The 56903-nt window shown below is 38.6% G+C and overlaps 3 protein-coding genes across 4 annotated transcripts in view; 1 reads left to right on the top strand and 2 right to left on the bottom strand.

Annotated features, from left to right (window-relative positions):
- The window catches only part of LOC122093207 (uncharacterized RNA methyltransferase CT0009), a 16892-nt gene extending 4038 nt beyond the window's left edge, over window positions 1–12854 (bottom strand). Inside the window, exons 1-8 of one of the 2 annotated variants that reach the window (XM_042663489.1) lie at window positions 12412–12854; window positions 12054–12296; window positions 10012–10173; window positions 7614–7723; window positions 3512–3620; window positions 1784–1939; window positions 1466–1581; window positions 1201–1367 (exon numbers count right to left, since the gene is read on the bottom strand). In XM_042663489.1, the coding sequence (XP_042519423.1) occupies window positions 1201–1367; window positions 1466–1581; window positions 1784–1939; window positions 3512–3620; window positions 7614–7723; window positions 10012–10173; window positions 12054–12296; window positions 12412–12780 (1432 nt within the window). In that variant the 5' untranslated portion in view covers window positions 12781–12854. The remainder of the gene's footprint in view (window positions 1–1200; window positions 1368–1465; window positions 1582–1783; window positions 1940–3511; window positions 3621–7613; window positions 7724–10011; window positions 10174–12053; window positions 12297–12411) is intronic. The other variant, XM_042663490.1, reaches the window with a different exon arrangement.
- A 1790-nt stretch (window positions 12855–14644) lies between these two features.
- Window positions 14645–15903, top strand: LOC122093269 (40S ribosomal protein S30). Its single transcript, XM_042663556.1, has 3 exons — window positions 14645–14799; window positions 14910–15047; window positions 15669–15903. The coding sequence occupies exons 1-3, from the start codon at window positions 14796–14798 to the stop codon at window positions 15713–15715; spliced, it is 189 nt and encodes a 62-aa protein (XP_042519490.1). The 5' UTR covers window positions 14645–14795; the 3' UTR covers window positions 15716–15903.
- A 20251-nt stretch (window positions 15904–36154) lies between these two features.
- LOC122094054 (type I inositol polyphosphate 5-phosphatase 13-like) lies at window positions 36155–53720 on the bottom strand. The gene is made up of 3 exons (XM_042664670.1): window positions 52715–53720; window positions 39198–39450; window positions 36155–37208 (listed from the first exon to the last, which is right to left on the bottom strand). The coding sequence occupies exons 1-3, from the start codon at window positions 53529–53531 to the stop codon at window positions 36326–36328; spliced, it is 1953 nt and encodes a 650-aa protein (XP_042520604.1). The 5' UTR covers window positions 53532–53720; the 3' UTR covers window positions 36155–36325.
- Between the last annotated feature and the right edge of the window lie 3183 nt (window positions 53721–56903).

Below are 56903 nucleotides of genomic sequence, written 5' to 3'. Positions count from 1 at the left end.
AGTGAGGAGAAAAAAAAGGGAGGCTTTGGGATTTTTTTTTTCTTAAGTTTCTGTCGGAACCCTGGAAAAAAAGGGATCAACCAAAGAAATTGGGAGAAAGAGAGGGGCGGTGAGAAAAGGGGGCTCGATTCTTCTCTGGATAGAATCGGTTTTTTTTTTTTTTTTTTTTGTTCTCAGTATCGGTGGAAATCAACACAGAGAATGGGAAGGGAAGAAGAAAGATGGGGAAGGAATAGGAACCTTCGCCTCTGATACCAAGTTGATAAAGAACCTTTAGGGAAGAAAGGGAAAATCAGAGTAGGAAGGGGAAGGAAAGGAATCACACACTTCACTGGTGCACAAACTCAACATCTTCATTCAATAATCAAATCACTCTCTAAATCTTCAATCGATTACAGCCAATATATAGGAAAATAGGAACATGAAATTAGAAACTTAACCGAAATGGAAACTAGCCTAAACTAGGAAACAACTATAAAAAGGAAACCAAAGCAAGGAAATAAATCCTACTCCTACGTTCAAGTCTGGGAAATAAAAGTATGAAATAAAATACAAAGTAAACTACTAATTTTATTTCCAACCCTTGTTGGACCAAAACCCTGGGCTAGACCGGTTCTTCTTGGCTCTTGGCTTCCAAAACCGGTCATGCTGGTCCAACCAAGTAAGGGCAGCCGTATCTGCATCACCTAGTCCTTGATAGGTCCTTGGGGCCTAGAGGCCTGACAACTTTATTGGACTGAGAAATCCTATCTTGACCAAGACTGAGTTTACGTCGTATCAGCTAACTATATATCGATATATATATATATCATGGCAATAATGGAGAACCACCCCTTTTTTTTTTTGGGGGGGGGGGGAGAGCATTTTCAATCATAAAATTGAATATATAGCAACTGGAAGTGTTTGACCCAGACAGGCTTGAGGGCCTTAATAACCAAAGTTCCCCCACCCTGATTTTTTCTCTTTTTTATATTGATATTTTAATTTTCCTTCTTGCATAAGCACTGCCCCACTCCCACAGAAATGAAGGTCCTATTCAATCTCTTTTCATTCATTTTGATTCCATTTTTTGTCCCAATAGCTTAAAGCAACTACACTAGTGAATGCATTTCCAGACGACACCACAGAAGGAACCTGAATAACTTAAATGAAAAGATGAAAGCTGATTCATGAGGAAAAGCACATCCAAAGTAAGGCTACCTGAAATGACAATGTCAGGCTTAGGAAACTGGTCACCAAAATTATGATCGATTTTATTGAGATCCCCTTGGACAAATGTAGCATTGTGGATATCATTCAGTTCAGCATTTAGGTGAGCATCTGAGATTGCTTGAGGAACTACTTCATACCCATAAACATGTTTGACTCTGGTAAGAAGAAAACAACGTAGGTATGACTCATGCTGTACAGAGTGGCAGACTATGTGCTTCGAAACTGACTTGGGGAGAGAGAGAGAGAGAGAGACCTTCTAGCAAGTGTAAGACCAATAGTGCCAGTTCCACAAAAGAGGTCCAGGACAATTTCTGAGCCATCCCCTCTTATACCAGCACAATCTTCTATAAGCTTATAAAGAACCTCTGCCTGAAATAAGATAATGCATATATGTTTACAAACTTGAAAATATGGATAAGTGGATGTGGTTGGATTTGTGACACGTTTTTTATATTACACAGATGAAATATGTAGAAATGGATGGATCAATAATATATAAAACATACAAGCCAACAAAACTTAAATCAACAAACAAAAGTAAGACTGGTTCAATTTTGTGTGCATCACATACCTGATGTGTATTTGTCTGGAAAAATGAGTTTGCTGAAATTTGAAATGTAAGCCCTCTTAAAATCTCTGTGATAGTGGATTTCCCATAGAGAGTGTATTCCTCCTCTCCAACAGATGTGTTGCCCACTGAGGTATTCACATTGTTTATGACGCTGACCTGTACATCATCAAAATAAAATTTAGGGGAAATCCAATCATGGTTCAAAGACCATTCAACAACTTATACATTAAGAGGGAGATGTCCAATAGAAGACGAATGTATAATTCACCATTAAGTTAACCAATGTGAGTCAATTTATTAGAATTGACCATAGTCATCAATTCATCATCATATATGTCATGTGCCCATATCACAACTATGTAGGGTACTGTATATGAATTTAATTCCACATTTCAAGACTGTCCAGGACCCTATGTTCTATTAATGTATAAGCCTTTAATTATTCTGTTAGCGTTGAGCATAGCTGACAATAATACAAAGTTATATATTTTTCAGAAAAGAAGAAAAAGAAGAAGCATATGCAACACTTTCAAATCTATTCAAGTGCAATGCCATAGTAAAGAAACTCCAAGACTAAGCCCTTTATTCATGATATTTGTATTGTCCAAATTGGTGGACAATAAGGGTGTCAAGTGGACAAGGTAAAAAAAGGTGGGTTAAACCAGTAAGACACAAGTACTCTTGAATTGACAAAGATATGGCACTTATACAGTGGAATGAAAGAACAGGATTAATGTGCCTCACCGTGGGACAGGGATAAAGCCTATTCACAGAGATGCAAACAGTGGGGAAAAAAAAAAAGACAATATGTCTATATATAGCATATCATGGTGATCCATGTAATCAAATTGTGAATAAGAAAATTCCAGTAATGTCAGCAAAAGGAGTGATCTGATTCAGATTGAAATAACTAAAAGAGCCAGTGTAAAGCCTAAAATGACCCTAGGAGAAGTAGCGAAAAAAGGCATGCATAGTTTAGGTCTTGACTCATGTCTGACCTCAAATAAAGCTGTTTGGAGGGCAAGAATCCTTGTAACCGATGGTAGGATATTGCTAAGTTGTTACGGTGTTATTTTCTTTTTACTATTATTTTTAATATTTTGTCTTTACACGGATCCATGTAGCCGATCCCATTTAGTTGGGATAAGGCCAAGTTGTTGTTGTTGTTGTTGTGAAACTTGGTTATATTTGTCGAGCTCAACATTTTTAAATTTTCTTGTTTTACTAGAAGACTGAGTATTAACTGCTTATTTCACCACAAAGCTAGAGTCTATAGAGAAAAATGTTGTCTTTAACATGAAGACTCTAGAATCTAACAACCAATGCTGTTCAACTTTCTGTGAAGGAGAGAAAGAAAATCAATTCTTAGCAACAGTCTACCCTCTTTTTTTTTCAACCTGAATATTATCTGGGACCTTGGGTAGCAACAGTATACCCTTTTTTTTAACCCAAATATTATCTGGGACCTTGGTAGCAACAGTCTACCTATTATATATCAAACCAGTAGAATAGAAGTGCCAATAAATATGAAAAATTGTTTTACATTCCATTATTTCCTTTATCAGATGACGCTGATTGCTGGACTCCCAACAAGAAATTGACAATTTTATATGAAAACCCGAAAAAGATGCCACTAAGACTGGTAGCAAACGTGAGTAGCTGGAGATTGGGAAGTCAGCAAAAAAAATTCCAGCCATTAAATTAAAATATAGGACATAGGATACAAACCACTTCAGGGATAGCTGAGATCTTCTCAATGAGAGGCTCAAGTAGCTCTGGCTTGTAGGAAGAAGTCACAAAATTAACCATAAGCTCACATGAACCAGTCTTTGCATCTCTGAAATAGATATAATTCAATGCACAGGTCAATTAAAACAACAACAATCCTGAAGAGCAGAATATCCACTTAAGAGGCTTTGCATTTGAAAGAAATCAGAAATTCCCCTGCCCCCGAAAATGTTAGAAACTGAAAAACAACCAAGGAATAACAGAAGTGAAGATATCCACTAGAAAAGACGAGATATGCAGCAATCATGAAAAAGAGTGATGGATACCTCATGGAAGAATGCATGTAAAGTGTAAACAGTAATGATGACATAAAAGGCAATAAATTCAGGAAGACATCACTGTCAACCACATCAAAGGAATGGCAATGGGGCAGTTAAAACAGGTAACTGCACTATTCCAACCCTTATTGATGTAGATAAGTCACTTGGGCTTATTTTATTGCAAATAAGCCTTGGGTTGTGTTATGTATGTGTTGGGCCTTTGATCCCATGGGTTTTCTTTGAAATGGACCACTTTAATAAGCCCAAAATATGGGTAGAAAGTAGAAAAACGGGATTTATTCATTAGTTTAATCAATTGCTATTTAATTCAATAAAGGTCCATTAGGCCATTAGTTGGTTGTAAAGTCCTATATGGGCTATTAGTTAATTAGTCCTACTCCATGTTGGAGTCATAAAGTCAAGTACTAGTCCTATTTTGAATTCCTAGTTGTAGTAGGAGTGTCTAGTCCTATTGAGAAACTAGCTCCTAGTTGTAGTAGGAGTGTCTAGTCCTATTGGGAAACTAGCTCCTAGTATTAGTATGATTGTAAACTTCCCCTCTATAATAGAGAGGCATATGTACCATTATTGGACAGATTTGAATGAAAGAAAATTTGCATTTATGAAAGAAAGTTTGCAACTAAATGCTTAGAACAACTGAGATAGCTGTGGGTGTGAAGCCCAGGATGAGATAGCCACTTCCTTTATTCTCTTTCACCCTTCTCAACCCCCCATCTATTTTATTCTTCTTTTTTTATTTTATTTTCTGTAACATTCAAAAGATATAATTCAGATTCTGATAAAAGTCTGCAGAAATCAGAACCGATCAACAATCTTAGTGGGAATAGGAGAGAGATCAATCTCCTCTCTTTCTCTCTTCTGTACTCTGTTCAGCCAGGTCTTCTATCAGGGTATTCCAGGCCTCATAAGGGTCCCACGATTCTTACCTAGTCACTGTTGGAAGCATTTAGCTACTATTCTTGAAGGTTCTTCTTAGTTTTCTCTCCTAGGTCAGAAAATCAAGAAAGCTTGTAACTTCACAACCAACCGTCAAAATCCTCGCAACTTTTGGGGTTTTTGTACCCTCCGTAGGGACTATCTACGTCCAAGAGTCCAACTCAATCGGACTCCTACAGCCCTGGCCGCACCTCTCTCTCCAACTCTATAACAGGTCTTTCTCTCTCCTATCGGGTTAGGTTTTGGGCTGGTTTTGCTCCTATATGGGTATTGTATCCTGGGGGATTTATTTGATGGTATTATTTCTTTGTTTCCTGGTCCTATTTGTATTGTTTGGGGTTATAAATTGCTAGGGTAGTTTCTTGCAATCTACTCCTGCATTACTTATAGTTTGGGTAAGGTATGACCTTTTCTGGGCAAGGATTGGGTGTGGTCTTTGAAATACCCTGGGAACGCACCCTGGCTACCCTGTAAAATTGGGAGACCAATTCACATCGGGGCAGGTCAGGTATGGTGTTGCCATGTTGGAATATTTTAAGAGGGTTGGATATCATACTGGCGATACCCATCCCAAACCCTCATTGTTGACATCCCAAGCCACATCAATATGCTATGAAATGGAAGCTCATCAGAAGTCTCTTTCATTTTGTTGTAAATGTTCAAGTTTTCCTTCTAAAACAAAAACAATAGAAGCAGCTATCTAACAATAACAACGCAAAGAGGAAAAATGAAAAAATTGCTCACTTGATTGAAATGAAGAGGGTCCAAGAATGTTCCGCAAGGACCCACAGTGTTGAATCAGGTTTCACCATTCCCAAAACACATTTTCCTGCCCATATTCTAAGGGAGTGATGAGCCAATTTATTGATCACTTTTAATAGAATTAGCCTTCACTGATCCTATAAATGTTTCTCTTGTCTTAGTCCACTCTGCTTATACCCTGTCAAAGAGCAACTTGGGCCAGTTGTGATGCAGTAGCACTAACGTGGTTGGATTGGCATGACCTGATCGGAAAACCCAGAACAAGGCGAACCAGGCCCAGACCAGGTTTTTAGTCCAATAAGGGTTGGTAGGGTTTATTTTGGTTGTGGGGTTACTCTTGCAATTTGGATCTATCTTAGTTGTGGGGTTACTCTTGCAATTTGGATTTTATTCTTTTATAGGAGTTAGATACGTAGGAGGGTCTTTATTCAATTTCCTTGTTTGAATTAGTTTTTCAGTTTCCTAGTAGAGTAGGTTTCTATTTTGAGATAAGATTTCTTCTTATTTATAGATTTATACCAACAAAGTTTGGTTTAAGTTGTTGCCCCAAGGACTGGCAGGGCAGTTCCCCTTCCCTTCTTCCAACACCCCCCTCCCCCCCCCCCCCCCACCCCCCAAAAAAAAAAAAAAAAAAAAAAAATTGAAAAAGATCATGTTTTCCTCCCTTTCATGTAAGCCCTTGAGTTCCACTCTCCCTTATAGTGTTATGCTATTCTCCTTATTATTCTCTTTCTTTCTTTCTTATAGTTTCTCCTAGCTACTATTCTATCATAACCTGGGTTCAGCAGAGAGAGGACTTGATCTCTTTCATAACATAGCCTTCCACCTTCAAAGTTGAGGAATATAATCACCATAAAGGATGACTCAAATTCCATAGCCCTATCACCTACAAGCCCTCCTGCTTTGAGATTCCATTAGAGAATCAAATCTGGTTTAACTTAACTTCTAACCTTATAGCAATCATATTTGGAAAGGCTAGCAGTGAGGATCCTATTCCCACAATCTTTGGGTTGAACAGGTTCCAAACATGGGAAATCTCATGTTGAATTGTGAACTTGGTATCACTGCCACTGCTTATATCAGGGGGTTGAAGATGAAGTTGTTTGCTAAATTACAGTTGAGGGCAACTTCATAAATTATGCATAAGCTCCTGTTGTTTAGGTTTGTTTCTATTTGATTCCAACTGGGTCTTAAATTCCTGAATTGTGTTCCTTCCTTTAATTTTAATTCCTGATTTGTCCCCTATCTTGTTACCTTACTATTGAGGGCTTGACTTGTCTTGAAAATTTCAGAATTGCCATTACATTTAAATTTTGAATCATTTATCATTTAGGTGGGCAACTATGCCAGTGTTTGCTGCCGATCCCAAGCCCGAATAAAGGAGGAAGGTTGGTACAATAGGTTGGCAGGCAGCACTGGAAAAAACCCTAGCCAAACACTTTTACATGGATTCTACAACCTCATATTATAAATGTTATGCTAGGGCGTTTTCTGCCAGAATAAGCAACATGCTACACTATGACCCGGGTGTAGTGAAAATTGAGCAAAGGTTAGCTAGGGAGTCCCTTGTAAACAATGCGCCGCGTTGGCGTCCGGATGCAATGACAAATAAGCAAGGGTTCTCGCACCATCGGCAAGTGTGGGTAAAGAAGCTGGTCTAAAAGCATAGGATTAGATTAACATCTTGGAACATTGGATCTTTAACAGGTAAGGGTCTAGAATTGACAGACGCTATGAGTAGAAAAAGGATTAACATAGCTTGTATTCAAGAGACCAGATGGAAGGGTAAAAAAGCTAAGGTGTCTCGTCTCTAAGAGCCTATATGTCCTATCAAACATTCACAACTGGCTCTTTCCCAAGTGGCTCAAGCAGATGGTACCCTCTAAACCATAGTTTTTGGAATCATTCTACGTCTCAGATGCCAATCCAATTATTTCCCATCCAATATCCCAGTCACTAAAGTACTAAATTATAACACCTCCCTAAAGAGATATATATATCAAGGTTAAAATGCTCAGAAACAGAGTAACTACAACTATTTAAGTATTCATATCAATGTGTACCTGCCAGTTCGTAGCATTAAATGCTTAAGAAATCCAATATGAGTGTGAACATCATGTGGAGAAAGGCCCAACTGTGGATCTCTCCAACAATTTTGAATAATAGCAAGAACCTATAATAAGGAATGCAATTCAAATCAGGAACCAAAACAAATGTATCTAATGGATTTATGGGAGGAAAGAGAGGGAAGAACATGACAATTCAACAAAAAAAATTATTGTATCCATCATAAAAACAGCAGAAAGTCCAAACCATTTGTTGGATCTAAGTAGCAAAACATGGAGACCAGCTGTGTAAGTAATTATAGGGGAACAGGATATCATGTTTTCACCAAAAGTAACAGCCCAGATGAGAAAATAAAGAAAGGATCATTATATCATATTCATAGTTTTTAAGGCGCTGCTAAGGCGTCGCCTTACCTGCGCCTTGGCGCTGATGCAGTTTATAGATGGTAAGGCAGTGCTCCGCCTTATGTGAAGTGGCGCCTTATGGGTTTTTTTTTTTTTAACACATTTTAAAATTACTTGATGAAGATTCCAAATATAGATTTTTTATTAGTAGGTGTATAGTTTTGTTAACACTTGAGATGTATGGGATCAGCTTTACTCCACAAAAAATAACCAAAACAAACAAAACAAAAACACGATTCATAAACAGCATTTGGATTTTGTCAAGGGTTTTAAGAAAGGGCTTTGAGAAGGAATCAAGGAACAAGGAAGAACCACTGATCCAAGTGACCATTTTGCTCCGACAACGGTGAGCTTGCTCCGGCAGCGATGAGCTTCATTATTCTTTGACAGGAGTAGAAATATAATGGATGACTTTAGGGCTTAGGCACTCATTTTGGTATCATTGAGGTAAGTATAATAAACACTTGTATTTTTTGTCTTCTTTTCTTTATATTTATAATTTTGTTTCATAATTATGTATTTATATTATATGTTAATATGTTATGATGATTGATGAAGATGAACTTAGTTTATTCACTTTATTGATTTGTTTTCTTGGTGAATATCTTATATTGGTATGAATATGAACCTTTAATATTTATTTAACATATGAGTAATAGGATTCAACTAGGATTTGAGCCAAATAGATTGGTTTTAAAAAAAAATTACACATGAACGCTTTAGTCGATAAGGCGACGCTTTATGCCCGCCTTGTCGCTAAGGTGCTCCGAAAGACCCTCGTACGCCACCGTCGCCTTACTGCCTTAAAAACTATGATCATATTGACTAAATACTTGCTCATGAAGTAGTTTGCTCGATGTTGGAAGCAAGATAGGTACAGATCCCAAAAAAGGGGTGACAATTTTCAAGAGGGACCTAACTGGGCACCTCTCTAACCCCCCCCCCCCGAGCCCCATTTTTCTGTAGGAAGTTGACAACTATGCTAATGGACAGAAGAATGATTGCCACTAGGTTTATATTTTTGGAGATTTCAAATCTCTCTATCTATCTATATATATATATATATATATGAGATAATTAAGTTTTTGGTGCTTTGGATAATATTTTTGCTCAAATAATGAAAACATATCTATTTACAATAATATTTGTTTATTTTTGAAGGCTTAATCAACAAAATGTCAGTTATGAAGAGCTCTACATAAACCCATTGTGATTGATTATTCAAATAATGACTTAAAAGTGTTAAGCCTGCTCTCTTTTGATGCTGAATCCAAGTGTGAACGAGTGATACTTTTAGAAACTCCTAGTGTATTTCCTATAGCCCTACGAGCGTGATTCTCTTATAGGCTATCTATCCCCTTTTTCCTCTATTATCTCTCTCCTCTATAAGTGCATTCTCTTTTACTCCCTCGATCCCAGAAGGACTGTCTTGTTTGGAAAAAAAAAAGACCCCACATTTTAATGAGCGTGTAACTAATGCATTAACAACTCACTAATTTGAACCCTTTTTCCAATTTTATCCCACTCTTTTGGTCTTGTCTTCTTACCATTCAATTATGATAAGTGATAATAAATGAAGATCTAAATGAGTAAATAAAGGCATTATAAGAAAGTCAAAAAAGCTTCAGATATTGGATTTTATATGGACAAACATTTTGGCAGTGAAAAACCTCAAACGAGAATATCTTTGTAAGATAGAGGAAATATTTTATCGCAGACCTTTTTTTTACCCTCTCCACGTCCAACACCCTACTTGCACCCACAATCTCACACCATAAAATTCTATTAACCTCCATCAAAACCTTTGATCGAATGCCTGATGGGATGGCGGAGAATACATTCATTGCTCAGTTTCTTTTTGAGAACAAAATAGGAGGAATAGCAGCTCATAAAGAAAAAAACGCATGGGTCTGTTAAGTGCTTCATAATAAAATACAGAAGAAAAAAAAAAATTGCATAAGCTATATAATGAAATGGTGAAACAGAATACCATATTGGCTGCCTCACTTTGTAGAAGGCACTTCTCAACATTGAGGACCTTATCAAAAAACCCTGGGGCATGAAGCCCCAAAGCAAAATTATTTGCACCACTTTGTTCCCCCTTAATTGCATCCTGAGGTAGCCACTGCTGTGTACTAAATGAAAATTCCATCTGCATAACTATTTAAAAATGAGTTACACTATAGGTCTATTACCATGAAACAAGGAAGAGAGAGAAACAGAATTAGGCAAACATGTATCCATGGACAGAGTTTTGGGTGGATGTATTATATTTAAGGTCAAATAGATTACATCAAACACTTGCAGACTATGTCCTAGTCAAAATAACAATCCCCCCCCCCCACCAAAAAAAGGCCAAAGGGGGGGGGGGGGGGACTCCCATCTGATTGCAGGACTTGAACACTTTAATGGAAACTCTATGTTATTGGGGTAAGACAAGGAGACAACACGGTATATCCCATGAATAGAATTCACAATTAGAACAAAGTGAGCGGCATTGTTAAGGGATCCATTTTCCACTGTCCAAGTAACATTGACGCAAACCAGCAATAATTCCTCCTCCACTTTCATCTTTGGTCATAGTATTTTATGGTTTATGTATTGGACAAAATATCAAGCCATTCACTAGTCCACTCCTATATAAAGGCAGTTAATCAGTATAAGTTCAAAAGCTGCATATGATTTTGGATTATTTATTTGAAATTTTTAATTCCTTCATCCATTCATAGTAGAAAGATTGTTTTTAAGAAGCACTAAACATTAATTCTATATCCCGCGTGTGAGGAATCATTTTTATGCTCTCTTGTTTCCTTGACTTTGAATTAGCAAAAAACTATTCCAAATGATGCCATGTTCTTATCTACTCATTAGTGAACTCTTACCCCCCCCCCAATACTCACTTTGTAATAACCTGAGAACCATTTGATGGATTTCTAATCTCTACCAAATGTGGGCCCCACTAAGGCATGGGACCATAACTTTGTGGAAACCTATCAAAAGGTTATCAGGGTTCATTACACACTGAGCTCAGGGATTACAAAAAAAATTGAGTGAAGAGTTTCTGAGCTGAGGCTCACAAACTCTCACCCAATGGTTCTCAGAGTAGACACATTGCTTCTCACCATATAAAATAAATAAATGAAAGATGCATTGGCACAAGTCCCACAGGTGTAATTCTGCCAGCCATATGAGGGGGCCAAAATTTTACGTAGAAGCATGCTCCACTCTCCCCTACCTGTATGCAAAGTTTGAGCCCATTCTGGCTCTGCCTAGTGTTGAAATTAAGCAATGAGAATGGTGAAAGAAACAATTCGGGACTGTTGAAAATACAAGGGAAATGTGTAGTACAACAAGGGACATGCAATTAAAGTATGACCCGAAATTTGACACCTGACTATTCATTAGTTTCTTCTTCCCATTCAATGACATGGATTTGTCCAATTGACATGCCCCGTGGCAAAAATACTCCCCAACTGGTCTGCCTAGTGTTGAAATTAAACAACGAAAATGGTGAAAGAAACAATTCTATGAACAATTCAGGACTGTTGAAAATACAAGGGAAAATGTGCAATAGAACAAGGGACATACTATTAAAGTATGAGCCAAAATTTGGCACCTGACTTTTAAATAGTTTCCTCTTCCCATCTTTATTTTATTTTTGATAATTTCTACTTCCCATTCAATGACATGGATTTGTCCAATTGATATGCCCCGAGGCAAAAGTACTCCCCATCTACTCCATCGGACTTGCATCCACTTTTACATAAATAAATAAACCGGTTATACGTCCCATAGGTGAAAATCAACAAGCATCTTATCAGCATTATAATTCTTGTGATACAACCAGGCAACGACTATCTGATTTAAATCATTTTAACAGAAACCGAAGCAAACTTTCCCAATGATAGAAACAGACCAGAGTGCAACTAAGCTACAAAGGCCTGCAGGCCCTGCACTACTGACGGATCCAATGCAGTGAACCTCCAAATGTAAAAACCAGAGCAAACAGACCAAAAAGTTTTAAACTGCTACCTTGTTTCGGTAATGAAATTGAATATCGCACGCCACGATGGGCTTCATGGCCGAAGCGAAATCTGGGTCTTCATTAGAAAATCTGCCAACATGAGTCATCAACTCATAGACTTGTTGTTCTTTGGCTCTAACCTGCGCCTCGTACAACAGGTTCTGTGTTTTGCAACCGCCACAATCCGAGGCGTATTCACAAGGGGCATCCACTAAGTCCCTGTGTGGAGAAATCGTCTTTATCTTCTGCACCTGTACATTCATTAATGACTGATTCAGTATTCATCGGAAGATGAACTCAACTGTGAACCGTGAGAAGAAAGTAATCCCAAATTACATGGACAGAAAAAACCATATAATGATTTACCTCACCATAGCCGCCCTTCTTGCGAGTAACGCGGCCGAGAAATCGTTCGCCAGGGAGAGCACGATCGCACATTAGGACGAATCCGGTGTCAGCTACCTTGCATATTCCCTTCCCTTTGAAGGCTAGGGTTTCGCAGACCAACTCCAATGTCTGGCCTCTCTTCGGAAAGTACGGCTGAGACTTGGAAGGTGTAGCAGTACTGGTGGCGGTAGCAGAAGATCCTTGAGCTTCTGAATCGTCAAACGAAGAAGGATATGGGGAAGGTGAGGAGCAAGAAGCAGCTGCGGATGAAGAGGAACGAGAACGGACCTTCTGAAGCCATGGCCGCGAGTTTAGGCGTCGAAAGCCAAAGCAGTTAACGGTTGCCATTCCCTGCTCTGCTCTTTTCTCCCGTTACAGACTACAGAGTGTGGGAAGCGGGCGAATGCTTCGTGGTGCATCCAGCCTTGAGGGGATAGTGGCAGTTTAGTCATTTAATTTTTCAGTTGCCCTATTTTCCACGTGGCAAATCTGGCGTATCAAAATCTTAGGAACATTAGGCCCACTGTCCATTGTGATCTAAAGTTCACCTAAAAAAAAATCCACACGTCATCAATGTGGGAACGTTTTCCCACGCCCTCTTACATCCCAAATACTCTTCCGTAAGTGTATATTACTACGAACATTAGGATAGTTTAGTGGTAGTAGCTTCGGCTTGTGGAGTCGGCACCTAGAGGAGGAAGTCGTGGGATCAAACCTTGTCATACGCATTGTGCATTGTGCATTGTGCATTGTGCATTGTGTGAGTGTATGTGTATTTTCTTATTTATTTTATATCCACCCGTGGGTTGCCCATATGGTTAGAATTGAGGATTTTGTCTCGTGGAGATCATGGCAGTGAGTTGTTGTGCTAGTCTCTCCGGGATTTAAACAAGTTATATAGAAGAAGGAAATTAGTTAAAATGATTCTGCCACCCCCTATTTTCTCACCATTTCTCTTATCTTGGTCTTTGAATCAAGGTTCTAAAGCTTGGGAATGGTCATAGGATTGATCAAGGTTGACACCATTTTGAGTAGCAAGATAAAGCATTGAAATTCAATTTACAAAGATCAATAATGTGCATACCAATACATTGGAGGTATATGATTGAATTTGAATATGATATTTGACATATAATCCATCCAAATCATTTTATGAGTTGAAATTGAAATGAGTTAAAATGATTCCGCCACCCCCTATTTTCTCACCATTTATCTTATCTTGGTCTTTAAATCAAGGTTCTAAAGCTTGGGAATGGTCATAGGATTGATCAAGGTTGACACCATTTTGAGTAGCAAGATAAAGCATTGAAAATTCAATTTACAAAGATCAACAATGTGCATACTAATAAGTTGGAGGTATATGATTGAATTTGAATATGATATTTGACATATAATCCATCCAAATCATTTTATGAGTTGAGATTATAAATCATAATTCTATTCATTGTTTGAGGATTCATACTCAGGATTAAATTGTCAATTCCAATCAAATTGGATCCAATTCTCGATATGGAAAATTGGCATATTTCTAAGGTTCGAGGATGATTCTCGATTGATTTTGATCAATTCCAATTGAATTGAGACAAGAATTGAATGAGACGAATTTGTTGTTGATTACACTTTCACTCGAACTTTGAATAAAATTGGAGGTCCATCTCTTAGGGATAAGTGTGTTAATTAAGAATTGGAATCGAAACCTATCATTCAGAATTGAATCGAAAAGGGAAAAAGTTGTTGTGAATTCTTTATTTTGGAAAGTGAAACTTCATTTAGTATGGCTTCGGTCATCAGTGTGAATCAAATCACTTAATTATATGTAGGTTTGTCAACATTGGTTGAGTTTGGAAATGTTTATGAATGTCGTTATTGCACGATTAAGTAATGTATGTAGGTGATTCGTGGATGGTGGATATGAATCTGGGAATAGGATGTCTAATCGACGAGGATCATCTCCTCCCATTGGCTGATTAAATGTAGGGTCGGCATGGGCCTTGGCGGTTCAGGTCTAATCGGCTCCAAACTGGTCTTTCGGTTCTGGAACCATTGGGGACCCACCTCAAAACTGACACGTCCTGTTTATTAATAGGTTTCAAAATTTAGATCCAGATCTGGGTAAATAACTTAATGGGTGGGTCAGATCCGGTCCGATTCTCGGTTCTAGCCCTAAATAATCCAATTAAGTCGGTTTGGGCAGCTTACGTGGGCCCAGCCATTCCATCGCCACACCGATATAATGGAAAAACCCTAACCCTATATATTCTGCAATTCCATACCCCAACACCCCTATAAAAGCAAAACCCTAACCCTAGATTTCACTTCTCTGGACAAGTCGTAGCAGTTGCGGTCGCCAAGAGTAATCAACCATGGGTAAGCTCGATCGTGTAGCTCTGATCATGATTTCTCTTCCTCTTGGGCGGAGATTTAGTTTGAACTGTATGCGGAAATGAATCTAATGGTGTTTGTATTGTTGGTTGCAGGTAAGGTTCATGGATCTCTAGCTCGTGCCGGAAAAGTGAGAGGACAAACGCCGAAGGTGGCGAAGCAGGACAAGAAGAAGAAGCCCAGGGGAAGGGCTCACAAAAGGATGCAGTACAACAGGCGTTTCGTCACAACTGGTACGCCCTTTTTCTATTCTCTTATATCTGAGCGAGATTGATAGAATAGAACTTTACATTCACGATTGATATTTCTTGGGAGATATGCAGATGGTAAAGTTATTGATGCTGTATAAATTTTTCTTCCATCTGATCTTGTCCGATATGGACCCTATATTTAATTTAATCAGAAGGGGAGAGAGTAGGGAATCGTTGAGTATTAGATTCATGTACATAGCTCCCTCTCTCATGGTCAGTAAATCCTTCATCTGTTTCCCTGTTACTGGATCCCCCCTTGGAATAATAAAGAAACATTTGGTTTTTTTTTTTTTTTTTCCTGATAGGTAGACATATGGGTTTTACTTTGGAGCTTGAATTTATTCCATGCTTGTGTTTATATTGTTTTGAGAGGGGTGGTAGGAAGTATGATGTTTCCCTTTATGTGCCTGAATATTTTCAGATTCAATCTGAAATAGAATTTTTATTATCTGGAGCTTCGTGAATTTTTGTATGTTTGGATGTTTAATGAATTTTTTTTTTTGGGATGGCATAAAAAACATTGTTTTTTTTTATTAGAATCCTCTTTGTTAAAGTCAGTACATCATCAAATTCTGAGTTACTGCATGGTTTACCTGTTTGCAGTTGTTGGATTTGGGAAGAAGAGAGGACCCAACTCGTCGGAGAAGTGATCGCCATGTTTGGAGTTCTTAGAAGTAGGAGGATGTTTTTAAATTTTAAGTGAGCTGAAGCCTTGAGCCTTTTTTTTTTTTTTGGATATTTTTCTGTTGGCAAACTTTGTCTGCTTGTTCTTGTTTATCTTTTTTAATGTAATCTTCAAAAGGAGCATTGCTTAAGATTACTGATACTTCTTTGGTTATTTCTAGTGTGAAGCTAAGTTTGGATCTTCTCATTATAATACTGCCTAATCCATAAATCTGGCAACTCAATTATCCAAATACTTGTGTGAATTGGTCAGTTGTCAGGGATGACCTTGCCTTGTGGGTTGCGTAACCAAAAGCATGATCTAATCTTAATAATGTTTGAACTGGATTGTGCCCAGCAATATTTTTTTGTCTTATGGGGCTTATAGTTGGTTTCTCCTTGATTCTTTCTTCCATATGATTCTTAAATACTGTTGCAGTTTTCTTCTCTGATATTAACTTTCTATGCATGTTTTCTTGTATGTTTATTATTCTTATATATTTTTTTTCTTTAGATTTATTTTTTTAGAGAGACTGGTACCTACAAGTCTGTAGGGGTAGGGACTTTAGTAGGAACCTTTCTTACATGCCCACATTTAAGAGCCTATTGGTTGGTCAGATGGGGCGCAAATATTGTTGGGAAGGAGATCCCTAGCTCATCTCCACCCCTTGATCGCATGTTAAGTTATAGCCCTGATGATGTGGCAAAACATAGCTTTTAAAAAAAAATCCAGGGTCATGGGAGGTGTACAGTAGTTGGGGCATTATCTTAGGCATGCATGGACATGTATAGAAAGCATGCCATTACATGGGAGAGTATTTTCTTGATGGTTGATAGAACGGTCCCTGATTGTGTGGCTACTGCACCAGCGGGTGGTGGAGGCACTGATCAGGAGGTGGTTCAGGGGGTTTGGGGTGGTCTTTTCATGCCCAGGTGTGTTTGGGCATAAAGAATGCTACTAGCGACCATTCTTTTTCCCTTTTTTGAATTAGATATTTGACATGATTTCTCTATCCAGTGGTCAAAAAAGCCACACTAGCTGTCCAGGTGTCAAATAAGTGAATTGGAATGGATTTTGTCTTTGATTTGAACTTCTGTTTCATTAAAGCCTTGTGTTATATTGGTTGCTGAGTAAATTACCTCTGATTTTGTGAGGAATGGTACCCATTGTTGTCAGTGTTGAAAGATTATATACAGTGTCTTTTTCATTTGGGGTGTGTGGTGGGTTGGGTAGGGTAAGAGATGGTCTCATACTCCTAAGAGGTTACAGCATGCTTGAGTTTCATGTAGAGGGTCACTTGCTGGATGCATGATCCAAGTTGTAAAGGGTCTTGACATGTTCTCCTTAGCTTGTTTTAGTACCAAAGCTACGTGGAAGCAAAAATGTCTGGTGAGTTAGATAGTCTTGAATTCCATACTTGTGCAATTATAGTCCACAATTCAATTCTTATGCATTATCTATTTAGAAAATATTGATAAAGCATGTCACAGTTTTGCCATTTGGCATCTGTAGAGTGTAGGGTTGTGACCAAGTTTAGCTTCTTGAAATACAAATGCTTTGTTGGGTTGAAAGTTTAGACAAATTTAAGCAACAGCTTATTTCTGTATCAGGCTCTAAACTATTTCTGTATCGTGCTCTAAACTATCTCTAGATTTTCAGGAATTTGCTTAAATGGTTCAGTGTGATATCAGGTTCAGATTAAACATATATACTTTTCAAGTATGGCATTAATTGCATCATGAATAAGTGGAGTTTCAAATCATCCTTTAATAGGTTAACCTATTGGTCATGAAAGATGTGCAAGTGTTCGGGAATGGCTCGTGCTTCTGTTCCTTTTATTATACTGGAACAGTGTCTATTAGGCAACAATGAGAACAAAGGTGGGAACAATGGGGAAGGGTTTTATCCTAGGGTCCACCTCATATTGAGCTCATCTCCACGGTGCAATATGATCAAGCTTGTTCAACTTCAACTATCAGAATATCTACTATAATCAACCACATGTTTCTGGTTAGAAGTTGAATGGTTTTCATTCAACCCTAATATGACTTGGTCAATGTGGTTGTGGGGTTAGTATGAACCGTAGGATTAGTCTTTGGCCTGGATATCTGTTGTTAGCGTTAAAAAAAAAAAAATCTACGTGTTTGTGGATTTGGCATCCGAGGGGTATGGACCATGGTTTATAAACGTTGAATCAGGTTTGGGATTAGTTAAGATTGATACCAATTCAGGTTTGGATCTGATGGAAGTACCTTTGGGTTTATTTTAAAATCGTTTTTAAAACCCTTTTTCTTCTTAAAACTGTTTTACCAATCCACTGATATGGTATTGTCCAAATTGGGATCGATCAAAGCTGATACTAATATGATTTGGCCATTCACATGGATCTGATTTGTATCTGTTATTTTAAATTTCCTACCGTTCATGAGGTTTACCTAGACCTATGGTGAACCAAGAATCTTCAGTCCACCATTTTTATTGTGGTTGGGTGAAGAAAAATTCTCTCCTAAATTTATAGGATAGGGTGTTCTTGATTTAATGAATTTTCCATAGTCTCTCCAATCGATGCACCTCTTGGCTGCTTTATCTTCATTCATTGAGAATTATGTGCATTTCTACCAAAAAAAAAAAAAAGAAAAGAGAATTATGTGCATTTAGACTGCAATATGAGTGTCAAACTATCACATTTTAGTTATTGATCAATTGAAATATCTTCTTCTAATAAAAAAGATAAGGAAAATTACATCACCCTCCTTGTAGTTTGTCAAAATTATGTGTGGGTCTAAGGGTTTGAGCGATTTACACTTCTTTTCTTAAATTATGAAAGATTCTCACATTTGAGTCCAATTCGTCAGTGACAGTGAATTTGAAACTATTACGTGGTGAGGTGAGGTCTCATTTCTTATACTGAAAATACCCCCATAATGAAGCGAAGAGACCTAAAGACTCACTTAAATTTAAGAAAAACAGAGGGAAATCCCTCTTTTGGTTTCATCGTCTTCAACCTAGCTCTCCAAGCCCTAAGTTCCTCCCCACTTTTTTATTTTTCTGATGATCTCTCCATGGCGTCTTCTCTATTTTGCTTCTAAATTAGTGGGTTTGATAGGATATGAAATGTTGGATTGGATGGAGAACAAAAACTAATAAAAGAGGGAGCAGTAATGTAGAATTAGTACCCATGTCCGCACGCACTTTCTCTTCGCTGCTTCTGCTGCAATTTGATACCTCGTCTCCCACTGCAAATGCGCCCCTTTCGAACCATGAATCATCTCTCCCAAGCTTCCGTTCGGCATGTACTTGTACAGTAACATATTTGTGTCATTGTTCGAGACAAACCCTAGCAATCTCATAATATTCCGGTGTCGAATCCTTTCCAAAGTCTGAATTTCAGCTGAGAAGCCATGATCGATCCTCCCATTACTCCGACCAACAAGTGCCTTGATTGCAACATCCACGCCATCCGGCATCGATTCTCGGTAAACGATCCCAGCACCTCCTTTGCCGATGATGTTCTCTTCTTTTAAGCATTCGACTATGTCTTCCACTTTGAAACCGAGTTTCTGGAATGGAGTTTCCAGGCCTTTGATTTGTGGTGTTCTTCCAGTACCATTTGATCTTTAAAATGGCGGTGGTGAGAAGTAACACACTTCCAACTACTTATACGATGATGACGATGATCTTCAATCATGACCTTCTCTGTTCTGAACCTTCTGGGGTTTGGATAGATGAACAGTGGATTTGACGTAGTGGACTACAGAGATTGGGGTTTCCTATATAAGTGCTGCCGTTGTAAACAAGGAATTGTCCCCCAACCAGGATCGGACCTGACAATTTTTCGTAAAAAAGATCCAACGTTGTTAGGCTCATCAGTGATCGAATTCCAGTGGGTATTTGATAAAAAATTTGGTTTCTCGATAGGTTGAGAGTGTTAGACTAAAATCAATCGATGTAAGAGAAGAGGAGTGAGAGAGACTGCTCGGAATCGAGCTTGCGAGATTATTACTACTAATGTTTATCTTGGAAAGCAACTTGAGCTGGAACATCTCTGGTGGAATCTTGCCGGTAAATTGGTTTTATGTCGAGGGAGGGTATCTACAATTCGAGGCCAAGATTAACGGGAAGTTCCAAAGGGTATAATGGTCCTCTCAAATCAAGACTATCTTTACTAAAGGGGTATTCAAGTTTTTTGATGTATGAAAGTAACAAAATACTCACACCGTTAGTGTTAGTGGAGGGGGTGTAAATCGCTCAAACTCTTAGACCCACACGTAATTTTGACAAACACTACAGGGGAGGAGATGTAATTTTCCTTTGAAATATCTAATGGAGAAATAAGAAATAAAAAACAAAAAAGGATTAAGGAGACTAGGGGTGTCAATTCGTGGCCCGACCCGATAGAACCGATCGTTTAAAGCCCGGCCTGACCCGGCCCATTTATTAAACGTGTTGGGCTTGAGCCCGACCCGTTTATAAACGGTCGGTCTCAGTCCTGATACTTGGACCGTCGGGCACTCGACCGAGACCAACCAATTAATACCTGATCGAGATCGGTCTATTTTTCACCGGCCTGACTCGGCCTGGTTGTAAGATACCTATTTTACCCCCATATGAAAGAGTTAAAAAGAAAAAATAAACAAAGAAACCAAAAACCCTAGTCCCTCGGTCTTCAACCTTTCTCTTCGTTTAACACTGCCGCGGCCGCCGCTGTGGTCTTCGTTGTCGTCGATTCGCCACTTGCCAAGCCCAAGTTGGTCTTCAACCTTCCTCTTCGAGTCTTCGTTTGACACTACGGCGACTGCGTCGCGAGTCACAACCACCGTTGTGGTTCTTCATTCTCCGGTGTCGTTGATTCTCCAGTCGTCGAGCCCAAGTCGGTCTTCAACATTCCTCTTCGAGTCTTCGTTTGACACTGCGGCGACTGCGTCGTGACCACCGATGTGGTTCTTCATTCTCCGGTGTCGTTGATTCTCCAGTCGCCGAGCCCAAGTCAGTCTTCAACCTTCCTCTTTGAGTCTTCGTTTGACACTACGACGATTGCGCTGCAACCGCCGTTGTGGTTCTCCATTCTCCGTTGTCGCCGATTCGCCAGTCGCCAAGCCCATTGAGCTTAGTTCTTCATTTCTTTGTTGTCGCAATATATGGTGTTGGCCGTCTATTACTTCCATTTCCTTCATTCAAACGCATCTGGATTGGAGCTAGATTAATTTCGGTGAGTTTCTGCTTCTCTTACAAGGTTCAGAGAATTTATTTTTTCTCTCGTGTTGCATGTGCCTCCTTTGGTTAAAAGAACCAAGTTGCTGGTGTGTCCGATCCTGTAATATTAGAAGGGTTCCGGTGACGATCGGACTGAACTGTAGTTGAGACTTCCTAGGTCAACTGCGTATGATGTTTTCTTTGTACTTGTTTACTATCAGTTCTTATGTGCAGCATTCATCTCTGTGTCTGTGTAGCTTTGTTTCTCTGTGTCTGTACGATTTTTTTTTTCTTTAAACGATTATGTGTTCATTCTTTGAGCTACTTCTCTCTTGCTTTAGAGATCTTTCATTCTTTTGTGTTTTTTTTTTAATCAAGAACGAGCACAAGTTTGGACTCTACCTCTTTGTTTTTGTGCTTGAAGTTACATGGTATTTCTCTTGATTCCGGATCTTGTTTTGAGCTTCATGTAAATATAACTTTGAATCAGTCAAGCAGTCGCTATGGCTGATTTGTGTGTATTGCTTATCCTTCCTCTGCTTTCTCGAGTAACTGTTTTTTATTTAGGGAGACATTTCTTTGGATCTCTCTCCTTTGTCGCTCTGAGATTTTTCTCTGTCAATGAGACTTTTTTCCCCCTTTCTGATGGTTTTTGTTCTCCTCACTACATATGGATTGTTTTATGTGAAACCTACTCTTTCTCTCTCTGATTTTCACTGTTTCTATGCATTTTCTCTGCCCAAGGTGTTTTTACTTTCTCGCAGGTAGTGGTACATCCTTCTTGGAGGAGAGTGATGCTTATCAATGCTTTGGATTTTTTGTGATGTTTTTAAATATGTGACTTGGAAGAGAGTAGGTTCCTCTCTATTTTCTTGATAGAGAGGCTCTGAAATCTTAAAATCATTATCAGCAACAAACCTTATATGACTGTTTGTACTGGCCAAAGTCTATATTTAGTTGTGTAATATTTGCAATCTTCTTAAATGGTAAATGAAAGGTACTGGTTATGTATCCAACTCAGACAAGGATTTGTATGCTAGTAAATATGATTGTTAGTTTATTAAACATTGTCTAGTGTACCTATTTTCATGATTTTTTTTTGGGGGGTGGGGTGGCTTTGATTTCATGGTGATAATACAATTAAACTCAACAACAGTGGACTAAACCCCATCGTCCGTCACGGCGTCGTTGCTCAATAATATTAAAGAAGGCCCGTTTAAAAATTGGTTACGCCCGTTTAACATTAAACATGTCTGTGGCCCCGTTAAGGCCCGACTAAAACCCGATTAAGGCTCGATTTTAATAGCCCGATTATAGCCCGAGACCGACCGACCGAATATAAAGTGTACAATGCCCTCACTAACTAAGCCCGATTAGTTAAATGGGCGGACACGGTGCAACCTTTAAAAGTCTTCAAGCCCGACCGAAACGGGACCGGCCTGACCGATTGACACACCTAAAGAGACCTATCCCTAATCTGAGAGAACCACAGAGGGTTCTTGTAGAGCAAACTACTTTTGAAGAACACATAATGGGTTATTTTGACACTGAATGACCTACACACTAGAGATACTCAGGAGATTCACAGAAAGTCAAGCTTGACCTCAAGGAGTATGATGGTAGGCATGACCCTCAAGTGTTTTATGATTGGATAGCTGCATTACCCTATGTGGTAAGCTAATTGAGGCTGCTCGTGATTGGTCGAGAACCTATGAGCGTGAACTGGAAGACCGTGGTAGAGAACCTACTGCATGGGAGGAGATGAAGCAAGAATTGTCTAACAAGTACTTGCCACATAACTTTAAGGCTCGCATACGAGACCAACTGAACTCTCTTCGTTAGGGGAATATGAATGTGACAGAGTATATGAACAAATTTGACGCATTTTATTCTCGCACAGGCATTAGCGAGAATGAGAGGCATTTACTTTCTCGGTTTCGACTAGGATTGCGAGCTGAAATTAGTAGGGGAATTGGTGTTGCTAATGTGTATATAGTGAGAGATTGCTTTGACAAGGCTCTTCGAGCAGAGGAACTTATAGCATAGCCAGATAGAAGGTTTAATTACCAAGCTGGGGAGGTAAAGAAAAAAATTTCACCCACTAAACCTAACACTTCAGCACCCCCAAGAGCCACAGCTCCTCTATGGGAAGTGAAGATACCTCTATTCAAACCAAAAGAACTTGAAGTCAAGGTTCACATTGAAGAGATAGTTCTTAAAGCTTCAAAGATAGAAGGTTAAGAGATAGAAGATTCAACAAGAGACAGAAGATTCAACTGAAGGATTCTACATTGAAGAGAGCATAGTGGACAAGACTAAAGCCGTGGAAGATGAGGTAGTGATTGAAAGAACTCCACAACAAGTCTTTGAGATTCATGATGAGAAAGAAGAGTTTGTTCCAATCATTGATGAGAAGGTTACCAACATTGACAACCCTATGCACACGACATTCACAATTGGTATTGATTCAAAGGTTGATCATATAGAGTTTGTTATGCCATCATGGTTCTTTAAAGAGAAAGCTTCACGCCTTGAAGACTACCTTCCAAAAGTCTACAAGCAACCTGAATTTTGTCTGGGAATGGTTACAACCGCTATCCACATGTTTCCACCTCATCACTGCAAAATTCAAGCACAAATTTTTTCAAGATGGGGAGAGTTGATGCAGATTCTTCACCAAACTAAGCTTGTTTTATTAGGAATAAGCCTAGGGTTGGGTTGTATATGTGTTGGGCCTTCAGTCCATATGGTTTGGAGTGTATTTGGTCATTTTTTTGGGTCTAAAAGAGGGGCTCTAAGTAACTAAATGTTAGTAATCTTTATTTCAGTTTTTTAGTAACTTTGAAGTTACTAAATTGTAATCACCCCCCCCAATCGTTATTATAAATAAAGAAGAGGGCTCCCATTAAGCCCCACGATTTTGAATCTTAAAAAAATGTTGCTGCTGGTCGCTGCTATGGTTCTACTTGTTTCTCTGTGTGTCTGATTACAGAACAAGGGACTGGTGTTTGATCCAGTGGACACCCTACGGCGAGAAATCCGAGTTGATCTTCATATTTTCTGGTTTTCTTATTGTTCTTAATCTCATTCGGCCAGTCAGGTAAGTACTCTAATCTGTCTGCAGAATTTCTGGGTTAAGGTTCTCTGTTTTCTCTTGTCGGCCTATCTGTTTTGGAAGTTCTGGCCAACCGATGGCCTTATAATTCTGGTCGAAGGTTAGTTTTACTCAGAAAGGGGATTCGATCCAGTTTTTAGGCCAATCAGACCACTGGTTCAGCTGATGTGGACTATTCTTTAGTTCTGGCCGATTATGAATTCTGCCCAGATTTGAATTCTGATTTCTGTTTTGTTTTTGCTAGAATCTGTTGACTATATAACCCAGTGTTTGGCCTCTTAATTTGGTGGATTGCAATAGTATTTCCTTGGCTGTTAGTTCATTATAGTGTTCCTGCAGCTGTTGTTGATTTCAACTATCAGAATTCTACTCTGTTATATCAGTTTAATACTAGTCCGTTTGGATTATTATAGAGGTTATGTGGTTGTTCTTTGATTTAAGCTTTCCTGCAGTTTGGGTCTAGTTTGCTTTGTCAAATCTAGTCCTACATTATTGTGGTTAAAGATTCTCTTTGGAGTTCACTTTCTCAATACAGTAAAATTGGAATTATACTGTCATCAAGGCTACCGTTAGGACTGTGAATGACCTTTGGTCGCATCTGCAAAAGTTTTCGAGTGGGTAAAACAAGAGATCATCTAGCTTACATTTTGGATGGAGTTAGTATTTGCTTTTCCATGATATTATTGTAATAATAGGTTTTAGGGGAAGTGTCAATTGTCAAATGGACCCTAAAGGGTTTAATGGTCTTTGTAATTCTCTAGAACTTTCTCTCCGTTATTATAAATAAAGAGGGCTGGTGTCATATTTGACACAAGTCATTACCCCATCCAACATATATAGTGTAACGAGTGTCAATACAAAATTCAGGGTGATATTGTCATTTTGCATGTCTTGGTTTATGGGACTAAGATCTGTGGACATGGATCTAGAGAAAAAGAGCAATCACTATGTGTATGACAGCATTTCTTTTACCATTTATAATTAAAGAGTTATAAATATTAAGTAACTTTTTACATCACGTGTATAAATTTGAATATACACAAAATGTAGGTGTATAGGTTATATAATAATAATAATAATAATAATAATAATAATAATAATAATAATAATAATAATAACAAATAATAGGTCAAGGAGCACAATTCTGTTTTTGCTTTGAATAAGAGGCAAAAGACACCAATGCAAGGCAGGAGCCACACAGCCATGAACTTTCAAGTGTCTGACTAGCAGTGGGGTAAAGACCAGGTATAACTCTCTACATGCAGCTACCACAAAACCAGATATTTATTCTTTTGTTCATCATCTCTTCTCTAATTTGGCTTGATCAAACATAAGTGTTGCAGATACACCTTTCTCAAACTAACTCCTTTCCTCACCTCTTCTTACGCCTTGGTGCATGAGCACCACTGCAAACCAGACCTAAGGCATGATTTTATGGTTCAGGTCTAGCTCAAATGTCACCCAATGCAGATATGGTATATGGTGGGACTAGTAGTATAACTGTATAAGAAAGTTATCATACAAGGGGTAGTAATGGAGTATAACCCGTAATTTTTTCACTTTCACTTAAGTAACTTTAAGATGTGAACCCAGCAGCCAGCCTGAGATGAATAGATATACTGATAAGAGTTGTCTTTCAAGTTAAGCCTGTTCATTCAATCTTTGGGCGTCTTAAAAGTAAGTTTTTCTTTTGTTGATAGGTTCCCCTAGGGAGAGTTTGTTTGCTTAGTAGCTCTCTTTAAAGAGCTTCGTCCCTTTTTTCTTTTTCTAGGAGGTGGGGGGAATCAGCAACAACAGAAGGTATTTGATTGATATAACGCTAAAGTATGGCTGCAAAAGAAAATGGTGAATGTATAATTCACTTGTAGCCAAACTAGAGAACCATAGATCCTTTGCATAGGGGGAAGAAACCTAGCAAGAGAATAATTTCCACTTTTACATAATTCATGGATTCTAATTCTGCCAAATAAGATTGAACCAATATTAATCAAATACTCCTTGAAAGATTTGGAATTTTCTTTTAATGTTCTCCTTAGTTTCTCCATCTCTGATGGGTTTCTAATAGCCCAGATGACTAGTATCAGAAACTCAATTGAAACCAGAATCGCAGTGACTGCTTTAGAAACCAGAACACAAACATTTATAATAATAAATAATCCAAGGTTCTGATTTAATCTAAAAGAGGGTCAAAGGTCAATTATATGGAGAAGAATGGTTTCAAAAAATCTGGTTCAAATATGATGGACAGATCTGAAGTCATAGGTTAATCCTACTGGAAGTATGATTCTAGAAAGAAGGTTCAGAACAGTAACTGAAACCAGTATATTCAGGAAATTTCAGGCAGTAATAACAGTGAACTGATTTGATATATGAACAGTGATTAGAAAATGTAACATCAAACAGAAATCGGCACTTGAAAGCAGAATATAGAAATGAAACCAGACTTGAAATAGCATTCTAAGAGATCAGTTCAAAGATGAGAGATATTGAAACTGCAGGGTACTTTAGAACAGAAACCGAAATCCTAATGTGAAATAAGATTTGAATTCCAGTGGTTAGAAGTTGAGTTTCAAGGGATTCCTTGTTGGAATAAGAATTCAAGAAACTTGAAGGTAAACTGAGTTACTGATTAGAACCAGAACACAAATGGAACAATTTCAAACCATTAAATAGTAATCAATTCAGAAACTAAAGGATACAAGTGAAAGAAGAGTTATGTTACTTACTTTGAATCAATGGAAGATTAGAGAAGAGAAGAGAAGCGGGAGAAGAAGGTTCTGCACTAAACATCCCACTAGTGGAATCCCACCAATAGTTTGTGGCATCCCACAACAGTTTCTGAATCTCAAAGAAATAAGAGGCAAAAGCCAATATTCATCAAATTTGTGGGTAGGGCTGTAGCAGCTGGAAAATTTATATAGAAGACTCAAAAACAAATACAAACTCAAAAAAGGGGAGACGTTAACCAATCCTGAACTGAAAGGTAATATAAACTAATTAAGATACTGAAACTATAAAGGAAACTCACCAATTAAGGACTCTAATTAAACTAATGAAGTAAATCCTATATTCCTACCTCCTACCCACCTTTCAGTGATGTAAGATTAGACCACAAAGGACCTAATCCCAGTTAGGATCTGAAATTTTGTCTGACTAGAGAAGATTTCGATTACTCACAAACCATAGCTCAGATGGAGCTGGATTTTGGATTGAATGAAGATCCTATCTGAGGGAACAAACCAAAAAAAAAATTGAACAAATTCTGCTGACTGGATTGAGAGATATGCTGGTTGCATAAAAGGAAACTTTCAGTGATACCCTCAAAATCCTGCAGTAATCAGAGATCTAGACTAGAAGTTATGCACTCAAACATTCTTCCCAGTAAAGCTCTGTAACTGAAAATCGATAGGCTATGTGTGTGTCTCTAATCAGCAATCTTAGAGCCTTCAAGGCTTCAAACAATCTTGTAATTACTCTCAACACACTCACAAGTTAGACTAAAGAAGAAAAGAGAAATTGATGGAGGGTTGAGAAGGAGGAAAAGGAGGATAGGTTTTGAGCATCTCACCCCTCAAGTTTAGGCATCTCACCTAACTCTATCCCACAACAAAACAGCATAAGCCATCTCAAATAAACTTCATTCAATCTTTTCTAATTAATTACATAAGTAGTTTCAGCTCACAAATTAGAAGGTAAATAAAAAAGAAACTAACCTAAAACAAACTTCTTGTCAAACAAGTAAACATGAAAATGGAAACTAATAGTACTAACTAATCCTAATATCTCCTAACAAATAACCTTGACTTAACAACCAAGACAATTAAAAAAGGAAACAAATCCTAGAAAACATCTTTGCTGAAATCTATGGCAGAAACTGGTCTTCTTCTGGACTCTTTTCGATGGGAAAGCTGTAGCTTTTTTGAGGACCATATGGGGCACCAATATTGTTCACATGAACAGTGTTCACGGGTACTGTTCACATGAAAAGTAATTTATGTTCACTCTTCCCTTCCTCATGCTTTGAAGAATGTAAGGATGATTTTAGTATGGAGCGCATCCATCTTCAATCCGTAGAAAAATTCGAATGACACTCCTCACAAGTTAAAGTAGCCAATTAGAAACAAAACCCATTGGCCTAAAAGGAACCTAAGTCTTATTTCCACAAGAATAAGCCCAATTCTGTGTTTTATACGATGCATCAATCTCTTTTCCACCCAAAACTAGCAAAGAACTCCCAGAAGTGGTAGGATAAATTATTTGATTCATAGTACGGCCTTCAATTAAGTTTGAGTTTGATTAGATTTTCTATAGAATTAAAAGTTTCTTCTTAAGGATATATTGATGATGGCAGTATTATAAACATGTTTTGGTTTATGGAATAGATAATTAGGGCTCTTGCTAAAGGTATGAGGGTGCTTGTGAAGCTCACAGGGTCACAGCATGGTGAGGCAGTGATGCTGTTTCTCTTTCAAACTAGTGTACCGTATTGCTACTCCTATTCTTCTCCATCCCATCATCAGATAAATCTTCTGATAGGTCTGTTGTTGGAACTTCATCTATCACTGCAGGTCTGATCAACAACATTGTTTAATTTCATATTTCAGTTTCAGTTAAAATATCCTGCAACAAGGCCACAGTTCAAATAGACCTTTCAGCTGGTCTCATTTTATGTTCCAATGTCACTTTTTGGTTTGTGCATCAACATCTCTCATTGCACAAGATATTTCTCCGTAGTTTGATGCAAATTCTAAATTTTATCAAGAAAATGTTGAGGTCCTACAAGGAGGTTGTCTTCAAAGAGTGGGTTTAAATCTCAACTAGCCATAGGTTTGATGGTAGAAGAGAAATAAGCTTTCTGTTTTAACCATGGAAGGTATAAAAAGCAAATGGAAATTAGAAATTAGAAATTAGGTAAAATTTGGGTAGGTTTTGATGGTTGATGAAAGAATGAAAACGTGAGTTGAGGAGATGGTGAAGACAGTGTTTTGGCGAGAGTTTAGCCTAGAGAAATAGCGAATTAGGGGGCTGCCATGGAGGTTTAAGATCCTGTTGTAACTAAAACTGAAAGTAGAAAATAGAGATAACTTACCAAGGAATCGAACTAGGGTTGAAGTAGTACTCCACTACCCCTTCACAGGAGCCCAGGAATCCGACTAGAAGCAAGGGATCCCCTGGAAACCTGCGGAATCCACTTCTGAGAACCTAACAAATCCACCATAGATGTAGAGAAATCCATCTCCACCACCATGAATCCACATGTCATCAGCACAAAGCTAGAGAGAAAAAAAATTCCCTTTATTCTATTTTATTCTTTAAGTACAATACACACACACACACACACACACACACACACATATATATATACATATATAGATAGATAGATAGATAGATAGATATAGTGTCAAGGTAATTTAGGTTCAACAAACTAGTTACTTGGGACAGTAGCTAACTAGCTACTTTTCCCACAAGTAACTTGAGACTTATCCTTTGTTGATACTTATCCCTTATTAATATTTATCCACATGGGACTAGAAACTCTCGCCACCCCCCCCCCCAAAAAAAAAAAAAGGTGGAATACCCTTACCTAGAATCCGTAATTACAAGCATCCCCCAAAAAATAGAATAAAATACCTTCATCTAGAACCCCTCAAGGATGCCCATCTAGTTTGGTCACCTCTTATTTTTCTCATTTCTTTTTTTGGACATTGGATCATCATGCAGCAGCGCTCTGATGGATCGACCCAAGCCTGCTCCAAAACCCGGACCAAGGCCCAGATCCAATTTGGGTTCCAAGTTACTAATTTGGACTCAAGATCAATAGAATATTCTAGAATTTTATTTTATCTTGGGAATATTTGTAATCTTTTATTTTATGTTATTTTGGGGTAGCTATTATTAGGTAAGTAGAAATTTCTAATTTTAGTTTTATTGTGTTTCCATTTCATTAGACTTTAATTTAGAAAGCAATTAGGATTTTCTATTTCAGTTTTAAGAGTTTTTATTTTGACTTAGCATAAGGCATGTAACCTAAGAAATTGTTTAGTTGATGAATAAAGAAATAAGTGATTGTGAAACTCTCCCCATTCCCCCCCCCCGGTGGTTGTCTTCTTCCCCCTTCTTCTTCTTCTTCTTCTCCCTTCTCTATCTCCCCCCCTTCTTCTTCTTTTTCTCTTCCCTGCGATCTCTCTATCTCCCTTCTTCTCTTTCCCTCCTCCTCCTCTGCGAGAATCCCCTTCCTCCTGCTGTGCGATAACTCCCCCTGCCCCCTTCTTCTCTTTCTTCCTCCTTTCCCTTCCTTCTTTTCTGTTCTGTATTTTCAGTTTCTGTGAGAGTTATTACAGGTCTATTTGAAGCTCAGAAGATCAGCCATCAAGCAGCCTTGAAGAACAGCCAAGAGAGAAAATTGACATCAGCTTGTTAGGGGTTTTGAGGAGTTCGGATCGAGCTCCAGATCCCACAGACCTGAATCCTAAATCTCTAAGCCCCTTTGAGGACTCATCCTACCCCACAAAAGTGACATTCGACCTGCTGCTTGTGGCCATTGAAGCCTGATTCAAGAGCCCTTTTAAGGGTTGTTTAAGAGGCCCAAGAAGAAGACTCGACCAGCCTTTGGGCCCAATCCATGGTCTGGTCTGTGAGGTACTGAAAATCAACTCCTGGATCCCCTTCTTTACTGCAATTCATCTCTGCAACCAGAACAGAGCACAACTCTTCCGCCAGGCCTTGTTTCAGAATTTTTCAAACTAATCTGAGGCTGCTGGTTTCATGGGTTACTATCGGTAGGGCTGCGGCTTGAGAATTAATTCCCGAAGTTTCACCTCGAGTGGAGTCCACATAGGTGAGATTGATCACCTGAAACCAGATCACTTCGACCACCCTTGTTTCTGTCCAAAGGTGGAGGAAAACCTAAATTGTGGCTCTTGTTTAAATCCCCTTATTTTGGTTTTCCCATTATACCCCTATAAACCCCCTTTATGCCACTCTGTCCTTCAATTTCTTTAATTCCAAATCCAGCCTTGAACAATAAATCAAATCCCCATTGTGTCCTCTCTCCTTGACCGACCCATTCAAACATTAGGGATTTCTGGTTATTTACAAAAGATGCCCTTCCACCCTTATGAACTTCAATATATTTACAGGATTGCCACTCGATTGTAAACATCAACATATTTACTGTTTTGCCACTTGATCTTAGACCTAGATTGTTTAAGTTCTTAAGTGGGCCCACATCCAATCGGGTTGGTTCTCTTAGGGCCCACTGGCCCCGCATTAGATCAACATCAGTGAACTAGTGAATACACCATGCAATGCATGGTTGTTAGAGAGAAATAGAGTGACGTGAATGAATGAATGCAACTCTACTCAGCTCTATCCCAACTAAATGGGTCGGCGACATAGCATCCTTTCTCTCCAATCAGCTCTATTCAAAGCCATATTTGTTACTAGTCTTAAGCTATCTTGTCTTTCCTCACCACTTCTCCTAGAGTCATTTTAGACCTACGCTTGGATCTTTTAGTTCCTTTAATCTAAACAAATCACCCCTCCATACTTGGCTCTAATTTGTTCATTACATTTTTTTTATCGTTTCTAGTTTCACTACTCGTCCCTCTCAACATCCTCATTTCAGCAACACTAAGTTTATTTGTGTTGTTTCTTTATTGCCTAGCATTCAGCTTCGTACATCATTCTCAGTCAAATAACTATCCTAATAAATGATTCCTCTAAGAGTTTTAAAGGAATATGTCAATCACACAATACTCCAGACATACCCCTCCACTTCATCTACAATAATTCTAATTTTATACGTGACCATCTTCCATTTCTCCTTTATTTATGATTGAACCAAAGTACCAAAATTTTCACTTTTCGCTACCTCCCTATCATCAATTTTCACCACCTCATTTTCAGTCCCATTGTAACTAAAGAGTTAGAAAGGAGGAGGACTAGGGTTAGAGATGAGGGAAGAAGAGAGAAGTGAGGAAGGAAGAAGCAGAGAAGATGAGAGAAGGAGAAGGGGAAATGAGAGCAAAACGTGGAGAGCCTTTCTTGCTCCTTCCACTTATATTAAGTTCAACTAGAACTTTAGGAAAATTACATCAGACCTCCCTAGGGAGGTAAAGGGAAAAAATAAAACACAGCTTAGGACAACATAATATAAGAACAATTCCTAAACTACCCCTATTACATAAACTCCAACACTCCCCCTCAAGCTGGAAAATAAATGCCATACATTCCCAGCTTACATAAGAGAGTATTGAACTGATGAGGAATGAGACATTTGCTAAAGATGTTTGCCAGTTGATCACCTGTCCTCACAAAAGATGTGCAGATGTTGCCTAAGTCAATCTTCTCTTTGATGAAATGCCGGTCTACTTCAATGTGTTTTGTCCTATCATGTTGCACTAGGTTGTGGGCAATGCTTATAGCTGCTTTGTTGTCACAGTAAAGTCTCATAGGTCCTTCAATGTCGCACCCCAACTCACAAACTAACCGACTCAGCCAAGTGAGTTCGCAAACTGCATGAGCCATTACCCTATACTCAGCCTTTGCACTAGATCTAGCTACAACAGGATGTTTGTTGCTCATCCATGTGACCAAGTTACCACCCCACGAATGTGAAATAACTAGATGTGAATCTCCTATCAGAAATAGATCCAGCCCAATCAGCATCGGAATAACCTTCTATCCTCAAATGATTGTTCCTGGCATACAACAGTATTTTTTTCTTGGATAAGACCTCAAGTATCTAAGTGCCCACTCTTGGGCGCACGCATAAACTGGCTCACTACTCCCACTGCATAAGAAATGTCAGGGCAAGTCAGAGCCAGGTAAATCAGCTTCCCCACTAGCCTCTGGTATTTCCCTGCATCAACAAGGAAAAGGCCACAATCTTCTCCTAGCTTATGATTCTGCTCAATAGGAGAACTTGCCAGTTAACAACCCAGCATTCCTGTTTCTTTCAACAGATCTAGCATAAATTTTCTTTGGCATACATTGATTCTCTTCTTAGACCTTGACACTTCAATGCCCAAGAAATATTTCAGGTATCCTAGATCCTTGATCTCAAATTACTTGGCCAAATAAGCTTTCAACCTAGCTATTTCATCATTGTCATCTCCAGCCACCACAATATCATCAACATACACAATCAATGATGTGATCGTGCCATTACCTCGTCGGGTAAATAATGTGTTGTCTGCTTGACTCTGGGAATATCCATTCTTTAGAATGGCTTGTCTGAACCTCTCAAACCAAGCCTTTGGAGATTGCTTCATACCATAAAGTGCCTTCTTCAGGAGAATCCAGAGCTGGCGGTAATCCAAGGAAGCTCCTCCTTTCTCGGTTTGGGCTTCAAATGGTCCTCTTGGACTTCAAACTCCTTCCAAGTGTCTTTAAATATAATTTAGAACTCCATTAGGTCTTCCTATATACTCTTCTTATATAGCATAGCCTCTAATAGACCCCTTTGCTTCTAGGGTTCCAAGAGAGACTTAAAGAATGAAACTGTTATACCTGATCGACTCTTAAACCCTTGTACAAGCTCTAATACCAAGTTAGAAATAAGGAGGACTATGGTTAGAGATGCGGGAAGAAGAGAGAGAAGAGGAGGGAAGAAGGAGGAGAAGGGGAAATGAGAGCAAAATGTGGAGAGCCTTTCTTGCTCTTTCCACTTATATTAAGTTCAACTAGAACTTTAGGAAAATTACATCAGACCTCCCTAGGGAGGTAAAAAGGAAAAAATAAAACATAGATTAGGACAACAAAATATAAGAAAAATTCCTAAACTACCCCCATTACATAAACTCCAACAAAAGTTAAACACCATATACTTTGTTTTTGTTTTACTTATCTAAAAATCTTTTATTTCCAGGGTTGATCTCCACCACTCCAACTTTGCTATCTTTGCTTTTGTTCATCCACCAAGACAATATCCTTAGTTTAAAAAAAAAAAAGAAAAACAAGGGATCATATCTTGAATGTCTCTAGTCAGTTCATCCATGATTAAAGAAAGAGCAACCCAATGCACGAGGCTCCTGCTACTACAGCTCATCCTTGATTAGCAAATACGGGCTTAGGGCTGATCCTTGATGTAATCCAATTACAATTGAAATTTCACTACCATGTTCCCCCAAAGTTCTTACACTAGTCACTACATCATTACGCATATCTGTGATCATGTCAACATATTTACTTAACATATTTTTCTTCTCTAACACTAGTTAAATTAACTCTTTTAAGGATTCTATCATAAGCTTTTTCTAGGTCAATAAAGACCATATGGAGATCCTTCTTACATTCTTTAAATATTTCTATTAATCTCCTAAGAAAATAAATAGCTTCACATGTATGAGCGAATGAGAAAATAACTCAGAAGTAAGGAGGAGTGATTTTTAGAGAGGAGAGAGTAAAAGAAAGAAAGGGATTAAAGGACAGGATTTGGGTTAGTAGATGTTTTCTTATCTTTTAAAAGGGTTATCAGAAATTTCACCAAGGATAAGCTAGAAAGTAATATCTTTTGGTTATTCTCTTGAAGAGAAAAAAAAAAAAAAAAAAAAATTCCCTAAAAAATAAGTGGATTTTCCATTGGTATGAGAAGCATTCTAACTGATACCCCCACCTTTTTTTTCTTAAAATAAATGTATTACCAAAGCAGAGAAGAAAATACAAAGGGGAAAAAGAGGGGGGAGGCTTAAGCCAACCCTAGGGGGAACAATACAATAAAGCATCAAAAAATGAAAAGCACTATCCGACCAAGGGGGGAGAGCATCTAGTAGAAAGGGGAGGTAGTGGTAGGAGAGGGGGGGCTTCAAGTGTGGGGGATGGTGTCAATTAGTAGGTTCCAGGAGGCAATGATATGCCTGTTCCAAAGGGAGTTTGGGACAGGGTAGGTATAAAGGGATTGGATTTTAGAGGTAACATCAAAGAAGATGGCTGTCCAAATCCTGTCCGAAGAGCGGGAGTTGGATGACCATCTACAGATGTTATGCTCCATCCAAAGGTGGTTTATGGTTGCAAAAAAGGAAAATTTTTCAATGATGTCACAAATGGAGGAGCCGGCAAAGGTCATGTCGATCCAGGTCCATTCCCTATCAAAAGGGAGAATAGGTCTGTTGGAGGGTCAGCAGCAAGAGAGAACAGTTTTCCAGACAGAGAAGGAAAGGGGGCAAGAGAAGAAAAGGTGGAAGATGTCCTCCGAGCCAATGGGGCAAAGGAAGCAGGAGGGATTCACAGGGATGTGGCGGTAAATGAGGCAATACCCCCACTTTAAAATAGAGTGTTCCTGGATTAAGCCTCTGGTCGCTACAGATATTGTGCATGCCTAGAACTGATCAGAATCTGGTCCCTCGCCTATTCAACTTAAATTTTATGGATGAAAATCCTCCTCCTTAGTTGAAGGTAAAGCCGTAAAGATCAGAAAGATCTTCTGGACCACTTTTTCAGGTTTCAACCTGATTAGTTTCGATTTGAGAGAGTTGTTCCACTTTCTCTGCATCTCTCTAGCAAGTGCTGTTCCATCCATATTTAATGTCTTTTGGGTTTCGGCCACCAAATTTGTCCAAACCTATTTTTGTCACTTTTATTTGAATTATTTTTTATACTCCCTTAACATAGATGAGCGCTCTCAGAGTTGTTCAGTAGGATAGCATTTTCCAGGATCAATTACAGTAACTAGGCATGACACTTCTCTCTTTAGGTTACTAGTATATTTTGGCTTGTATTCTAAGGGCAATGACGCAATGTACATACAAATATACAATCAGTTATAATATTACAAACTCTTTGTGTACAATATTTTTTGTTTTAGGACTTACAAGAGCAATAATGTTGCCTTCACTTATCAGCGATACAAAGAACAGTAAAGGGATATCATGCCAACAAGCCAACAACAATGCCATTGACAAAAACTAGGAAAATTTTGGTGACTTTTCTTTCTTTTTTTTCTACTGTTGAAGTAATATTAGCAATAACCCAACAATTTTTTATCAGAATGCAGTAGACATCAAAAAGTACCAAAAACAATATCAGCATCATCATAAGCCAAGATGAGCAAACACGTAACATATAAAGATCAGATATTAACACAACAGATCATACAAACAGAGTTAATGTTAAGCTAACATTTAACATTGTTTTACAAACTATCAGACTTGCAAATATGTGGCTTCAGCAGCTTTGTTTCTGGAAACATGTAGCTAACAGCACTTTATAAACAATCAGACATGCAAATACATGACATTGCCAGCTGGGCTACTTCTACAATTCTGTTCTTGACCAACAGAACTGTAGCTAGTGTCCTTGAAAATAATAGCATAAAACTGGCCACTGAAAAATATTAGTTATAGAAAGCCTATGGAAGCTCACAGTCTCTTTTGCTGCAGACATCGCAAGGAAACCAGCGCCCATTTCAACTTCCTGCAACCCAACAACTACAATGCCAACATACATTGCTGCAGAACCTAACCAAGATATAAGTGAATCAGGAGAGGCTCTTCCTTGTCCAACATTCCAAGTACCGGTCAGTATTTTCACATTTTCTAGCTTTCTATATTGCAGCTCTTTGCTTGCCAATTCTGATCGCAATATATTGTCAAGGGGACAAGGAGATTTAATGTTCCAGCCACGAATACCACCATGATTAGCCAATGTAAAGGCATAACCAGCCCCAACAGACATTTTTATAACAGGACTGTTGTGAGCAACCCATCCTCCAAGTAGCTTGCCCTCAAGATCCAGCAGTTGAACAGTGCCACCAGAATAGCCTACCCATATCCGTGACCCGAAAGTACAGAAGCACTGAACAGAAGAAGAATGGTGTTGGAAATCTTGTAACCTATTTCCATTTCCATCCCACTGCACAATTAAGCCATTCGAACATCCTGTCCAGATCATTCCATCTATTGTGAGGATTAGTGCTTCAGTTCTCTTCTCTTCTCCAAATGCCCCTTTCACCGCAACTCGACGAACAGCGTCAGCTGCTCCCATCAAAGCATTACGTGAGCGTTGCAAGAAATTCATGGAACTCTGTGATTTCTCTTTCTTGGACGTGGAAACCAACTTTATCTTCACCTCATCTTCAACAGATGAATCCAGCGATGATGACAAGTCAACACGATTCTCAATTTGGCCATCTACATTAAATACTTTTAGCAGTTCTCTTGTCCGAGCATCCCTGGTGAGAAAAACCACATTCTAGATTTTTTTAGGGTGATGCATCAATTTTGTTCCCACATAAAGAATCATGAAGATTTAAGGGTAAACAAAAGAAAAATAACAGGTTAGGTAAGTCTTTGGTTGAGGGGAAGAGTAGTAAAAACAATGACAAGCTATCTAACCTTCACCATGCAGGTGAAATTGCTTATACTTTTTTACCAAAAAAAAAAAAAAAAGAAGTTGCTTATTCCTCAGAATCATTGTCATACTACTTGATGCTTGCCAACCAAATATGCTAGATCTAGATGCAATAGCCCCTCCCATATACTTGAGGATTCTTAAGAGATAAAGTTCTAGGAAGTTTCTTTTATTAGGAAGATATCATGAGTAAATTTACCATAGAGCCATGATATATACAAGAATTACATATCTACTTAAGAACTTGACACTGAAGCACAGGCAGTAGAACCTTAATCATATTTGTAGTAGTGATCATATAAATAATCCCAAATATTTTTTATGCAGCTTAGAAAGATTCCACTTTTCAATCATGTCTGAAATATAGATAAGACACTTAAAAGACTATAGGCTCAGTATTTAACCTATTGATTTTTTTTTTTTTTTCTGCAAACTATCACAAATAAGTCTGACAAAGCTCAGAAAAAAGATGCATCCTGTAACCTTGAGAAACAATATAGAACTTCATTTTCTTTCACATGAAAGATTCAAATATTACAAAAAGGAAAATTATCTTGTACCACCCCTCTTTTGGAACCTTATATGAGATACCACCCTAAATTTCCAAAAATGTCAAGTGTGTACCCTGTTTCGAAAAAATAATTACACTTAAATCCATTCCGTTAGCTCACAAACGTCAAGTGATGACATGTCACTGTTGTTATTTTGTAAATGACAAGTTTACCCTTCAAGGGTGAAGGGTAAACTTGTTATTTTACCCTATTATGTAATAAACCCACCCCTTTAGACTGCTTCTTGTTGGTCTCGGTGGAACACAGAACACAGAACATGCTCCATCCAGCAGCCATGCCTGAGTTCTTCCCAGCTAATTACTTGGTAAAATAAGAACTCTGTCAGCTTGTATTATTTGCTACAAATTTCTTAGGAGATTTTTTTTCCCATCTAATTTTTATTTGGGATTTGAATTATCATCCCCACCTAAATGGAGATATTAATTAGACGATGTGAAAGTAACAGAGGAACATGTTAGAGATCTTGTTCCCCATCTTGAGAGCTCAGTTATATTGACAATAAAAAAAAATAAATCCACGTGCAATCACCTTCAGATTTCCTAATTTAACTGACAACCTCATCTTAAACAAATCATTACAGAGGTTCCTTCCCGAGAATAAAATAGAAAGGAAATTTCCATTAAAGCAAGCACACGTTCATAGCCAGGTCCCCATCTGACATCTGTGTGTGTTTTGTGTGCATATATATCTATGGAGCAAAGTTAATTAACAGAGAAATTCTTTGTGAACTCCCAGAAGAAGAGAAGCTATCCTGCTATCAAGCATCATTCACCACAAAATGGGCAGATTTCTTCTATTAGCTTGCTTTATCTTAGCCAATAATGCTATCCTTATATCTCTAGCCATGGCCAATGCGCCAGCACCGAGCCCATCCAACAGTAGAAAGATGGCCATGCCCACATGGAGTGTGAGTCGCCTGCAAGTATTGACGAGGGGGCGACGAAGACTGTGAAAGCACTGGTGGTTAAGGTGGAAGCTATGGGTGCTGCTTTCTCGTTCTAGGGTTCAAACAGAGTAAAAGAGGTGAAGAGGATGAGAAGTGGCTTTTTACTCGTACTTGGTTTTAGGGTCAAAAGAGTAATTTTCATTTCTAAACTAACGGTGTTAGACTTTAGGGGTACGCTTGGCATTTTTGAAAATTTAGGGACGTATCTCATATAAGGTTTCAAAAGAGGGGTGGTACAAGATAATTTTCCTTACAAAAATGTAACTTAAAGGTTTTTCAGGTGAAGACATACCACAATGCAAAGGACAGGTGCCCAGCACTCCAAACTTTTCCTTTAACATTATCAGATAACATGTACTTCACATCTGAACTAGATATGGAGCAAACACCATTAATAGTGACTTGACTCTTTAAGTCAATATAAGACCTTTCTACTAGTAAAGTAGCCATGTGTCTTTCCTCCACTGTTAAAGAAAGAGATTTTTCCATGGATTCCCAAGGCCATATCTTGATAACACCGCCCTCTCCACCTGTCCATAGATCGCCTGATTTCAAAGGAGCAAAAAGTCAAGAAAGTGGATGAGTTGAATATAAATATGTTGACACAAACAATAACTTTTCACAGCAGTTCTGTATCATACTTCAGTAATGAGAAAGACAAATTCCACGGATAATAATTGATGCAAAAGCCAAGGAATGGGACAAATAGTTATAATTCCTGCTAACAAATATGTAGCTCTTTGGACCAAGGTTTAAAGTATCCAGACATATCGAACCTCCGATACGTATCTGTTTTGAGCCTTCTTGATACGAGACCTACTAACTAAAAAGAGCAACCCAGTGCACGAGGCTCCTGCTACTGCAAGGTCTGGGAGGGGCAAATATAGACCTAATTGACATAACTCACATATAAAAACTATTTATGTACAGAACTGTATCAATTCATTATAGATCAATACGGACCAATACAGACCGATACACTCAATACATAGGCTACCAAAACCCAATAAAGATCTTAATACTCTGATTTTTTGCCAAAATATAAGTGGGGATCCCATCTACCCTCAAAAACAACCTTAGGGGAGTGAGTGATTAAACGAGAAAAAGTTTGCATTAAAACTCATCTAAGTGGAGATCAAACATCAGCCACAGGTCGAAGTATGCAAATAATTTTGATTTTTTTTTTCTTTTTTTTTATTGAATCTTGGATATTCTTGCTTGTTTTTTCCAAGTATCACATGACAAACTGAGAAAAAAAGACCTAGATCTATGCATTTAATTTTTGGAAAAAGAAATAAATTTATATATAAGTGCATAATTAGGGATTGTTGTCAAATAAAATTTTCATAAGAAGGGATTTTTTTTTCCTCCTTTTTTCCCTCTACAAATGATGAATTTGATAAAAGTGCATGATTAATGACATTTGGAACATCTTGAATTATTTGGACCAACTTGAACTTTGTCTGTCTAGCATTCCCCACACCTACACATAGCCCCTTTTTTCAGGGGGGTGGAGATGTCTTTTCACAACCCCCATAATGCAGGAGTAGATTACAAGTAACTAACTCTACAATTTATAACCCCAAACAATACAAATAGGAGCAAGAAACAAAGAAATAATACCATCAAATAAACCCCCAATGATACAATACCCATATAGGAGCAAAACCAGCCAAAAACCCAACCTGATAGTAGAGAGAAAGACCTATAGAGCTAGAGAGAGAAAGGTGTGGCCAAGTCTGTGGGAGTCTGATTGAGCTGCACTTTTGGGTGTAAATAGTCCCTAGGGAGGGTACAAAAACCCCCAAATATGAAGGGCTTCTGACGGCTGGTTATGGAGTTATACGCTTTCTTGATTTTCAGACCTAGGAGAGAGAATGTGAAGAATTCTGTAGGAACAACAACTTGTCTTCTTCAGATAAGCTTCAAGAGAGGATCGATTGATCTTCTTAGGGTATAGAACCAGTCCTCCAAAGGATCTGCAGAAATGAGGGTCGATTGGCTTCAAGAACAAGAACTCTTTGGCTGGCTGATTCTGATTTTGTATGCTTTAACAGGTTTGAACTTCTAATAACAATAAACAGAAAATAAAAATAGAAAAAGAAGAATCGATAGAGGATTGAGAAGGGTAAAAGAGAATAAAGGAATGGGCATCTCACCCCTCAAGTTTTGGGTATCACACCCCTCAAAGGTTTAAGCATCTCACCTCTCAATAACAGTTTTTTAGCTAAAGAGTAATCACTCAATAATTCATTCATTCAAATCTAAAATTATAAGTACATAGGCTCCTCTATTTATAGAAGGAAGAATAGCAATCAAACTACTACTAGGAGCTAGTTTCCCAATAGGACTAGACATTCCTACTACAACTAGGAGTTAGTTTCCCAATAGGACTAGACACTCCTACTACAACTAAAAATTCAAAATATAACTAGGACTTGACTTTATGACTCTAACATGGAGTAGGACTAACTAACTAATAGTCCATATAGGACTGTACAACCGACCAATGGCCTAAAGGGCCTTTATCGAATTAAATAGCAACTAACTAAACTAATGAATTAAATCCCGTTTTTCACCTTCTACCCATATTTTAGGCCCATTAAAATGGCCCATTTCAAAGAAAACCCATAGGATCAAAGGCCCAACACATATACACAACCCAAGGCTTATTTGCAATAAATAAGCCCAAGTGACTTATATACATCAACTCGCCCTCACTTAGAAAAAATTCGTCCTTGAATTTTGTAGAGTGTGAGGGTGATTATATCATGGTGCACGTCTCACTTCAAGTTGTAGAAAAATTCAGGTAGCTCTTTGACAATAAAGCTATAGTTTAGAATGTGGGGAGCTCGATCTTCAAGATACTTTATTGGGATGACAAAATCCACATGCTCAACTTCAACATCTTTAGACGTATCCATAGGGTCATCTACATATGCACTTTTGATCTCTTCTAACTTTAATGTAACATAAAGAGCTTTTTGGTTCATCTACCTAGTGGTTCCTAATCGGTTCCATTGATGGTTCAAACACAACTTCATTCTTGAACTCCTTAGGATCTTCCTCTTAGCTGCTCAAAATCATCACGGTTATTCTAGTGTCAAGTTCCCTAGTCTCAACCTCATTGTCCATTATGGCAACCTTGTTGCTTTCGACTTCTCCCACATGAGTCTCGTTGATGGGAACATCAATGACTAGTTCTTCCTCAACAATAGGAATGGCTAGAAAATTTTTAATACTAACCTCAACTTTTGACTCTAGTTCACTGGTCAGATGTGTCTTCTCTTGTTGCTCCTTCGCAATAGAGGCCGATGATTCCTTCATGCTATTGTCAAGTGTGGGTGGCTTTTGGACATCTGGTGGAAGGAAGTACATGTTTCGTTCATACTCAGATAGGTACATGCCTGCCAACTCATACTGCATCTTGTCCCACGTTCTAGGTTTACATTCTTAAGCTTGAAGTTGCCTTTCACGGACTCTCCATTGCATTCAAACATAATCACTCATCTGGGAACATGCATATTGGCCTTTTTGTGTCTCTGTTAAGTTGTAGTTGTCAAAGTACATGTCTAATTCACGCATCCATTCAAGGAATTCCCCATGAAAATAACGTGGCTAATCATTAGATTGGGCAGCAGTAGATGCATTTTGATGGGAATCCTGTGGAGGGAAGAGCCTTCTTTGGAAATATACAGGGAGGTATTGTGTCACTAACTCATACTTCATCTCTTCCCAAGTCTCAGGCTCATGTCCTCGAACTCGGAGTCGCTTTGCATGGACTCTCCACTAATCTCTAGCACAACCAATCAACCGGAAGCACACAACTTGAAGCTTTTGTGTCTCTGTCAAGTTATAGTAGTCAAAATATTCCTCCAGAGAATCTAACCAATCAAGGATGTAGAATGTATCCCTTTGTTCAGCGAAGTAACGAACTAATGGAACCATCTTCGGTTAGGCCCTGATAGATTGTTTGGAGCTTTCTTCAACCGTAGCTTTGATACCACTTAATGCAGGAGTAGATTACAAGTAACTAACTCCGCAGTTTATAACCCCAAATAATACAAATAGGAGCAAGAAACAAATAAATAATACTATCAAATAAACCCCCAAGGATAAAATACCTATATAGGAGTAAAACCAGCCTAAAACCCAACCCGATAGGAGAGAGAAAGACCTTCTATAGAGCTGGAGAGAGAAAGGTGCGGCCAAGTCTGAGGGAGTCTGATTGAGCTACACTTTTAGAAGTAGATAGTCCCTAGGGAGGGTACAAAAACCCCCAAATATGAAGGGCTTCTGACAGTTGGTTATGGAGTTATGCGGTTTCTTGATTTTCAGACATAGGAGAGAGAATGTAAAGAATTCTGTAGGAACAGCAACTTGTCTTCTTCAGATAACCTTCAAAAGAGGATCGATTGATCTTCTTAGAGTATAGAACTAGTCCTCCAAAAGATCTGCAGATCATATCTGCAGCAATGAGGGTCGAGTGGCTTCAAGAACAAGAACTCTTTGGCTGGCTGATTTTGATTTTGTATGCTTTAATAGGTCTGAACTTCTAATAACAATAAACAGAAAATAAAAATAGAAAAAGAATGATCGATGGAGGGTTGAGAATGGTGAAAGCATAGGGCCAGTTTGATAACGTTTCTGTTGTTTCTGTTTCAAGAAACGACAGAAACAAAAATTTTCGTTTCTGGGAACAGAAACAGAATTTTGGGTGTTTGATAAACCTTGTTTCCATTTGATAAGCCTTCTTTTCACACATCTGGCCCTTTTCATCTTCGCTTTCTCGCTCTTAAACCTAAACAGAACCCTCTTCCCCAATCCACTACACTCACTCTTGCTCTGGCTCTCCCAACCATGGAAGTTTTCAGCTTGCTCAAGTACTGGAAGGGTGGTGGAGTTATCGGAAATAATGAACGCACCATACCTGGCACCACTACCATATCCACCACTCTTCAGCCGCAACCGGCGGTGGAAACAGAGGAAGATGGCGATGATGGTTCCTTCTTCGACATGGAGTTTACGGTGCCCGAAGACGACGATGGTGAAGGCGGAGACGAACACGATAACAACAATGGAGTCGATGAGGAAGATGACAGTGCCTCCTCGGAATCTGCGGGAATTGATGGAGAGGAGTTCAACTTCAGGGTGCCTTCTGGGTCGAGTGATAGGAGAACGGACCTGGACGTGGACCCTTCACTCTCACCTTCCGACGATCTGTTCTTTAAAGGAAGGCTTGTGCCGCTCGAGCCTTCGTCACTTGAATTCAACCATTCTGAGACAAACTCGAAGCCTCAGTTCCCTGTCTCTTTGTTGAAATCTGCAACCAAGATCAGAGTCCTCATGTTGGGGTTTAAGAAACCCAAATCGACGACGGCTGACAAGATGGAGAGGAACTCTGTAGACGGAGCTAGTCCAAAACAGCAGCAAGGAAAATTTTTCGCCATGAAATTCAATGTCGAAGACGTTCCCATCGTTTCTCTGTTCACCAGAGAAAACAGTTCAAGAAGCTTTGGAAGCAAGCTTCAGAAACAGAACTCCGACGAGGCAACAACGGAGGATAAGAGATTTCCAAAGGATGTGGTGAACAAGTATCTGAAGATGATCAAGCCACTCTACGTAAAGGCTTCAAGGAGGTATGGGGAGAAGCTGAAGTTTTCTGGACAATTGAGCTTGGGGTCAGGGAAAACAGGGGCAACAGCTCCGACGACCACGACGATGCCAGTTACTTCTCTAAAGCCAACTAAGAACAATCACGGAGAAACAGAGGATTCCGAAGTGCAGAGCAATGGTAGGAGCCAGAAACAGGGGAACTTGCCTTCGGGGTTACGAGTTGTTTGTAAGCGTTTACAAAAGAGCAGGTCGGCCTCATCTGCTGTGGCAGCAGTGCCGACATTACCGTTCCAGGCCAGGGGAAAGAGAGTTGCCGGTCGGTGAGATGTCGGAGACGGTGGTGATGGTAGTGATGCCAAACTCCGTCTTCAATATCGATTTTTTGTGCCCCATTTTTGTTTCGAAAAACGAGCGAAACAAGTAAAACTTGTTTCGTCATTCATGTTTCTTGAAGCATAAATTGTTATAAATTTCAATTTATGTTTCAAGAAACAAGTGGAACAGAACACTTTTACCAAACGGTATTTATGTCGTTTCTTTGTTTCTGAGAACAAGAAAACACAGAAACACGTTTCTGGTTACGTATCAAACGGGCCCATAGTTTTTAAGGCGCTGCTAAGGCGACGCCTTACTAGTGCCTTGGCGCTGATGCGGTCTAGAGATGGTAAGGCAGTGTTCCGCCTTATGTGAAGTGGCGCCTTATGGGTTTTTTTTTTTTTTTTTTACATTTTAAAATTACTTGATGAAGATTCCAAATATAGCTTTTTTATTAGTAGTTGTATGATTTTATTAACACTTAAGATGTATGGGATCAACTTTACTCCACCAAAAATAACCAAAACAAACAAAACAAAAACAAAGAGGTAAGTGGGCTTTGAGAAGGAATCAAGGAATCAAGGAATAAGGAAGAACCACTTATCTAGGCGACCATTTTGCTCTGGCAGTGGTGAGTTTGCTCTGGCAGCGGTGAGCTTCATTCTTTATTGACAGGAGTTGAAATATAGTGGATGATCTTAGGGCTTAGGCACTCATTTTGGCATCATAGAGGTAAGTATAATAAATACTTGTATTTTTTGTCTTCTTTTCTTTATTTTTTATAATTTTACTTCATAATTATGTATTTATATTATATGTTAATATGTTATGATGATTGATGATTGATGAACTTAGTTTATTCACTTTATTGATTTGTTTTCTTGATAAATATCTTACATTGGTATGAATATGAATCTTTAATATTTATTTAACATATGAATAATAGGATTCAACTAGGATTTAAGCCAAATAGATTGGTTTTATAAAAAAATTACACAAGAACGCTTTAGTCAATAAGACGACGCTTTATGCCCGCCTTATCGCTAAGGCGCTCCAAAAGACCCTCAAACGCCTCCGTCGCCTTACCGCCTTAAAAACTATGGGTGAAAGAGAATAAAGGAATGGGCATCTCACCCCTCAAGTTTTGGGTATCACACCCCCTTAAAGGTTTAGGCATCTCACCTCTCAATAACAGTTTTTTAGCTAAAGAGTAATCACTCAATAAAACATTCATTCAAATCTAAAATTATAAGTACATAGGCTCCTCTATTTATAGAGGGCAGAATAGCAATCAAACTACTACTAGGAGCTAGTTTCCCAATAGGACTAGACACTCCTACTATAACTAGGAGCTAGTTTCCCAATAGGACTAGACACTTCTACTATAACTAGGAATTCAAAATAGGACTAGGACTTGACTTTATGACTTCAATATGGAATAGGACTAACTAACTAATAGTACATATAGAACTTTACAATTGACCAATGGCCTAAAGGCCTTTATTGAATTAAATAGCAACTAACTAAACTAATGAATTAAATCCCATTTTTCTACTTTCTACCCATGGTTTTAAGTATCGGTGCGTATCGTGCCGTATCGGTGCGTATCGTGCCGTATCGGCCGATACATATCGGTATCGGTAGGCATTGGCACGATACATACCGATACGCTACAGGGAATTTTGGGCCCCCTTTTGTGTATCGGCATAGCGGTAGTACCGTATCATGCCGTACCGTATCGGTACCAATACGTACGATACTCTGTGATAAGAACTTTTGAAAATATGAAAATTCCTGTATCGGTACCATATCGGTACGTATCGACTATATCGTACAGTATCGAACCGATACGTACCGATACGGTACTTAAAGTAGTTGATGGTGATAAGGCACAGACGATGGAAAATATAGTGCATTGTATGGAAGTTGTCAAACAAAAGATAGAAGAGGAGAACCCAAAGTCATTTAAGGCATTTTTGAAAATTATAAATCGTCGATGGGAAAATAATTTGGTTCAAGACCTTCATCGGGCAGGTATTTTCTCAATTAAATTTATAAGTTACTTTATTAGTAATTTAATATATTTAATCGTTAACAATAAGTGATATGTAACAATGTCAATGTGCAGCCTATTATTTGAATCCGGATCTGCACTACAAGAACAATTTAAGGTTTAGGAAAGATTTGATGGAATCTTTGAAGGATGTTATCAACAAGTTAGCTCCTAATATTGATTCGGCCAAAGATGCAGTTGAAGAGATTAGTAGTCTACTAAACTTACATATTGAATCATTAATTAATATTTAATACATTGAGTGGCATATTAATATGTTAATACATGTATAGGTGAAGTACTTCCGAGAGGCCACTCAAAGGTTTGCTGATCATTTAGCTATCTATGCTAGAGGAACACAACGCCCTGGTAATTTAGGCTTAATCAGCTATCCTTGTATTTCAAATTTATTTCAAACTCCTAATGTTGCAATGATCTTTATACATCTGATTGGTGGATGAACTATGGATGGAGCGCTCCAAACTTGAGGCCAATCGCAATGAAAATATTATCATGTATGGCATCCTCAAGTGGTTGCGAACGTAACTAGAGTACGTTCGGATTGATACACACCAAACCTCGGAATCGTTTGAGTTATGAGAAGCTGGAGAAGCTAGTGTATGTGCACTACAACATGAAATTGAAGATGAAATATTTAGAATTGGAGAAATCAGGGGATGATATTGATGTCAACCCAATTGACATCACCCACATACCCGACGAGGAAGATCTAGTTAGGGGATGGATTGAGGAGACTGAAAATGTTTGTGTTGGACAAATTATCTGAAGATCGACGAGAAACCACACCTGATCCCATTATAGATGACCTCATTAGAGATATAAATGAAGATTTTAAAAATATTGTTGATGATGAAACCCAAGCACCATCAGCTATGGAAGAGGATGATGATAGCTCCAATGATGGCGATATTAAGAGGACGAGATCAGGTACTACATATAGCGTAACTCAACTAGATAGTGATGATGATGATCAAGACAAGGATGGTGCTGCTGCTGATGATGATGATGATGATTATGATGATGATAATGATGGTAATGATGATGATGGTGGTGGTGGCAGTGGTGGTGGCAGTGGTAGTGGTGGTGGTCAAACTTATGTACCACTACATTTCACAGAGGATGCTGCATTTACACATGCAACCCAAGATAGTCATCATGGTGCTCGCACACAACCAAAGTCTTATAGTCGGAGGGGTAGGCGATCCCACAATCCGAGTGCTACTGATGCATTGATGAGTAGCATGGAGTCAATGTGCATTAGTTCAGATCTTGTTGGTTCCTCATCCGGACACCATGTATCTTCAGATGCATCTTCAGCCTATGGATATGGGACTTATGCAGGACAATCATTTGCCAATCCAGAGCAGTACAGAAGTTCAGATCATACTGGTTCCTCATCCGGACAGGGACACGGACACCATGTATCTTCAGGTGCTTCTTCAGGTGCTTCTTCAGGCTATGGATATGGGACTTATGCAAGACCAACATTGGCCACTCCTGAGCAATACAGAAGATTCTACAATGAATGGGAGACCACTACCATAAATATTTCGACTGGGGTAAATATTGTGCCTATATTCGACAAGTGCAGAATATCATCGTAGTTGCTCATATTGAAAAAGAAGGTCCTAGCCAAGGATTTGAACCACCATGACACTCTTCAGGGCACTCATCACAGTGGCAATGGCAATGAGGAAAGAAAAAACTATAAGAAACTCAAACCTCATCATTTTGAACATTTTCAACTCAATATATTTGTCTATCAATACAATACCCTCTACTTAAGTATTTATGCATTCTACAAGTTATATATAACTTTTTTTAACTGTTTTTTTATGCAAAAGTGTATAAAAATGTGTTTTCTATCCATTTATGTGCGTATCTTTAGCGTATCTCCGATACGATACGATACGATACCCTCCGATACGTATCTTAATTTTGACCGACCGATACGGCGACTGATACCGATACTTTAATCCTTGCTTCTACCCATATTTTAGGCCCATTAAAGTGGTCAATTTCAAAGAAAACCCATAGGATCAAAGGCCCAACACATATATGACACAACCCAAGGCTTATTTACAATAAAATAAGCCCAAGTGACTTATCTACATCACCCCCCCGGGGGTGAGAACAGGGGCTATGCATGGATGTGGGAATGCTAGATGGACAGTTGTACAGAGTCCTTTCTCCCTAGTTATTATTACTTCAGGTTTGTTTTATATGTTACTAGTAGAGTAGTAGAATGATTAATATGTATGTTACTTAATATTTAGTAGTACGTTTAATATATTAAAACTCACATATTGCTTGAATAATTTGGACCTTTAAGGTTTACTTTAGGCTAGTATCCTACATAAATCAATTTTTTTTTTTTTTTTTTAAATGTTCTTGCATAATTGCTTCTTATTTCCCATAAGCTATTGGTAGGTTTGATATTGCACGTTCCAATGAAAATTTGAATAAAAAAGATGCCACTAACTTAGAGACAACCTGACAACAGTTGAATATCCTTATTTATTGCTTTTTTTATGACGCATTATGCTTAAAAACACTAGTTTTGCATGTATTATAAGCATATCCATGTGTATCAAAGTATATTTAGTCTCGTGGCATCTCTCCAATATGTCCCGAGGACATCTCTTAAAATCAGCTTTCAGATATGCTACCCAATATTGATATAAACCTTGATTTTTGACGTGCGAAGTTTTTTTTTTTCCCCCTTTAACCTATAGCAAGACCATATCTTGAGAAAATATTAACACTACAAACTCTGATGTACAAACTAGCATGACTCAAATTACAAAACAGCTGGAATGTAGTGGGTAAGTTTAAAATAAATAAAACCCAATCTGCTCTGATGTGGAACAAATGAATTGATGAATAGCATTAAAATTGATAATTCACATGATCTTCAGTAACAAACATATCCATTGGCTTAAAGATAAATAAACTTGGGTTTATACCCATATACCTAAACATATGCACAAAAGGGGAGGAAGCAAGAAATTTTTATAAGGAGTGCATGCTCTAGTCGACACAGAAAAACATATGCTTCTAAATAACAGCAGAAAGAATATTCACCATTGGATTTTCAATTGTTTTGTCTAAAATGGATTAAAATAGGAAAAACTTGGAATCTATTGTTTTTGTTGTACTGTCTTACATAGATTGTTTTGCTCTCAATAAATTCCATTATCCATTAAAATCCAAATTATGCCTGATCTCTATCTCTTTTAAATAGATTAGTAAATAAAAAAAAATTATTAACATAAATCCAATTAAAAAAATCCAAATCAGATAAGACTCGGCTTTCCATTTACATGAAAACAACAAGACCCAGTTTGGAAGCCATGCCAAGAAGAACCAGACCTAAAAATTGATCGTCTATTCAGTCATGGTGTCAAGTCTTGATATGAATAGAGAGATACAGTCCATTGCATATCAAGATTGGTCATATCTATAAGATACAGAACTGATACATAAAAATTTTCACCTATAGAACTATACTGGAGATACACTCAATATATAGGCTGCCAAAACACATAAACCCATTTTTTAAAAGGAAAGCTTCATTCTACTCTGACTTTTTGGCTGAAACCTAAGTGTATCTCATCTATACTAAAAAACAACCTAAGAAAAAATTTAGCACTTGCCCATGAAGATTTGAATCACAGAGATTTTTTTTCCTTTTCAAATCCTTTTGCTTAATTGTTCCTTTTACTGATTAGTTATTAGTAAGTTAGATATTGCACTTGCCAGTGAATATTTGAACCACAAAGTTGCCACAAAGATAGAAGTAACCGGACATTGGTTGGATATCATTATTTATTACTCGTCTATGGAATAAAATGCTTAATAACACTAGATTTGCATGTATCATAAACATATCAAAGTGTACCTAGCATCTCTTAGAGTCTCTGATACATCCCCAAGACGTCTCTTAAGATCAGCTTTCCGATACCGATACTTGATAACTTAGTTCCAGGAGGAATAGACAGGAAATTTTACTAAAGTTTGTGTCTTAATATTGCAATTAAAGCTAAGTTGGAGTTTTTGTGGTAGCAAGGTATTAAGTTTAAGGTATTGAGTTTTTGAGTTAGAATAGGACTGTTACGAAAGCTGTCAGTAGAAGACCAAATTGAGTTTAAAAAAATTGTTTCAGTTTTAAATTATAATAGGGAGTTCAAGTCTGAGTCGATTTTTGTTAGCAAATAGATAAAGTACGCCCCCCCGCCCAATTGAGTTGAATGAATAAGACTTTCTGAGTTTTCACTTCTGGTTGCTTCTTGTAGGAGACCATCATGCTAGTTTGGATGATACATTAATAGTTGTCTAGGCGCAAGGCGACACCTTGACAACCTTGGTCATGCATTCCTCTGATTTGATTTCTTCTTAATCATAATCCATCTACAGTCTACAGATCTTTAGTTCATTTCTCTCCTTTTTCTTTTGTTACTTCCTTGCTGCCAAAACTGAGCAGATCATCTGTTTTTTCGGTCAAGTTTCAGTTTGCTTGATCTGTTCATAACTTCTTCATCCGCGAGTTCTGCTTCTTTCCATAATCGGTAGTTAAGACTGTATTACTGATTTCTCTGGAAATCTAACGTCGATTTCTAGCTTTCAAATTGGAAATTACAGAATCCATACTCTGGTTCTGAGTTTTTTCTGTTGTTGTATCATTCTTGACTGAGACTATTCAACAGACTTGGGCTGTCCTGCAACTCCTTGACCGAAATTACATAATTAAATCCATACTCTATTTCTAAGTTTTTTCTGCAACAGAGCTGTTGCCCCATTCTTGGCTTAGACAATTCAACAGACTTGGGCAACTACTTGATCAAGTTACAGCTTGGTTAATTTGGTTTCTAAAGAGTTACTCCCTTTACTCCCAAGTTCATTATCTGTAAACAGTAATTTTCCAATTTTACCATCCCCATATCTATATATATCTGATTAAAAATAGATCCTTAAGAAAACGAAAAAAAGAAAAATATGTCCTTCAAAAGATCCCATCATTTTTTGTTGAATCTGAATGCTACATTGTGGGTCAGTTCATTCCTTAGCAAGGGATGGAGCATCAAATTGCTGCTAAGGTAATGCAAAATTTCTTACTCATACAGGCTAACTAGCAAACAAAATCTGTGTTCCTCATGGAAAAGTAGAAATCACACGATTTATGTAAAGAGTTGAAGGGCCCTCACCAGCTAGAACCTGTATTGAACTTTTCAAGTGTTCTGTTTGGCACTTAAAAATATACATTAGTTGAATTTTATATATTTCAGTCGAATAATAGATTTATAAACTTATATTCTTCAGCTTTTTGCTACAGCTTCAAGGAGACAAGTTTGGACCATGCATCCAAATGGATACGATTGCATACACTAATAATCAAATGGATTTCCATTCCATACTAACAACATTAAGGAAACATCTCCATGGAAATAACTAGATAGTTCAGGGATATGCAAATTTTGAAGGTAGGTAGCCACCCATTGCATACTTGCCAATGTAAACCACAATACCTTGCTGCAAACTAACAAAACCCGCTAAATGTTTCAATGTGGTAGGAAATTTTTTGGTCTTTTGTACTGAATAATACAATTCCTAGTCAAATCAGATTCTTGACAATCATATACAGATTTTTTTTTCCATTCTTCACAGCTAAACTTGTTCCCAGAATCACATTTGTATAGTCTGGGTTCCAGACTTCCACTGCAACTTGAATTCAAAAGCTCAATAAAAATTTCAATAGAAGATTGATAAAACACAACTAGAGTATGAATCCATGGAGAACCACTGACCATAAGAAGACATGACCATTGATAGAACAGGCCCCCGATGGGCATGCCAAGTGAGGCCTTCCCTGAAAGGATTTCCATCCAATGGCTGATCCATCTTCCATGACCTAACCTTCCCATCCTTATGCCCTGTCCAGATCAACCTATTCCCAGCATCCACAACCAAACGGATGGTGGGCGATGTTGTAACCGATTCATAGAATGGTGCTGCCTCTTCATCCCCCCTTTTTACCCTACCCCCAACACCACATCCCGCCGCATAAACATCCGAAAAAGTCCAAAACCTCACCCCACATTCATGCGCAGCCCATAATTGTGTTTCAGTACAAGCAATTGTCCTCAAAAACCCACCCACCTGTGTCTCTCTCAATGGATGAGGCCTCAACTCCAAGCACGGCGGCCGGCCCGGATGAATTGCGGCACGAACCGGCACTCTAAAGATCCCATTTCCGCCACCGCTGGCAATAAACTCCGGCAATGCGGTTCGCCGGAGCTCCCCTGAAGAATCCGACGAATGCCCTTCCAAGAATTGGTTCATGTATTCGGGTCCTTCGGCGGGGCTGCCGACCGAGCCAATGCGGCAGGCTGTAAATCCTCCGAGATTCCCATATGGGAATAGTTCGTCATCGGAGGAATCATAGAACCGATCCATATTCTTGGTAATCCCACCTTCATCGAGGCTGTGTTTTCTCACCGTGTTTCGCTTCTGTATTGGGGGAATGCCCAGATGTTGACTGTATGATTGGGTCTTCCGATGTGGGGTGGTGCTGGTCAGGGACTCTATAAGATCACCTTCGTCGTCTTCGATCCGTTCATCCATGAAAGATCTCTGAAAGTCCAATTCTGAAACACAGAAACACAGAAGCAAAAGGAGAGAGAGAGAGAGAGAGAGAGGTCTGAATTGGAAACGAAGGATGAGTTGTGTTGAGCTTCCGGAGACCCAGGCGAAGCTTATTGAAACCCAACGGACGGGAATGTCTTCTTACATCTTTCGCGGGGATTTTTTATTTGGTGTGGTTAAGGTACATCATCTTCAGTGTAGCCTCGCCCTCCCATCTTGATACGGGTCTTAATCGGATCCAAAGTAGTTGTGAGTCTGGATCAGCTCCCCAAGTGTGGACGGGTGGGGATAGATCTCTATCTTCCATGGGGTGTGGGTCTCACGAATTCGGATCAGGTTTATGTACAAGAATAATCTCTTATATCTCTGCCCGTGAATTTGAAATCAATCAAAGGAAGAGAGAGAAAGTGATGTAGGAGGGTGCCTAGACAATTAGGTTTCCTATAAGGGTTACTCCACTAGAAATCTAGAATAAGACACATTCAATAGGATTTGGATTGGGTTGGATTCAATGTTGCTCAGTAAAAGTACAGATTTAGCATGCAAGACAATGGACTAATTAACAGAGCAACAGTGGTCAATAATAATCTAAGCATGAAAAACACAAACTACTTAAGCATCAAATAGGAATATGGGGAAGGAAACATAACAGCATGTATATCTTAGGTTTAGCACAAATCAGACAAGACACAAAGCGTGATAAGAAAATCATACAGTTCTCTAAAATCAGCCAGTTAATAAGGTAAAATAGTAAGGATTTTTTAAGAATAACAGAAAATAAATTGCTTGAAAACATAGAACAATTTTAGATTTTTGCGGGAGGGGGGGGGGAATGGGAAGATAACAAAGAGTCAGTAGACAGTGGAGACGGAATGGGGAGGGCATTTACCTACCTTATTGTTGTCCAGATCTTAGGAGAAGAGAAGAGACCAGGGTCTTCTAAAATATAGAGATGCAGTCCACTTTGGTTGATGAAAAAAATCCAATTTGCTGTGAAGTGATCCTTGTTGCTGCCGATAGAGCTTGTATGGGTGATGGAACTTTCAGGAGCTCATGAACAGTGGATACAGCAGAAGTCATAACCGAGAAAGACAGAGGACGAGAGAGAGAGAGAGAGAAAAGTCAAGAAAGAAGGGTTGGGGAGAGAGGGAAATCGTGGCGGGGTTGGGGTTATTCTTTTGCTTTCAATAATCTTCATTCATTAAAAAAAAAAAAGCTAATGGCTGATGACCTTACAAATATAAAGAAAAAATACTACCAAAAATAAAAATGAGTTACTTTAAGAATACAATCTCTAAGAAAAAGAAAATGCCTAATAGATAAATAAAATACCTAATAGACCAATAGGATAATTATCTAGTTTCCTAATTATTCAAAACAACTAAATAATAAGATAAACTAAAGTAAAACTACTAAAGTGAAAAAGATCTGGTGGGGGCCACAAATATTGACCAATTGGGAGGAGAGAGAGTCATACCCAGCACTGGGAAGGCTGGTTTGATTCTTCCTTCTTCCTTCTTCCTTCTTCCTTCTTCCTTCTTCCTTCTTCCAGTTTCCTTCTGTGAGACTTTCTTCCAGCGAAATAGAATGCATATGTGGTTGAGTCTTGCACCTATGTTGCTAGTTCACGTGGATGTCCCCTATCAACTCTCCCAAGTTTAGAAGAATTCACCTCTGGTGAATTATGGCTATGTAGTACTCAAGCAAATCCGAGTTTAGTTGTTGGATTTCTAGCACTAGGTTCCAAGTATTGTCAATTTCTAAACTTCCATGACATATGACCAAGAACTCTCTAGAACCTCCTGCATATGTGGATACAATTCTCTCATCAAGGATTTCCTCAATTTCTTAAATTCTCCTCGTGACCTTAGGTACAAGTGGTAAGGAGGTTGGGGGAAGTGGTTGGGTTGTCTCAGCAGTCTCATCAAGGGTGAAAGGGAAGTCCTCAAGGTCATCAGGGTAAAAGGTGGTAATGGTAGAGGCACCATGGTATGGGACAAGATCTTCCATATTGAAAATGTTACTGATTTTCATACTATCTGGTAGATCAATGACATAAGCATTGGCACCTATCTTCTTAAGTACCTTGAAAGGACATGTGTTACGAGCACATAGTTTGCTTGCTTTTCCCCTAACAAAACGCTGCAACTTGATTCTAACATCACCATATCTATCTCTTGAAACTTTTGTAGCTTTCTGTGCACATCTGCCTTTGACTTGCATTGATCGTTGCTCAGTGCTATCTATATTCTTATATCTGCATGCAAATCATGTATATGCTGAGCAAAAGATTTGGCTAATGGGGAGGTCCTAGAACTGGACACAACTGGGATGGGTTGGTATCCTGAACAAATATCAAACGGTGATAGACCAATGGTATGGTTTTGAGAACTATTATATGCAAACTCGACTTGACTAAGGACTCGATCCCAACTGGTAAGATGTTCTCCTATGAGGCAATGCAACAAATTTTTCAGACTCCTATTGACAACCTCAGTCTGGCCATCGGTATAAGGGTGGAAGGCAGAAGAGAAACGGAGCTTGGTACGTGGGTTCCACTATAGGGTCCTCTAAAAATGACTGGTGAACTTAACATTCCTATCGAACACTATGGTGAGGGGCAACCCATAGTACTTGACAACCTTATTAAAGAAAAGTTTGGCTACTATAGACGCATCAGAGGTCTTAGAGTATGAGATGAAATGGGTCATCTTCGAGAAGTGATCTATAACCACATAAACAGAATCATGGCCTCTCAAAGTTTTTGGCAGACCAAGCACGAAGTCCATGCTAAGGTACTGCCAAGGGGCATGGGGAATGGGTAAGGGAGTGTACAATCTCATATTATGCTTTTGTTGTTTGGCATGTCCTACACTAACTCACAACTCTAGCAACATCCCTCTTCAGTCGTGGCCAAAAGAATCGGTTCTCAACGAGAGTGATGGTCTTATCTCGATCAAAATGGGCAGTGACTCCCCCAGCATACAATTCCCATATCAAGAAATCTTGGAGTGAGATCCTAGGAATGCACAGCTTGCTTCCTTTAAAAATGAAACCCTCCTGGAGTAGGTAGTCTGAGTGACTGACAAGGTTACCTCCACTCAAGGAAGTGAACAACTCACTAAAATTAGGACAGATGATGTAATATCCCACTTCTTAAACCCGGTCTGATTTCGCGATTGAACCGGTTTAACCATGTAGGAACCGAGCCAGAGGATATTAGAGTGGGCTCCTTATGGGCTATGATGGCACGGGTGACCTTAAACACCGGCTGGCCCGACAAGTCCGAGCCAGTGCCAGAAGAGACGGGAGTGCCCAAACCGTGTACGTGCACCTACCATAAGGCTATGT

The sequence above is a fragment of the Macadamia integrifolia genome, chromosome 11 (assembly GCF_013358625.1).
Source record: "Macadamia integrifolia cultivar HAES 741 chromosome 11, SCU_Mint_v3, whole genome shotgun sequence".
NCBI classification, from domain to species: Eukaryota; Viridiplantae; Streptophyta; class Magnoliopsida; order Proteales; family Proteaceae; genus Macadamia; species Macadamia integrifolia.
Note: the sequence above shows the minus strand (reverse complement) of the source record. Positions and strands in the feature narration are given on the sequence as shown.

Bases quoted from the DNA above. Each gene is read 5' to 3' on its own strand.
- LOC122093269 (XM_042663556.1), top strand. The intron at 15,048-15,668 runs GTACGCCCTTTT...ACCTGTTTGCAG, and splicing joins CAGGCGTTTCGTCACAACTG to TTGTTGGATTTGGGAAGAAG.
- LOC122094054 (XM_042664670.1), bottom strand. From the start codon at position 53,531: ATGGATGAACGGATCGAAGACGACGAAGGTGATCTTATAGAGTCCCTG. The intron at 39,451-52,714 runs GTCAGTGGTTCT...CTTTGAAATCAG, and splicing joins AATGGTCATGTCTTCTTATG to GCGATCTATGGACAGGTGGA. The intron at 37,209-39,197 runs GTATGTCTTCAC...TTTTCTCACCAG, and splicing joins CACCTGTCCTTTGCATTGTG to GGATGCTCGGACAAGAGAAC.